Here is a 50,699-nt window from a genome sequence, read left to right as displayed (position 1 = left end):
ACTGACAAAGAGTAGTCAGAAAAGTTGGGAGAACCAAGAAAGAATAGTCACAAAAACTTAGGGAGGAGAGAATAGCCAGCAAAAGACAGTCAAAAGTATCAAATGATGTAGAGGTGAAGAAGTAGGGATTGAGAAAAGGCTTTAGACTGGCTAATTCAGAGGTCACCAAAAACTTTGTAGAGAGCAGTTTCAGTTGAATGATGAAGATTGCAGAGGGTTTAGAAAAGAGTGAGAAAAGAAGTGGAGCCAACAAATACAGAACTTTGATTTTTTTTTTTAAAGGAACTTGGTTGCAAAAGGGAGAAAAATTATAGGATCATAGCCTGTAGGGATGCTAGGGTCCGGTGAGGGTTTGGGGTGGGTTTTTTTTGGACTTGGAGACTTGAGAGTGTTTATTGGCAGCAGGGCAGAACCAGTACATATGGAGAGATTGAAGATTAAAGAAAAAGATGGGGAATGACTTGTGGGAGCAATCTATTGTCAAATTAGGGGGGAATGAGGTCAAGAATACATACAAGGGGTTGGTCTTGTTGAGAAGGGTCACTTCTGCATCAGAGACTAGCATAGGAGATTGGGGGGAGGGAAATGATGTCTAGGACTGTAAGATGAGAAAACAAGACAATATCGATGATCTTAATCTACTTAGCATGACGATAAATGCTTTGTGGTGGAGATGACCTGGAAACAAGTGGTTACCTGTCAATTTGGGGAATAGCTAAAAAGCAAACAAACAAACAAACAAAAAAACTATGGTTATGAAGGTAATGCAATATTATTGGCAACTAGATGGCATAGTGGATAAAGCTGACTTAGATTCAAGGAGACCTGAGTTTGAATCTTGTTCAGACAACTTAATAGCTGTATGACACTGGTCTAGTCAAATGCAGATCAAAATGGCACCTACGTCAAAGGGCTGCTGTGGATCAAATGACATATAACAAAGTGCTTTGCAAACCCTAAAAGTGCTAAATGAAAACTATTATAGTGTAGTAAGTGATGAGAGATAAGGACCACAGCTCTAGACCCGGAAGAAGGAACAAAAGATAGACACACACAGGGTTTCAAAAGTCTTAGTGAGGGGTGTGGGCCTTCTCTTGTGAGGGAGAAAAATTTAAGTGCCCTAATAGAAAGGGAATGGGATGCAGTCTCTGTATCCATTGGTTTTGCTTAGGTTTTTCTCCATTTCAAGGGAAGGCTCATCGGACTTGGGGATGGTGAGAGCACAAGGGTGTTGGCAGAAATGACAAAAGGCCATCACTTCAAGAGGGAAACTCAAAGGAATCCTAGATTTGCATTACTCATGCTTCTGCCTCTTGCCAGGTTTGTGACCTTGGGAAAATTACTTTCCCTCTGAACTTTAGTTTACTTCTCTGGTAAAATAAGGGTGCCAGATCTCTTTAGGTGATCTCTAAGGTCATATCTCCAGCTCCCCCTCCCCCAACTATGATCTTGTTTAATTTTCCTGCTTAACAAAGAAACCTGGGAAGAAAGATTCTATCCAGACAGATTGGAAGTAGAGGTTTATGGGAAAACCCTTAGTACATTGGAATATTTGGATTAAATGCACATTCACTTTAGTTGGAAAGCTAATAATGCCCCTAGGAATTTATGGTACCTAGGCTCAAAGCACAATATATTCCTTTTTGACTCAAGTTTATGAACTTAATTTGACTTATAGAGTAAGAAGTTCTTCTGCCTCTAATAATCAATCACTCAATCAATCTTTATTAAGTGCTTATTAGGTGCTGGGCACTAAGCTTAGTGAGCCAGAAAGCACCATAGCTTTTTTAAAAATAGTTTGACTTATTTGCTTTAAAATTATTTGTCTTAAATCTACAAGCATTTTTTTTTCTTTCCAGCCTTCCTCTCCCTCCCCTCCCTGGGGGTTGGGAGGGCTGGGGCAGGGTTTGGGTATAGATATAATTAAGCAAAACAAATTCCCACTTTGGCCAAGACAAAAAAATGTGCCTTCCTGCATACACAGTCCATCACTTTTCTGTCAGGAAATTACTAACATTTCATAATCAGTATTCTGGAACCATGGTATCCATAGCTTTTTGTATAGCCTTGGAAGTTGTCATCAGACTCATAATAAGCACCAAGTGATTGATTGGGCTTTTGATAAAGGGTGCAAACCTTAGAGGAGGGGAGTATGCTTTCTTCCTGCCCTGCTTCATAGTCAAGCCTCATGCTGCCTGGCATGACCTTCTCCATCTCCACTTTCATCTGGCCTTGGGCCACCATCCCTGAATGTCCTGTTGATGTCAAAGTCACTCTCTCTGGGCCCATTTTCTCACACTGTCATATCAGCATAACTGCCCTTAAGGAGAGTGAATTGAGTTATGTTGCCTAGTCTGGGAATCCAGGTCATAACATGATCAACAATAATGGTGCTGGGGCAGCTAGGTGGCACAGTGGATAGAGCACTGGCCCCAAAGTCAGGAGGACCTGAGTTCAAATCCAGCCTCAGATCAAACACTTGACACTTAATAGCTGTGTGACCCTGGGCAAGTCACTTAACCCTAATTGCCTAAAAACAAAACAAACAAAAATGGTGCTGAATTTGCCTCTAAGAGCTAGAAATTTCTAGTTAAGTGTGGAAATGTTTAATATGATTGTACATGTATAGCCTATATTGGATTGCTTGCCTTCTTGGGGAGTGGGGAGGTAAAAAAAATTTGAAACATGAAACATTATTATTCTTTTGGAAGATGGGCTTTCTTTCAAATTCCAGTAGCTTGAAATTTCTGGACACTAGGAGCCAACCCTCTCAGTAGGCCCTTGTTTCTCAATGGGTTCTCTCTACTCATTGGTACTCAAACCCAAATAAAAACATCCTGAAGGTGTACAGTATGAAAGCCTGCCTGCCAGTGCTAATAAAAGGAGGGAAATACTCAAAAACCAAATATTGCATGATTTTAATGTTAGTTACAAGAGTCAGAGTTTGCTGTCTCATTAGACAAAAAGCTATATGCCTAGGGAGTCATTTTTTTTTTTTAGCAGAACTGGCAACTCCTAAAGTTGTCTAAAGACTTAAAAGTAACTGTAATTGAAGAAGTCAATTCATTCTTCAGTGTATTACAATGGTGACTTTAAATATTTTATTTACTCATTTTTTATTTATTTACTCACAGGCCGTAAGTTCAGTGTCCTTTGAGATCTGATCCCATTGTTAATGGACAAGTTTGACCTGCTGTTTCTGACCTGGGCCACTCACTCCTAAATCAGCTTAGTGATTCCACCTTTCTCCCAGGAGCCCACCTTGCTAGTGAAGGACTTAATACGGACACCTGATCAGTTTGTGCCCTCCTGCAGCTCCAGGCTGCTGAACTCAAGCAATCCACCGGACACAGTCTCCCCTCTAACTGGGACTAGAGGCCTACACTACCAAGCCTGGCAATACTTTACAATTCAATCTCAGACTGTTTCAGCTGCAAGGGCCATTAGCACTGCAGACTATGGAAAGCATGCCTAGCTAGATGAACTTAGCATTTGTTTATTGAATAAATGAAAGTAACAAAATTTTAGATGGAAGGGAGCTTAGAATCTGAGAATGTATTACAAGGATTTAGAATTGCTTTGGACCTTAATGATCATCTTGACTAACTTCATCATCGTACAGAGAAAACAGCCCCACAGAAGGATTCCTGACTCCCAAGTTATACCAGGTTGTTATAGCTGAAAGGGACCTTTGGGTTCAAGTCCTCACTTAGGACACTTTCTGTATAATCTGGGGTTAATAATTCCTGCCCTCTTTCTTTAGGATCAAATGAGATAAGCTACAAAACATCATATAAACCTAAAAGATTAACCTACTCAACTTAACCTTAGTTAATGGAAACTAAGAGAAGAGGAGTGATTTGCCCAGGGCCACACACTATGGTGGCAGAGCTGGGTTTAGAATTTGGGTCTCCTCAATCCCAGGCTGGGCAGGTAGATGGCACAGTGGATAGAGTGGATAGACTCCACTGGGCATCGAGTCAGGAAGACTGATCTTCCTGAGTTCAAATCCAGCCTCAGACACTAGCCAGCTGTATGACCCTGGGCAAGTCATATAAGTCACCCTGTTTGCCTCAGTTTCTTCATCTGTAAAATCAGCTGAACAAGGAAATGGCAAACCAATCCAGTATCTTTGCCAAGAAAATCCCAAATGGGGTCACAAAGAGTTGGACGCAAATGAAACCAATGAACAGCAACGAATTTCAGGCTAGTGATTGTGCCCCTGCTCTATATCCCTCTGTATCCCTAGGGACGGACTACACCAAAGTGGTATGGCTATATATTCCTTCAATAAAAATAATCCAAATACGCACCATAATTATGTTTAAAAATAACTTTGTCCTTGCTAGGCAACACCACCAGAACTTGCACTCATCGCAGACCAATAGGGCTACTTATGCTGTGCTATATTTGCCTCCTCAGCACTCCTTTCTTACCTGATGCATCCATTAAAATAAGTTAACATATAGCTCAAGGAGCAGCAATTATTAATCAGAATATCAAATCATTCTGGTATTTTACCCTTAATTAAAAAAATATTTTTTCTCAACTCCTCCAAGAGAAATTGATTTTGCTGGAGCATCTATGAGACGGCAGAATTTCAGAGTTGAGGAAGGGAACCTTAGAGATTTCAACCATCAAATTCAATTCATATCTGATCAATAATTGCATCTATAACAGGCTTAAAAATGGTCATTTCTCACCAGGCTGCACTAACGTGAGGCATCTGTTTTTTTCAGCATGCCTCAGGAAGCTTACTATTGGAAAAACCTCATCATTCCCACAAGATGTCATTAGCCTGGTACACCTTATCACTATTCCCTGCCCCACTAATTGAAGGGTGGAGACATGCAACTCCAAAACACTCATTTCTCATTTGGTTGCTCTTTGCTGGGGACATCTCTGACTTCTCAATCATGTCTTCCTCTCCTCCTCTCTTTTCAGTTTTCTTTTTTGTGTGGTTTTCCATTAGACTGTGAGCTCCTTCAGGGAAGGAGTGCTCAAAGAAGTATTTGTATCCCCAGCACATGGGATAAAATAGGTGTTGCCCTGGTTACAGTGGAGGGACTAGAGTCAGGAAAAATTCATCTTCCCGAGTTCAAATCTGGTCTCAGACATTTACTAGCTGTGTGACCCCGGGCAAGTCACTTAACCCCATTTGCCTCACTTTCCTCATCTGTAAAATGAGCTGAAGGGAATGGCAAGCCACTCCAGTATCTTTGCCAAGAAAACTCCAAATGGGGTCATGAAGTTAGATATGACTGAAACTACTGAACAAATCCCCAGTATGCAGCTTACTAAGTGCTTAATGTTTACTGACTTGGTTATCCAGCATTTTCCTAAAGTCTTCCACTGCGGGGAAACAGCTATCCCTGGAAGCAACCTGTTCCACTTTGGATGGTTATTGGGAATTTTTTTCCTACTATCAAGCCCGAATTTGCCTCTGCAATTCATTACTACTTTTGCTACTCACTGCTTTTAGTTCTGCACTCGAGGGTCAAGCAGAAGTAGTCTGTGGATTCTTCAATGTGGACAGTGCTTTAAATACTTGAAGACTGATGTCATATCCTCTTTAACTCAACTCTTACCCAGACTAAACATCTTCAGGTTCAGATGGCCTGAACATCAGTATCTTTACCATCCTGGTTGCCCTCCTCTAAGGTATTCCCCAACTCAGCAATGCTGTTTCTAAAATACCCCAAACCAAGTGTTAAAACTCCAAGAGATGGTAGATGAACCAGAGCAGATTCTACAGAAGTACTACCAGTTCTTTCAATTCTGAACATGAAGTCTTATTGTTTTAGCTTTCTCAGCTGTCATATTACTATTGACTCATACTGAGCTTGCAGACCACCAAAAGCCTTCATTTTTATCTCGCGGTCAGGTACCAGATTACAGGGGCAGCTCTTGAGATACAAAATTTTCAGCTACATACAAGTGAGCCTAGCAGTAAAACTCATTTTAATTTCTGAAGATTAAATGATTTTTCTTTTAACTCAATACTCAGCATGAAAGATTTTGATAGACCACAAGGGAAAATTTTGTTGACCACTGATAAAGGAAACCAGGCTAGTTTCTTTGCCTATGGCAAATTAAGAAGACACCTTAAACTAAGGTTAGGGAACCGGTCTAGACAAGTTTGCAGGGTGACAGGTTTGGAAGAAACTAGCAGAATAGGCAATGGATTTGGGTTCAAATTGTGGCTTTCCTATTTACTAATTTACTTGTGACCTTAGATAAGTCAGAGTCTCTAGGTCAATTTCCTTATTTGTAAAATTTTTTTTTTTTTTTGTGAGACAATTGGGGTTAAGTGACTTGCCAGGGTCACATAGCTAGTGTCAAGTGTTTGATCTGAGACCAGATTTGAACTCATGTCCTTCTGACTTCAGGACCAGTGCTCTATCCACTGCACCACCTAGCTGCCCCAATAAAATATTATTTTATATAATAGTATTATAACTAGCCAGTTGTCCTAGTTTTATACGGCTTTAAAGTTTATAAATATCTCACTTTATCCTCAAGACACTGAGAGGTAGGCGCTATCATTACCCCCATTTTATAGATGATATATATAGTTGAAGGCTGGATTTGAATCAGACCTGACTCCAGGGAATGAGGAAGTAGATGAGATTAACTGAGGTCCTGTCTGCTCCTGAATTCCATTATTCTTTAATTTTTCCATATTAGGGGGAAACACTTTGGAGCTTTTTAAATGTTGAGTGAAATAATGGGAATGAACTGCCTATCCCTTGGAGGCCTTCAAAAAAGAAGTTAATGACCACCTTATAGATGGAACTCCTGCTCTTAGTTACCCAAGGCCCCTTCTAGCACTTGGATCCACATTGTATCAACAAACGAATTCAAATAAAGCAAATGAATAGACTCACTACATGATTAAAGAACAAATGAGAAATACAGGCCTTAAAAATCTTAACATTCTTTCTTTATTGTACTTTATAGGGCCAGGTTATACATGCTTGATGCTTAAAACTGAGTCATAGCTAAATGCTTCTCTTGATGCAATGTCATCTGAATGCTTGATGCAGATGTTTCAAATATAGTATTTCTGCAGCTACAATCTATGAGCTAATGACAAACCAAGGAAAATTCCAGAAATGGCTTAAAGGAAAAATGCACAGGAGATGCACCGCTCAAGTCCTTGAATTGTGGCCTGTAGTAGTCACCAGAAAGTGGATAAAAATGAAATTTCTCCATGACCTGGTTTAACTATTCAAACCATTACTATTTCCAGGTGATACAAGCCTCCAGATTTCGAAGAAAAATTCAGTTGAATGATTCAGTAGTTACCCTTCCCTCAGTAATGAAAAAAGTGCATTCCTTGATCCTGACACATCATGTGGCACTCACAAATGTCATCCAATAGAAATTAATGAAGATCCTACTCAACATTCAAATGCTGTCTTTTACAGATTTGACCTGTAATTTCTTCTATACAGAATGAAATGTAGTCAACACAGGAGAAACCTTTTAGGCTGCGGAAAAAAAAAATCAGTCATTTTTTTCTGGTTTTGAATTTCAATGACTTAAAGCTTCAAGGTAATTAGACATGCAACTACACTGTTATTTGCATATCATTAAGTTATAAAACAATGACAAAGAATTGCTACATTGGGTCCAGACAAAAGCTATGCTTTCTGAAATTGTCCCAAATTGGATATGTATGAAACCAGATTTGAGTTCTCAAGTTTTATTATTTTTCTATGATTAGTTCTCTTAACAGGATAAATTACATGTGATTTTAACAGTGAATAAAATAAACTGTGAGTAGGAAAGGAAAGGAAAGGAAAGGAAAAAAAATTCCCCCTCAAATCCCCAAAACAAAAATCTAACTCCATCAACAAAAAAAAACCAAACCCAAAAAAACCCAAACCTCAAATCCCCTATAGCATGTATATATTATTTAATATGATAATTTTATGCAATTAATTTTTTTAGTCTTTCACTAAGGTCCTCTTCTAATACCTTATCATGGCACAGGTTTCTTTTTTTTTTTTTAAATTTTTGTTCTCAGAATCTGTTTGTTGTCTGAGTAACAGCCCAGCTAAATGCATTCTCATCACCAGGTTTTGCCAACGGGTGATTAACGTTTTGGTCAAAGCAGCTCCTGACAACCTGCTGCTACATGATCGGCATGTGTGGAAGGAGTACCCACAGGGATAACAACTCTTTTACATTACACTTTAAGGTTTACAAAGCACTTTCCTCACAACAACCCTGTGAGGTAGGTTGGGCAAAACATCTCCATTTTACAAAGAAAAGAGTTTGTCTGAGGTCACACAGCTATTAAGTGGTGGATTCAACACACGTCTTCTCAGCCTAAACAAGTCCAAGCTCTTTTTGATACAATGATACTTGCCACTGCATGGCTGAAATCACAAGGCGTTCATTAGCAGATACTTACATATTTTCTTCCTTTCAAACAGGTATTATCTTAGGTGTTACGACTTACATTCGGTGGTAGTCTATTTAGAGAATTACACATGAAATCAACCAGATTCAAGAGAAACCTAAGAATTTAGTAATTTGCTACATCCAGATTTAAAACATAAGATCAGGGGAGCTAAGTCAGATTTTGAATCCAGGCCTTTCACTTCCAGATCCAGGGTTGCTTCCAATAAGCTTTACATGCCTGAGGTTTGCTGACTGAATCCCCTGACTACTAAGGAATTCTGGTGTATTTTGATTAACTGGCATTAAAGACCCTCCTTAAAGGCTAAGCTCAGGCCTGTTTAAAAAACAAAACACAAAACACAGGGTCACTCGTCTCCATTCTCTACAAAACTACACAAGGACGTAGCGCTTCCATGGTGACCTCCCCTTGTGCTCATCACCCTAACACAGGGGGAAGGATCACTACCTCAAATGTGGAACACTGAAATAGCCCAACAGGGATTTTGCATGCCCATCCTTTTCCCTCTCAACCGTATTTCTCTTGTTGCCACCTTCCTTAAGCATATACCTAGTCATGTTGCCCCTTAGTGGCTTCCTGTCACCTAAAAATTGTCTATGGAGATCTCAGTCAAGCGCTGAGAGCCCACCACTCTCTGGTATTCTTTACCTCTCCAGCTTCATTTCATAGCACTCCTTTCCACATGTGCTCCTCTTCTGCCAAAACGAACCACTTGATCTCTTCTGCATATTGTAGCACTTCCTTACCACTCCTACACCTTGGCTAATGCTATCCTTTCTACAGCTCCTTCTGTTGGAATGTTTCTTACAGTTTCAAAGCCAAGAAGCAAATACTACCTTCTCTAGGAATTCTTATATGCCCCCAACCCTAAATGATCCTCCCTAGAAAAGTACTTTGTATCTATAATGCCTTTTACCCTACACTATATATACTTTGTATAGAAATGCATATTTGTGTATGAGTTGTCTCCTGTTGGAAACACTACAATGTGGGGAATAGAAATTTGGAGTCAAGAGGATCTGGGTTCAAATCCCAGCTCTTTACTCAGGTAACCTAGGAAAAAGAAACATTTCACCTCTCTGTACCTTATTTCCATCTATATGATGGGTATTTGTCCCATTAATCCAAAGTGAGTGGTATAAAAAGCTGTCAATAATAATAAAAAAAAAATGGGGTTAGATGACATGTCCCTTTCATTTTCTCTTATAGCCTATCTCCCCTGCAGTACCTAGCATAGTACTTTGTACATACATGATAGGTGCTTTAACAATTATTGAATATGTAAGTTCCCTATGACACTGAAGGTGTTGGCAGGGGGAGACTCAAAATTTTTGGCCAGTCTAGGTTGCGCATCACTCTTGGTTTTGTAAAAGTCTGGACAGGAACATAGGCATGCAAGCCTTTCCTTGGTCTACTACCTGAGCCAGGAAGGAAAAGCCTAGAAAAAGGCTCTCAGGCCAAAGCAGCATCTTAGAAAAGTAGCTCAGGTCTTTGACACTTGTTAAATGTTTTACTTATGGCCTTTGAGTTTCATTCATTCACTTTCTCCATGGGGATCAGCTGAGAATTTCCAGTTATTGCACAAAAGATCATACAAACTGGGCTACACAGGGATAGGAATAAGCCTGTAGTGGAAGTAGTTAGATCAATAAAAGGCTGTAGGTTCAGAAATGTATTCAAAGTGACTGTCTCAAACTTGATAACAAATATTCAGCAAATCCTAACACAACTGGAATGTCACAGACTTGGGCATGTTAAGTTGAAGATTACACCTTATATATATTATTACCTTATACCTGATCTACAAACACCAAGCTAATGAGTAATAGGGGAAAAAACAGAACAGGATACTTTAAACCCTTCTAACAGTTTAACAGACCTTTCCCACATTTTATTTAGTAGCTCTTTATCTTCCTCCTAGGCACTTTCATATTTTAATTTGCATTCTCCTGTGTACCCATTTACTCTTCACAATAAACTAAGATTTTTGGACAGGGACACAGCCTAATTGTTCCATCTCTAGCAGGCTTGGCACGATATACTGCACATATTAGGATTTAATGAGTTTCTATAGAAGTACTCCAAAAAGTACATTAGCAGAACCATTTGCATACAAATCAATTTGTTAATCAAATTCTTATGTATATATTCAGGAAAAAATAATACAGGACCTCTACCTAGTCAGGCTTTGTAGACCAATACAGCCATTTCATTCAAAACTGCTTACAAGTTTATTTTTTGCAATAATTAAGATAGGCCCTTCTCATCATGCCAGTTAATAAACGTCTGCAATAGGGACAAATTACAGATCAATTGTTTTCAAAATTCCTCAAGTTTTGGGGTCTGATCATCTGAAGTTTTAATTTGTCACCTTGTAAGAGGCTAATTCTCTGGACTGACAGACTAATCAGAAATTCAAAAACATAAACATTTGATGAAATGTAACCTGCCTCTGGAATTTGTCACATAGCCTAGAAATGTGCATTTATATCTGCTTACAGATAAGAAAATGAATGGGAGTATCATAAATCAAGTCAAATCTTCAAACCTATTCTCAGAAGCCCTTTAACAATTTTAGTATTTTTAGCAAATTATAAATTAAAACGTTAAGTAGCACAATTCAAGATCAACAAAGTTAAAGAACTACTACTTTTTTCAAGGTTGTCAATCATTTAACTTTCGCTGTAATCCCTTAATAAAGAAGTTGTATATTATTTTTACTAATCCCCACGTGAAACTTTCTAAAAAAAAAAAAATCCATACTTTCCATATGGACAAGATAAATTTGAACTATACTCTTAGTGTGAAAGGAGGCTATGAGAATAGGAAGGGTTGGTTGGAAAAGATGGTTCAAGACATGCCCAGGGGTTAACAAGGCACAGAGGAAAAAAAGGTCTACCTTAGAGATTTGCTTTATATAAACATGGGCCTGTCTTGGACCCCCTTTCCAAGGAGGTCTAATGTGTATAATTAGCAGATGGATTTCTGGGCAACCTGATCTCAGTCATGGTGAGATTCCAGTGTATTATAAGACTGATAAATGGAAAATGTAACTATGACTTAAGAATAAAGCAAACTAGTGGCTCAGTTGGAATTCTGATAACCTCACACAGACACGAATAAGCCTTAGGACAGTCAGAGAAAGTATGAACCATTCTATATTACATTAATAAATTGGACTCTGTGCCTCAGGTCTAATCAAAGCATAGTATGTGTGCCAGCACACAGTTTAAAGTTAGAAATCCATCCAAGGGCTTACTTCTTACACATACTGCCAAATACAGTAAAGTCCTATGTATCTCTAAAGGCTGAGGAATGGGATTGTGGAACACAGAACTCCAAAGCTGGAAGGAACCTAGAATACCAAGTTCCAACTCCCTTATATTATAGATGGGGAAACTCCAGTTCAGAAAGCAAAAGTGATATCCTTAAGGTCACATAGCAAGTAAGACAAAACCAGGACTAGCACACATATCTCTGAACTCGCAGCCCAGGTTTTCCCCACTGGTATGATTAACTGAATATCAAACTTTTACCTGGTATAGAACATGCAACCTAGGAGTCAAAGGTGGTTGCCTGAGATTTTTATCCCTTCCCCTAAACTGGAAAGAACATTGGACTAAGAGATAAAGAGAAAATCTGCCATGATATTGGGGAAGTCATTTCTCTTTGGGCCTCAATTTCCTCATCTGTAAAGTAAGTGGATTGGAATAGGTGTCTAAAGTTCTTTGCAGTTTCTCACTAATCATCTAGCTAGCATGAACCCACATAGGGCCTAACCATTTGACAACCACTACTATTATTTAAATGACCACCAAATAAGTATTATGATAGCAGGCGTGGATCAATTAATGATTGTAAATGAAGCAAAATGTTAATTACATAATTAAATCCATTTAGTCCACACAGTTATTTCTTATATATCACCAAAATACTAAAATCAACCTAACCTTTCTTAACAGTTCAGAAGGCACTTATGATGACCCTGAGGCCCTGCGAAAGTCTAAGTGATGATTATTGTATGGGACAATACATATAGAAAGTTTAGGAGATGGGATAGATGGACTGAATCAATTAACCCTGATATAGCCTAGAAATTATTTTTCAATAAAGAAATCACTGATAACAGCTACTTTACTTGTTTCAGTCTCTCATAAAAGCACTGACATAGAAAAAAGCATCTGGCTGTTTGGATAAGGAATTTACTGTATTGTGGCAGTTTGTAAAAAATATTTTCAATGTGTCTGATACTTAATTTTATTCCTTGAATAAAAATTCCGAGATTATAATCATACCTACAATATGAGAGGTAAAATATTCCCTGAGTACAATTTTGTAACAGTCTAATGATAGTCACCTTGCAAAATTGCACTCACTGTCTATTTGGAAGCATGCAGGTTACCAGTTCTTCAGTGACTCTTTGACTGGTACCAATGGGGAAACTAGCATTGAAAGACTCTACTAGAGAGAGGAACAAAAGCTTAGAAACAGCCCATTCTTCTACTGGAAAAACAAACACATTAAGGGGAAGGCTCAAAGGCTCACTGATGACCTTAAAGGCAACTTCAAGGCTGTAAATAAAGGTTTGGATATACAATCTCACTGGAGTAATGAGTAACCCAAATTCTTCTGTGCACTGCCTCAACCCCCCTACTCAAACCCATCTGCAGCCCCCAAATGCCACCGGGAATATCTTACCTTGACAAAGCACATAAGGGTGGTCACTGTCAACACAGCTTTACTGAGTGGCTTTGCCATGGCAGAGGTGGGTGCTGAAAGAACAAACGCATCACCAACAACAATTCAACTTGAGGAGCTCTCAAGTATCTCTAACCCAAGATGTTCATTACCTATTTTGTCTTTAGGCAGATCTTAAATATACAATGGTCTGTAAATTTCAGGCACCGCTTTCATCACAAATCACTGTAATTGAATGCAAAAGTAAAGGAAACTTGAGTAGCTTTATTTAGCTTCTAATTTCTGGGAGGCTCAAAAATTATTATTCTGGACAAAAAAAAAAAAAAAGAAAAAAAAAAGACTGTGCTTACAGATCATTTTTCTGCCATTTTCTTCCTTTAGGACCACTATTTTATTGTTGCCCTCTCTATTACATGGGATGTACATACTGGGTGTTAATAAAAAGTCAATGCCTGTACAATATATTCTACAACTGAGCACCACTTTCTGTAACTGAACAGGCAAAGAGAAATTACACGGAACATCGGCATCTGGCAGTATTTTTCCAAAAAAAGTGACTAAAATGGGTTTAAATTGATTAACACTATTAAATCACATCTAATATTTGATACTACATGATTTCAATACAGCTATACGATACAATTATACAAAATGTGTTAACATCAAAGAATACAACCAAAATTAAGATAGCAAACAAAACCTATATAACTTTTTTTTTTTTTTACAGGAAAATACTTTTGAAGTATGCATGTAACTGCCCATTCTTTTAAAGAAAATCTACTGCAAGCAAAGTTATCAACCTCCGGAAAAAATCACACATAGCATTACTAAGCATATCCCCAAGAAGTGTACAATATGCACACTTGGAAAATACAAAATTAAAAAAATTGTAAGCAACAGGTGAGCTTCATATTTATAAGAATGTGAAAAGAAGTCCAATTTTTAGCACTGTCGTATAAAGAATTGTCTTTTTGATGCAAGTTCATGAATTAGCCTCCTATTGGGGCTGCACTTTACAAAACACCGTGTTCTTGAAACTGGGCTACAGAGCAAGATAGAGCATCTTAGCAATGTCATCTTAAAAGTTTTTTTTGTTTTGTTTTTTCTTTTTTGTTTTTTTTCGTTTTTATTTTTACTACTTTATCAAAACATGTCCTTTAGGTGTGTAGGATTCAATTTTTTTTTTAAAAATTCTTTCCTAGAAACAATATACAAAGGAGAGGCATATTTATTTCCAATCATACTCCTGTAAGATGCTTCTCGAGTTCGAGAACATTCTTCCCTCTTCTTTTCACTGGTTGTTTTTGGCCTTAGCATGTGTTAAGATGTGAGATTTCAGGTTAGTCGACTGAGCAAACTTCTTATTACAGCCGTCGAAGGGGCACACATAGGGCCTGTCTCCAGTATGAATTCGCACATGTGTGCGTAAATTGAAGTCCAGTGAAAAGCGCTTCCCACAGCCTTCGAACGTGCACTGTCAGAGGAAAGACCACACATCAAAACTGTTCAGCAACTTTGACAGTTACCTGGGAGATGAGCTAGCAAAACTTCTGCTTCTCTCTGGGGGTGGCTCACTCTCCTTTAAGGAAATCAGATACCTTTATAGCCCACTGTCTTCTACACAGCTAATCTCTAGTGAGATATTATGATCCCAGGACACACTCAACTGACCCATTTTGTATTGTGTAAAGGTAGCCCAATCTGAATGTTAATTCAAAACACTGTCTGAGTATCTGGCAAGCTGGCAGGAGTTTTACCAAATTACCTAGCTCTCTGAAACTAAATTATACCAAGCTCCTTAGCAGCTTTATAAAAATTTCTAATACTGAAATATCAGGGGACTGAAATCCTGTCTTTTATTACAAAATACACCAATTTATTATATTAAATTCTGTATAAAGGATAGTTTCAAGAAAACAAAAACTAAGCTTACTGCTATAGATTAATGTACAAAGGTATATATATATCTTACATGCCCACACAGTTAATTGAGTTAATTAACCATAAATGACTTATTATGATCCTAATAAGAAAGACAGCAGAAAAGAATTCTTAAATAACATCTTGAAAAGTATTAAATATTCCTAAACCATAGCACAAAGACAAAACTATAGATTTCCTCTCAGTCTGTCATTTTCTCCCATAGCAATCTTCTCCCCAAATACCTGGTCAAATGCAGTGAACTAACTACACATGAAGCCAAAAGAAAAACAGAAACCTAGTTACCCTTATGACTGATAAATGGTAAAAACAAAACAAAAAACCAACAAAAAAACCCCACCAAAGCCACAAAAACAAAACAAAAACCAACAGAAAAACCACCCCACTATGGTTCATTTGGTTTATATTAGAATATATACAATACACTAATGATGGTACCATCCAGCCTACTTACTGTTACTATTATACAAAGCAGACAGAAGAAAAGAATTGGCTATACCTGAAAGGGCTTCTCTCCAGTATGAACCAGTTGATGCCGTTTTAGTTTTGAACTCTCAACAAAAGCCTTTCCACATTCTGCACATACGTGGACTCTAGGACCATGGGTGTGCAGATGTTTTCTCATGGCAGAGTTATCCCTGAACATCTTTGAGCATCCCTTAAAGCAGAGAGAAAAACTTCATTATTTTTGCCTCAAATTTTTTAACCATTCAAACCACTAGAATAGTCACTACTGTCACCTTAAAAAAAAAAACAAAAAACCCAAACCATAATGACCATTATAACATAAAACTTTCCTCAAAAAGTTTGCTCACTTTTTCCAACCCACAATTCTTACATTACTTAAAAATTACAGTAAAACTCACTTTAACAAAGATTAATGGTTTCAAAAGCTTACGATATAGTTTCTAATGGTAAATGTGATAAACATTTCAAGATAAAATTACAGAATGTTAGAACCAAAAAGGCTATCATGCAATTTAACCCTTTTACTTTACAAATGAGGAAACTGGGGCCCAGAGAAGGGAAGTGACTTGCTCAAGGCAACATGGCTCATCTGTGGCAGAAGTGGGACTAGAACCCAGGTCTCCTGATTCTATCTAGTCTTTCTTTATCTCTCCCAAATCTGCTGTCCACAAAAATATTAATAGAAAGAAGCACTGATAAAGAAATGGAATTAAAATGATGGCACTCCACCACTACCTTTGGTGGGCCCCATAGTCTTTGGTGCAAGTATGGTCTGTCATTCTCCATCTCCTACTTCCCTCTTTCTTCTCTCTTTGCCTCTTTCCCCTTCATGACAGAGAAAGAAGCAAGAGGGTCTCCAAGGAATGGCAACTACAGAAGAAATTGATTCTGTGAGACACGAGGAACAGAGAGAAGCAGACAAACTGACTACCAATGCAATGCATGTTGAGGCTGATGGATATGTGGTGCTTAAGAAGAGTGTCAATAACAATTTCTTCTGCAGTTGTTGCCAAATAATGGAGTGGTTGAAAAAATGATAAAACAGCATGATAGAAGGACAGAATAAATAACCATTAAAACAGTTCCTAGACAGAAAGGGTGGTATATGGTGAGCAGAGTTGAGGTTGGGGGTTTGGAGGAAGCAAAGTCATTTTACCTTGGCCACTAAGTAGCTATTTGGGAGATTAGAGCTTTTAAAAATCTTTGGAAGAAATGAGATGACAGAAACTTAGCAACACTATTTAGAAATCTACATTAATTTCTGATCCCAATGGAAGTCCTTTCCCACTTACAAATCTCAACATCAATTCAGTGAGGTCAGACTGGGAAACATAAGCTGTGAATACTGACTTAAAATACATGATTTTGCTGAAGCTAAATTTATACATCTTCACTCCCTATCTTGTGACTTCCTTGCCTTTTTATTTCATTAGCTTCACCAACTTCTGCGCCTAACTCAAAATTCAGATTTCTTCCTAGCATCTTTAAAACTTTCTGTTTGTATCACTTTCCTTTCCTATAGTAGCCATGAAAAAAATTGTTGTTAATCAGATTATTCATATTTAAGTTTGAAAACAAATCTATTACATCAGAAACTCAGGTATGCATACCTGAGGTATGCATCTGACCCTAAGTTTTCAAAGGATATGTCAGCAGAGAAATTATTTTGGGGAGGATCTATTGCAAGTTACAAAGCCTTTGATTACAGGCCTACCGTCAGACTATTTTGTCTGACCTGTGAGGCTAACCTAGCAGAGAAGTTCATGCCCCCAAGTGAAGAAAGATTGTGATCAGTCACTAAAAATCATGGAGCCTGGAAAGAACAACCCCAGTGTCCCAATAATTCATCAGAACTTCGAGGTAAAGATAAATATTGGGTTAGTATCATTTGAAAAATTTCCAAGTATTGATAAAATGTTTAAAAAGGATTAATATAACAATAATAATAAAGAGACTGGGACCACAATGCACTACTCCTGTAACTAAAATGGACTTTTAGGAAAAAAAGAGCTACATCAAAAAGAGAATATCTAATTCAGAGATAAATCAAATCTCCTTATTTTAACAAAAGAACTCTAGGGGCAAAGTGTTGTCAATAGGAAGATGAAAAAAATGTAAATTTTGAAAAATCAACATTTTACAATGTAATGACAGTCATCACCAAACTCCCATAAATCCCCTAGCATTACTTACTTTATGAGGGCAAGCTATTGTTCTTGGAGCATCATCTTCTTTAATTTTTCTTGGCTTCATTCTTACAAAAGAGAGAGAGACAGGCATTTGCAGGAGTGGGTAGACTCAACTGAAATAAATCATATTCCCTGAAATGTTATCCTAATATAAAAATCACATAGCTACCATATCTCAAAGTAGGAGGGCCTCAGAAGACGCCTAGTCCAACCTGGACAGAAATTTCTAACAACATCCCTGATGAAACCTCCAGTGGTAAGTCAACTCACTACCTATCAAGGCAGCTCATTCTACTTTTTGTTAACTCTAATGGCTTGAAAGTTTGTTTTTAAAATATATCAAGTCAAAATCTGCCTCTCTGCAGCTTCAACTTTGTTCCTCATTCTGTCTCTGAATCAAAATAAGCAGAATTTCTCTTCCTACATGACTCTGTAGGAAAGATAATGATCATTTCCCACCCTACTCACCCCTCTCTCCCAGCCTTCTCTCTTTGAGTCCAAACATTATCAGTTCTTTCCAATGACCCCCACAATATGGTTTCAAGTCCCTTTAACATCCTGATTATATACCTTTGGACACCCATCAGATGGCTAATTGCAGGAGGCTTGCTAGTACCAGTAGTGCTAGTCAAGCATTTGATTTTCGCCTCTCTTATCTCTGATTTATACTAAGGATATTACTGGGTATGTATGAAACACAGATAAACTGGATAAAAATCTGCAACATTTTAAGTCGAACAATCAAATCCTAGAACCAGAACAGAAGTATCTAGGAATTGATGTTTTAGTAATCAAAAATTTCGACAAAAGGGGAACATGGCCTGTAGGAGTGAAGAAATTTTCTTTAATTTTGATTTTCCACTATAAATCTTAGGTCAGCAGGTAGACAATTAGAAAAGAATTGGAAAGAAGTTCGGACTTCAGAAGAAAAAAAAGGTTATAGGAACAAGTTATTTCCACAGTGCTAGCTACCATTTACTTACAAAGTACTTTCCCCTGTCAGTACAAGTGTTTTACAGAAAGGAACAGAGATCCTAAGGGAAGTAATTTGCTTGGTTATATGGCAGAATCAGGACTCAAACACAGATCTAACTAAATCCAGTGCTTTCTACTCCATACAGTACAACACACACTACTATGCTAATAAAAGTTATGGCAGAGGTGACAGAGCAGCTCAAGGTTGGCCACTTTGTAAATACAAAACTCAACATCCAAACCCCATCAACTGTTACCATGGGAATTCTTACTCCCAAATAAGGCAGACAGAAACAAAGAGATCAAAGCATCATCACAGCCTCCTACTACGGGGCAAAAGAAAGAACCCTAAGCTCTTTGATTTCTGGCTGGTTCCTAAATTATCCTCTGACTTACCTGGCATTTACACTGACCTAAAACTTGGTCTTTTGGCAAGGATGTCAAAAAACCTTCCCTTTAATTTCTCCCTTAGGATCTATGTAGAGTAGAAAGGAAAGAATTAGACAAGTTCTTGGACCAAGCAGTCTAAACAACCCTGGCAGGGACTGTATACCTAGATATTTCCACCTTTAAGGAAAGGCTATTAAGTTGTGATAACTGGATTATCACTATAATTAACAAATGTTTTCTTAATATTGTACTAGGCCAGGGGTGGGGAATTTGTGGCCTCAAGGCCACATGTGGTCCTCTAGGTCCTCAAGTGCAGCCCTTTGACCCTTTTGGCCCTTTGTTTGAATCCAAAGTTCACAGAACAAATCCCCTTAATAAAAGAATTTGTTCTGTAAAACTTAGACTCGGCTAAAAGGCTGCACCTGAGGACCTAGGCAGCCTTGAGGCGGAAGGTTCCCCACCCCTGTACTAGGCTTTGTTCCACAACAAAGACTCATAAATCTCTGGGTTTGGGCCTGTATCCACACCTAACAGATGAAATAAGTAGGCTGTACAATTTTTTTTTGTAATACTGCTCCACCTAGAGGTTGGATCCAGATCTGCTGATTCTTAGAAGTCAGTGCAAACAGCATCAATTATAAATCCTATGACTTTTTACTCAAATACAAACAGGCCAAATTTGAAATTTGATACAATCAAATTTTAAGAGTTCTAGTTTTAATGAGGATTCCCCCACCTTCTCTCTCTGGATTAGCAAAAAATATCAAATCTATACAATTTGGGGGGGGCGTCTTTCCAGTTGCAGGGGCATCAAAAATGAATGAATAAATAAATAAAAATAAAGTCATAAGAGTAAAATAGGCATAGTACAGATACCCAGAAGACTTTAATCAAGAGCCATCTCCTTTTTTGTTAGGTTACGGGAAAATGAATTTCAGTATGAAATATATTTTAAAATGCACCCTTGGATACACACAGAAATCTAGTTATTAAAGCATCATAGTAAATTAAACAGTTTGAGGATAGAATAAAAATTAAGAGTTTATTTATGATCTTTTAAAGTCTAGTAGAAAAAAAAACTATTTTCTGAAAAGGGGCAATTTTTAAATTTCTTAAATGCTACCAGACAAAGATTCAAATCATGTAATCCTCTTCAGAATATTTACTTGCTTTCAAGGGTGTTTTAATGAAGGATCTTTTTCTAACTACCCAGGAAGCAATTAAAATTGAATACCAGAAATAAAATTCAAACTTGATAGATTCTTGGGCTCATGAGGAATAATCATCCAGAATTATCTGAAAGTGTAAACCATTAGGTCGAGACAGAAGAAACAAGCAAGCACAAAAGATATTTTATTTAGTAGATCCCTAATCTGCTATATAAAACTGGGGAAGGGAAATCCAACCAGAATTTTTAAAATGGGCTTAAAATGGAACATTTCTCCTCCATTAAATTGCATATATTGCTCTTTTGGAAAGTTGGCTTCTTGAAACAAACACAGTTAGCTGCAAAAGGGTCATCTTAATGCCAGGGAAATGCAACTAAGTTTAATTTATATAGTATAAGTTTCTAGAATCACAGTATCATGAGAAAGCATTTTAGAAAGAAATTCAAGCCTGGGAAAGGAATGAAGAGTTAGTGGGAATATCACTATTCCATGTCTTTTGATTATGTTGTCACATACTGTCACTGATCTCAGTCTCAATATGCTTACTTTATGAGACAAGTAGGATGGATAAGCAAATTAGGGTTTTGGTTTTTTTTAATAGCACTACAGAACTTCCCTAAGAATCTGAAATGTCTAGAAGTACAATGGGCTGCCTACAGTAAGTTTCAAATCATTGGAGATCTTCAAGCAAAGGTAGTGGGGTAGTCTGGTGGTGATGTCAAGTGATTCTTGCTTCAGGTTTTGTACTGGGCTAAACTCAATCCAACAAAGCAATGATTAAGTGTCCATTAGAAGCAAGAAACCAGTGATAAAAAGATAAAAAATTACAGTCTCTGCTCTTGATAAACTATATTCTATTAGGTTGGATGACTTCTAAGATCCCTCCTAACCCTGAGTGAGATTCCATGAACATTTTGGAAGTCCTTGGACCATTTTAGTAGGCCAAAAGCTCCTGTAGAACTTACCACTGATTTATGGAAAGAATAGCATTGCTTTTGATGAAATATTTGATAAAGGGACTCATGATCAAATCATTCCAGAAACCAAAATATGTAATGAAACAAATCCTTAATTAAGGGGTTGCTCTTAATTAATGACTTAAACTCTTAAAACACTTAATCTGATCTAAAGTACAACTATGTGAAGCAGGTAGGGTCTGTATTTGACATAATAAAAAATATTACTATCAATCTGTAAACTGCCTGGGTGGACACTCAGAGAACAAACTTTTGTAGTGTGTTGTGCCACAAATTAATACAAATTACTTAAACTAAATTAAGGGCAAACCAAGGGCCAGAATTTACTAAAGATTTTTAACCTCTCCTCCCTTCCCAATTTTAAAAATATTTTTTACTGGGAATAAGTCTGTTCCTGCTCAAGATATACCAATTAAGTTCCCATTGGTCATAAACTTCTCAATATGAATCACTTTTAATTAGATCATTTGACTACTTTCTTTTGGGCTTAAATGAGTCTTAAGTACACAATCCCTCCCCGCCCCCATTTCCCCTCAACTCCACTGGAAAACAAAAGGCAATTTTGGAGCATGGGTAGTTTATGGAAAGCAACATGGTGTGCCAAAGCACAAAGGCACTACACAGCAGGTGGTGGAGATGGAGGATGGGGTGGAAAAGGGAGGCAGAATAGGGCCTAAATAAGTTTGCTATCTGGCAATTTTGCCCAAAGGGAGCAATTCAGTCATCAATCAAGTCTCTACCACTGATCAGACACCTTCATCTGTTTCTATGATAAAGTTATAGTGATTAAGAGCACTAGACTTAGAATCAGAAGACATTTCTTTGAGTACTAGTACCGCTACCTATCAACAGTTGAGTCGATTCACCATTTTGTGCCTTAGTTTCCCCATCTGTAAAATGGATAACATTTACTGCCTTCCCACATATGATTTTAAGGAAAACCAATTTATAAGCTATAAAACGTTATAGAAATGTGAGGATTATTATATCATACTAGGTCTCTTAAAATGTCATAATTATTTTCATCACAGTCATCAATAGCACAATTCCAAATGCTGACTATCTCCCATCCCCATACTAGCTATAAGGGTAACCCCTGAATTAGAACCTAAAGCTCTAAGCAAGAAGTGTTTATTCATCACTTTGCCTGGATCAATTTGTAATTGTTTTCTATAATCAATGGTATTACCAACTGTTTTAGAATGCATCTAGATAATTCTAATATATAAGTACAATTTATATATATATCTATATCTATAGATATATTTATATACTTATATGATTCACTCATCACTCCAGAATTTATTTAACTATTATCATAAGCAAATCCTAGGTGCTAAGGGTGATATGTAGATTATTAAGATCAGCCTCAATTTACAACATAATAAATAGGTAAGACCAGAAGGCAGAAAAACAAACAGGACAGATACATAATCAAAGGGCTATTCTGAGTTCCCCAGAGGGGAAGATCACTTTTAACCAGGAGTTTTAAGGAAGATTCTATAAACCAATCTAGAAATATACAAGCCTCTTTCTTTTAACTCCCTCCCACCAGGTTTAAGAAAAAGTTTTCAGATAATGTCTTTACAATGTGATGAGCTTTAAACTTCTTTTATATCTACCTACTGTCATAATGTGGAAGAGTAATGCTTGTAAAATGGCCAAAGAAACCACGTGCACTTTAATACAGACTACACTAGTGCTCTTCAATAGTGTCTTGTGGCAAGGTGCAAGGTACTATATTTGATTACCATTGGTTAAGGCAAGTCAGTTCAACTTACCTGATGATGCTTGTAGAGGAATCAAGAAGTCATATCACCACCACCAAATGTTAACAACAGTACTTTCTAGTTCCCCTAAGCATCAATTAGCCAAAGCTTCATTACCAATTCACTGGGCTGAGACAAAGTGCTGAAGTATATCGCTAAACCACAGTAAAGACTAACAGGCTCCAACATCAACTTTGAAGCCCAAATAACCTCTGACTACATACTATGCTTCTTGCTCCATGGAGCTTCTCCATAGTTTAGTGGTAATAATCAACATATTTGTACCCCTTAAGAGTTTACAAAGCATATAACTTAGATTGTCTTATGACGAACCTTTAAGATAGATATGTGAAGTTATCTTTATTTGAAGCTGAAGAAACTGAATTTCAGCAAGTATTAATTAGAGACTAGTCACGGGTGGGGAACCAATAGTCTCAAGAACACATGTGGCCTTCTAGGTCCTTGAGTGCCGTCTTTTGACTGAGTCCAAGTTTTACAGAACAAATCCTTTAATTAAGGGGATGTGTTCTGCGGAAATTTGGAGTCAAAGGACCACACTTGAGGACCTAGAGGGCCACATGTGGCTTTTAAGGCCACAGGTTCCCATATCCTGACTAGGTCCTGACTCCAAATACCCTATATTACTATACCCTATATTACTTCTTCAATACCCTTTATGTAATATTTAAGGTTTGCAAAGTGCTTTGTGTCATTTGATTCTCACAACAACCCTGAGAAGCAGGTGCTACCATCCTCATTTTATAGATAAGGAAACTGAAGGCAGGGGGTCATGTGACAAACCCAGGGTCTCAAAGGTAGCTAGCATCTGAGGCAAGAGCCTTTGTATATGGATGTTGGTCTAGATCTTTCCTAACCTTTTACCAGTTACTGACCGAGAGATTTCCAGTCAACTGCTTGTATTGTTAGGGATGAGGCTATACCTGCTTACTGATCTGACATTCTAAAATTTGATGTTTTACCAAGGCACAGAATGGTAGAATCAATTAACAGATAACGGACTATGAGCCAAGTCTCCTAAACCCTAGTCTAATATGCTTTCAAAATTCAGAATTAAAATAGCAGAGTTAACGTGGTAAAAGATGATTTTCGGTTTCTATAAGGGAGAAATTTTCCTCCATTCTATGGCCTCAAAGGATCCAAAATGCTGCCACACCCATCAGCACACTTGCTTAAATAACTGACCACTTTTGTTTTCAAAGTTTCCCTAGTAAAATAATAGAAACCACAATGGCGACTAAGGCACAGTAAATATTATAGCTGACCATAACCCCAAGAGTATTGTCTAAATTTTAAAAAGGGGGGGGAAGGGAAGAGGTGTTGCAATTCTTGTGACTTACCTAGCAAATTCAGCCAGTTGTTTAGGATCTGAGAGGTCAATGCCAGGTATTCCTCCAGGAGGAAGTTTCTTGCCTGTCATGTACTCAGAATAATCAGGAGGTGAATTCTCTCCAATGATCTGTTCTTCCACCACTGTCTCATGGTCAATATCTTTTTTATCATCTGAAACACATTATGAGATTACCCTAGGATTTACAAAGATACGTAGATTCAGTTAAAATTGCTTTAACTTCTCAAAGTTAAAGCAACCAGCAATCTAGACTTTATATTAAACTCTTGTAGTCATCTCTTTCCTCTACTGAAACTACACTACCTCCCCCCACCCAACCCGGTTTTTAATACCCCCCCAGATTCTTAAAATATCTGCCTCTCAATTATGATGACCATCTCTTCCCCCCCTTTAAAAATTCCCTTTCTTTAATTTTCCTAATAGGAAATCTTCTTCTTGACCTTTTAATAATGTACTAACACTATATATACAAGGCACTGTAATATCAACTGTGTGGGATGTAAAGATTGGTAAAATAAAACCATCCTTACCCTGAAGAAGCTTACAGATACCCAGAGATGACTGAGAGTGGGGGAACAGGGAATAGGAATGATGATATACATACGACGACTACAATTTAAGCCTATGACTTTAAGACTACATATTTGAGCCTATGAGAGATACATTTCAGGCTTGGGAGTGGAGAAAGAACACTCTCTTCTTCCTTTTAAGTAGCATAACTCAACCCATAATAATCAACTGCATAAATAAATCCAAATCCAACACATTCAAAACCCAAATCACCTTTCCTCCCCATTATTTCCTATGCCCAGTCACCAAGTATTGGAAAATCTCCTTGAAATCTCTCACATCTTTCTTCTCCTTCCTGGAAAATAACTGCAAGGTTCTTTAAGTTCTACAATACTTTCCTTAATAATCTTTAAAGGAAAAACTGTAGTATATCCACTTCCCTGTGTAAAAAAAAAACAAAAAAACCAAAGGATGGAGACTAGACCCATGATTTCATTGATGACAGAGAACTACTAGTGAGGAAACTCCCTCTATCAATTTAGGTCAACAGCTTCTGAGTTTAAGAAAATTGCCTAAAGCACTGAAACATTCTGTGACTTGCCCACATAGCCAGCACATGTCAGAGACAAGTCTTCCAGGCTCCAAGGCATTCTCTGTATCCACCATGATCCATGATGCCTTTGTTTTAGAAGATAACAAAACAAAAACCTACCTCCAAGGCTCCCCTACCTTGAAAGTGGGCCCCATCCTATCTATCCAATCCCAAATGTCTTCTGCATCTTCCAAAGAGCTCTTGTATTTGGAATTAGTGGAAGGTTATGTCCACTAAGGAAGCATATAACCACAGGGACTCTACTCCAGCCACACTGGCCTTTTTTTCTTGATTTTCTGTACCCAAACTTCCTTGCAGTTGTGCCATTGTCATCCTTATAATCACACAGGCTTAAAACCTCAGTTATTTCTAACTTTTCTCTCTCCTCCCATTTATGTCCAATTAATTGTGAAATCTCCCTCAAATCTTCCCTTTCATCTGTCTCTAGTGATTGCGGCAGTATGCAAAAAACCTTCCCTCCCCTTCAAGTCTCACATTTATCAATACATTCTTCACATAGATACCAAAATAATCTTATAATTTACATTATTAGTAGAAATTTCAGTGATTTCTATTCCTTACTAGGGGGAAAACCCCTCCAACTCAGCCTGCCAATCAAAACAATCCACAATCTAGTTTTAACCTACTCTTTTAGCCTTCTCTTCATATACTCTATAGGCAATCCAATAGTGGACCATTTATGAACAGTTCCTTGATCCCATGTCCTATCTACTTTTGTGCTCCCCTTTCTTAGAATATTCTTCCCTACAAACCTCTTGATACCTTTTCTTTCAAAGTCCTTAGCTTAAGGACAGTCTCCTTTCCTCAGCAAAGCAACTTTCTCCCATAGAAATGACACCCCCGAACTCATTGTTTTAATTGGCCCACACACACCTAAAAGTACATATACAACCCCAAGTTTATTCTTTTGCTGCTAAGCACAACCAATTAAGAATATTAGGCTGAGTATAGTTCCCCGTATAAAAAATTATTCAAAGAGTTATAAATAAATGAAACTAATAAAAGTTTCCACTTATAATGTACTTTAAGGTTTAGAAATTTTACCTCATAGGAGGAATGAAGTTAAAGAAAACTGAGAAAATTAAAAAAAAAAGAAAACTGAGGCCAAGAAAGGTTAAGTATGTTGACCACAATTAAGTAAGAGATTCATGAATATGAACATACATTTCCAAGTTCCCTTTCTACTATGCTACATTGTTCCCCATGCATAAAGTGGTTTTTATAGGAAAATTCCCTAATAATAGTAGATAATAGTTCAGAATGCTACTTTGGTGTCCCCTTCTTCCTTATCCAACTTATCTTTATTCCCCTTCTAAGCACTGAAGCAAAATACCTGTTACACACCAAAGAGCTTAAATTGTATTGGTTTTAGTTCCTAGTAAGTGTGCCTGCAGTTAGTAAACAAAACAACCAAAAAACCCCCCCACAAACAAACAACTATGTTCATTCTAAACTCTAATTTTGGGGAGGAGCCTGACTGTGGTGTAGAAAAAGCCATGGCTAACACCTACCTCTTCTCATTCCTCTTTCTCACATCACAAAGAGACACATTGTAACTGTGGAAATTTAAGGGAAAGGGAAGCAAATTTCTTCACAACAACTTATCTCTCTTCCCCCACAATTGGCTCATGGTAACATCTGACTCTCATTCATATAGAAAAGCCTATACATTACTGGAATAAAGAGAACAGTGAGACAAATGTCAAATTATTCCCAGCACCTGTCAGGTAATCACTGTCATCATATGCACATAAAATAGAAATGGCCATGGAGACATGGGAGAGAGGGTCTGTCAAAAGTAGGTCACTAAGATGAGTAGAGTATGAAAACAAACACAATGAGAATTGGACTAAATGGTACAACCAGCCACAACCATCTCAGTTTTCTTCTCATATATAAGAGAGGGGCGGTAATGTATGATTCTAGCTGTACCACAGAATTGTGAGGTCCAAATGAGATAAGTGCTTTTATAAGCCACAAAATATATATAATATTTGTCACCTCTGAGAAAATGACGAAAAGAACCTAGATAATTTGAACCAGAAAAGGTTAAAGGACTTAATTGGACATGTAATGTGGGCACTGTATAAGAAAATGGATTAAATGATAGCATTAATGCTTTTTATTTGATATTTCCTGCTGGATGTTAAACAAAGGGACTGGTTGCCAAGGAAAAGAAATTAATTTCCCAACAGGTATATTAACAACAGGATAGAAACATCTGTCTAAAACTGTTTAAACTTCAGCTAGCTTTAAGATGAAGGAACCATTAGGTTCATATTTCATATGGTCAGTCATAAAAATTCCAAATCCTTTTCCTTTGCATAATTTATGTTTTTCTTCCCTTCTAAAGGAAAAGCAAACATGAGATATACTAATGTGCTGTTAATGAACATAATATTTTACATATTCTAGTTCTAAGGAATTCATAGAATTCAAGCTTTAGAAAAAATAGGATGTACACTTTAGGTTTAATAAATGAGAATTATAATGAAATGTCAATGTCTATAATCAGAAAAATCAGGCAAATGGGATTGAATTGTATATTTGGTGTTATATTCTTTCACGCAACATGGATGGGATTTGATTTGAATCATTAGAAGGAACAAATCCACAGTAGTAAGACCACAGACTCACTTGAGTACCATAATATCTTTCTTTATACAAAGTTATGCCAAGGCCATAGATGAAAAATTCCTCTACCAAAGAAGTGTGTACATATGCCAATATTAAAAACACACACACAAATGGGATCCACAAAACAATCTTCTCAGGAGGTATTGCAAGACTGTTTTACAGATAAGGAAATTGAAGCTCAGAGAACTAAAGTGATTTGCCTAATAAAGTTCTTCAAACTGTTAAGCAAGGGTCAAGGTAGAAGATGTGGTCTGGAATGCTGGATAACATCCACCCCCTTAAAGAGTTGACTGGTTCCATTACAAATTTATGCTAACTTCACTGGGCTCTCACTGTATCAGGGCAACCTTGTTATCAACTACATCAAGTATAGATATTGATTACACATCTGAAACATCTTCGGCACAGTGACAGAAGTTGGTATACAAAGATAAAGTCTCTGGCCTTAAGGTACTTTACATTCCAGAAAATGAAACATATATCTATCTAGTAAAAAATGTAAAGTAACTTTTTTATTTTTGGGAGGGGGAAAGGGAAGAAAATCAAGAAAGGCCTCACCTCACATATGAGGTGGTTTCTGAAACAAGCTAGGTGTCTAAAAGTTGAAGCCAAGGAAGGAGTACATTATAAGCATGAAGGACAACCTGCACAAAGACAGAGGTTTGTGTGGGAGGGATAACAAGTAGGTCATTTTGGCTCGACAGTAGGCTGGACTCCCTTTGGCTGAAAGGGAGTAAAGTAACAGCCTGGAAAGGGAGGCTGTGTATTTGATCCCAGAGGCAAAAGAGAGCCATTGGAACTTCTTTGGCAGGAGTGACAGATATGGTCACCCAAGAACTTTAGGAATCACTTTGCTGCCAGGGGCAACTATGTGGAGGAACCTAGTGGAAAATGGGATAAATTAGAGGAAGAGAGAACAATGAGAAAGCCATTGAAACAGTTCAGTCAGGAGGTAATATGCCCCACCCCACACCCCAGTCTTAGCAAGAGATTCTTGCTGAAGTTAACCTTGATTTTTGCTATTTCAATTATCTTCCCACCTGCAATATATCTTCAATAAGCCAACTCCTTCCATCCTGATCTTGGCTTTTGAAGCCCTCCACAGTATGATTCAAACCCACCTTTCTTGATTTCTGGTATTCAATCCAGTTAAACTAGACCAGTTCCAGTATCTTGTTCCTGCACTGTTCACCTGTCTCCATCCTTTTGTTCACACATCTCTCCTGCTTAAAATGTAATTTCCTCCTGACTACTCAGGAAGATCTGACTTCAAACCCCGCTTCAAACACTAAAAGTGACAATGGGCAAATCACAACCTTTTCCAGCCTCAATGAGCATTTCTGTAAAATAAGGGTAACACCTGCAGCGAGAAGCAGCTATGGGACACAGGAAAGAGAGTCAGACATAAAAAAGCCAGAAAGACTTGATTTCAAGTCCCACCTCTGGTACCAACCTATTAGTTTTTTGTTGAGGCAACTGGGGTTAAATGACTTGCCCAGGATCACATATCTAGTAAATGTCAAGTGTCTTGAGGCCGCATTTGATCTCAGGTCCTCCTGACTCCAAGGCCAGAGCTCTATTCACTGCGCCACCTAGCTGTCCCAGTTTTTTTTTTTTTTTTTTTTTTTTTTAAAGCAGCTATCTAATACACTAAGTTGCAGATTAGCTGCACTGGTTTGAGATTTCCTGTTATCAATGAAATGACACTTTGAAGCTATCCTCCTAATACCTACAGTAACTCTGATGGTGTGTAAATTTCTTGGGACCACAAATAATTTTGATATGGCTTCATTTTTTGACAGCAATAGTCACATCTAATGACAATGAGGCTGAGTAAGATCATCTGACTTTTCCAGGACTTGGATTAACATTATTTCTCTACCTTTAATTAGTTTTTGGTCACATGAATGCTAGATTTTGTGCCACATATACTTCACTGCTCTCTTTTGTTGTGGTGTTGTTGTGTGATTTTTCAGAGAGTGTTTCAAGTATCAAGTCAAGTGTTTCAAAGTATCATTCAAGCACACAATCAAATAGGATTGATCAGTTGCTCTGAAGCACAAAGGCTTATGGTCAAGCACCAAGTACTGACAAACTCTTTACTGTTGCAAAGGAGTGTAATTAATCCTCAGAAAACAAGCAAAGACCTTCAGAGGGACTGGGCAGATGGAGCAGTTGTTACTGATTCTTCTGTTTGGTGTAGACTTCTTGAAGTTGGAAGCGCATAAAGAAGAGCAGTAATCAAACAATTGCTAATTACTGCTATGAAAAAAAATACTCATAAAACAACACAAAGACTGGAATACTACAAAATGGAAAAAAAAAAACCATGTCATCTTCAGACTAGAAAATATTCACATCAAAAAAATATTTTGGGGATTTGTTTATCCCAGTGAACCTGAAAGTGTCTGAAAGTGTTATCCCTAGCGAATGATAATCTGATAAATATATTGCTATACTGAGAAGCAGAATTCCCAAATAGAGATGGAATACTACAACATAATTTTATAGTATAAAGCCATTGGTTCCCAAAGTGGGTGATACGGCCTCCTTGGGATGCTGGACTAATCTAGAGGGGTGGTAGTAGCCTTGGGTGCAACTGAGGGGTGTTGAAGTAAAATTCTGAAAAACTGTTTGAACATGTTTCATTTATTGTTAACAGTGTTAAAAGTTGTAGGGATTACGTTATTTTCCAAACACACAAAATTCAAGTTATAACCATCAGTGTCAAATTAACAAGCTAGTATGGGCAGGTGAGAGTGTTGCAAATTGTTGTGAATTCCAGCACGCACTGGCAGGAATATGTGTGTCTAATGACTTGTTTACAATACGATAGTAATTTCAATGCGGGAATGATACAAATTAAAAAAAAAAACCATTAAAGGGTTAAAAAAAGGAGATTTCTGCGGGGGGCACTGAGTAATTTTTTAAAAAAGCAGGCAGTAGGTCAAATAAGTTTCGGAAGCTCTCCTTTATATCATGTCACACATTACAAAAGATTAAGAAATTTACCTGAGATGGATAAATATGCTTTGACAGCACAGCGTCCAAAATAAAGTTTGATGATGAAGAATTAAAACAATTAAATGAAAATCTTGTGAACTCAATATCAAATCATGTAAAGGAATTGAATGCAGCAAAAATATTATTGCATATTACAATTTAAAAAAAGATGTAATAAGTTGTAAGGTTTGCATGTCAACAAAATTATTTTGCTTTGTCCCAGTACAACATTGTACCTTACAAGAACGTATTGCAGGATGTACAAAACACCTTATAAAAGGTAAGGCATTCTATGACAATAAATTAATCTTAATAAATATTTCAAGAATCACTTCAGATATCACCATCCTTAAAATCTTTTCCCAGTTATTATCTTTCTCTTTATAAAAGGGAAAGTGCAGTTATAGCTATCTACCTGCACTTTTTTTTTTCCCATTAGAGATTGTGAGCAGCTTATAAATTGTAGATAGATATGGTTGTTTCTGGTTTCCTTTGTTGTAAGGGAGGGCCTCAATGTGTATAGCCCAGAAATGACTGTGGAAAATAGGCATCAATAAAACTTTAAAAAAGAAAAAAAAATCACTAACTTCTTGAGGGAAGGGCCTTTATCATCTTTTTGTGCCAACTGTGCACTGTTTATGGAATAGCAGGAGCTTATTTATTTGCCTAAAATGTTATTTGATATTAACCTTTGAACCAACTATTCACACACTTAAGGTCAATGATAACTGGTACCTGTTGACAAAGACTATTTGCTTTATTTAGTTAATGTTTGGTGTGCTGCTCTGATGGAAAATGACTTAAAATGTTATGTGAACTTTTAAAATTATGGATAGAATACAATATTCCCCAATATCCATATTAACTCTAATTTGACATCTTTATCTCTCTATAACATACATCCAGTTTGTAAGACATTCTTAATACTAAATATGTGAAATACGATAAGAAAGAGTCTATCAGAAGCACATGATTTAGGATAATAGCTCTGGGTATGGAAGGGAAGGTCATCTAAAGAGAGTCTTCATTTTATAGCTAAAGAAACTGAGACCCAGGGAAGCTAAATAAACAAGTTAAACATATAGCACATTCAAATTTGAACCCAGTTCTTGTTTCTGGAACCACTGCTTATCCCCCTAACCATGCTAACAACCCATTTCTAAGCCACAATCCTGGAACCACATTTATAAATCCTCTCCTACCCATCCCCATTCTGTTTCATTTGCAGCTGTCCACTTAACTTCGTTTTGAATGAGGTCATATTATCTTATACTTTAAGAAATTTTGTTTCTTCTCTTTCAACTTGCTTCTTATGTATTACTACCTTCTCTACTGGTTGATGATTGCAAGCTCACTTCACTCCCCAATGAAACACTTTGCTGAGGAACATGGAGCTCCTGGACAACTACCCAAATTTAAAGTCTTCTTTAAAGAAATTATATACTAACAGTAATAAATAACCTGAATGAATTATTTTTAGGCAGACACTAAGCAATATCTATTGTTGTTAAAAGACCAACTGGACACACTTTTGAAAAACAAAATTACTGCAAAAAATGTGCACAGTCAAACAAAATAGTCTCCCACATTGGCTATGTCCAAAAATGCAAATTTTACTCTGCTTGCCTATCACCTCTCAGTCAGGAGGTAAACAGCATTCTAATCCTTGGGTCCTTTGCAATCATGGTTAATCATTCTTTTTTTCTTTTTGGTGAGGCAACAGGGGTTAAGTAACCTGCCCAGGGTCATACAGCTAGTAAGTGTCAAGTGCCTGAGGCTGAATTTGAACTCAGGTCCTCCTGACTCGGAGGCCAGTGCTCTCTCCACTGCACCACCTAGCTGCCCCTATGGTTAATCATTTCAATGGATTTTTTAAAGCTTTCAAAATTATTTTTCAGTTTTAAAAAACAGTATGAATTATTCTTCTGGTTCTTACTTTACTGAGTTAAAAGTGAAGTTTAAGTAACATCTGTTTATGTAGACTTCTACTTGCACTCACTAAGATGAAAATACCACACAAATTATTCCCAATCCATCCATCTTATCCAATTTCCTCTGTGACTTCTGCTGACATTTGTTTTCAGAGGATGCTTATATTTTCATCAGAATGCAAACACTTCTTACAAAGTCTTTTCTGATTGCTTGCATTCATCTTTTTATATTCCTCTTTAATTTGAGTGTTTGTATATTTTCTGGGTAATTTATTCTTGGTTGTAAATTATATGGTGCAGTGAAAAGAATGCTGGTCCTGAAGTCAGGAAGACCTAAGAACAAATCTACCCTCAAATACTCACTAGCCAGTTGACCCTGGTCAAGTCACTCAACCTGTTTACCTCAGTTTCCTCACTTGTAAAATGGGCATAATAGTACCTATCTCCCAACATTGCTGTAAGGACCAAATTAGATAATAACTGTAAAGCATTCAGTACAGTGCCTAGCACATTGTGCTACATAAATGTCAGCTATCATCATCATGCTTTTAAGTATAGCTTATTCCACACACTCTGTTCTTTTACTGTAGTAGCTGCTAAATCTTGGGTGATCTTGACTGTGGTTTCTTAGTACTTGAACTCTTTTTTTCCTAGCTGCTTATAGTATTTTTTAATTTGACCTGGATGATGGGACTTCTCACAGAAGGTTACAGGTAGAGGCTATCTTCATAGTTTCTAGAAATACATTTGACCTCTTTTTTTCTTTTGGTCACAGCTTTTAGGTAAAACGATTCTTAAAACTGCCTCTCCTTGAAGATCTATTTTCCAGGTCACTTGTTTCTGCTATGAGATACTGTTAATTTTCTTCTATTTTTTTTCTCCAGTCTTTTGACTTTACCATTTCTTAATGACTTATGGAATAATCAACTTTTGTTTGGTTCACTTCAGTTTTCAGGAATCTGTCATCTGGGGCAAGGTTTTGAACTTCTTGTGTTAAACTGTTGATTTTTTTTGCCGCAAGTATCCTTCAAAGCTCTCACTTCATTTATATTAAAAAACAAACAACAACAACAACAAAAAACACAACTTATATCATGTCTTCTAGGAATCAAAACTGGTCTTGTGGCCAAGCATATTTTTCTTTGAGGTTTTGCTCTTAGGTGTTTTGGAATTATTCTCCTCTTTTAAAATTTTATTTCTTGGGGATCTATGCCCTGATAATATCTCTATCACTTTTCTACACATCTTCCTCCTTCCTACCATCTCGGTTAGTCTCCTCCTACAGTAATACCTAATGAGTATTATTACTTGTGATCACTTGGGGCAAAGTCACTTAACCTCTCCTACCACAGGTTTCTTAGTCTATAAATCAGGCTCAACAAACTTGAGACAGAGTAAATTAAATTTTCTTTTTGAGTTACTTTTTCAGTCAATCAACAAGGGTATTAAGAAGGCAGCATGAACCAGGCACATTTGACTTCTCCCAGTTGGCTGGCAACAAAGCCTTCAAATTTTCTGATGGCAAACAGGGAAAGGTAATCAAAATGCAGATAAGAGCAGCTCACATTTTATAGGGCATTTTATGATCTACAAAATGCTTGCCTAAATAACTATGAGGCTGGTAGGTACAAGAATTGTTACCTTCATTTTACATGAGTAAACTATAGCTTGCTAAGGGTGAAATATGCCTAAGATCCCACCATTGGTGTGTTTGGAGTTAGTACTTGCACTCAAACGCTGATTCCATGACTAATGTTTCTACCATAACCCACTAGGGTAAAAATAGACATTTTGGGGACTCTTGTCCTACTGGAACCAGACAGATGCACTTAATGGATAGATATGCCCTCACATTTATTGTATGCCTAGTGGAAAATCATTCATTTAACTTCTGAACCAAGACAATGAGGAATATAGCATAGAGCAAACTCTGCCCTCCAACACAGGACACGTACTTTGAGTCCCCTTAACAAAGTTGCTAGGTTTCATGAACTCATGCATTCTGTTACATTTTTGAGATAGATGGATGCATTGCGGTTAACTCCCTTTATGACCTGTAGCCATGAACAATTTGTTCTCTGTGGCTGGCCTCATCAGTAATGCTCTAATCTGTGGCCAAACTACCAACGAACAATGAAATTATTGAAAAGGAGGCAGGATAGAGTAGGCATAAATGGATAACTCATTTCTAATTTTTAGCATTTCCATACTGAACCTAGAACATATTATAATTCTCCACATTGAAAAAGTTACTTACCAGACTCTATCCCTTTCCTTTCTACTTCCCCAGCTAACACGTATCTTAAAATAACATCATTACTTCAGAATCATACCCTCTCTAGTACAACCTCCACATGTTGCCAAAGTAACTATCCTAAAGCAGAAGTCGAATATAACTCACCTGCTCAGACATCTTTAATGATGGCTCCCAACTTCCCACCTCCACCCCAATAAGGTACTAACTTCTCAAACCTGGCATCCAAAGCCCTACTAGCTTTCTGGTCTTTCTAACCAAACTGGAGGTGTTTATTTCTCTCTATTCTTATCCTGTCTTTCCAATTACTCATCGTGAGTATAGTGGAAAAGCACCTAAGTATTTGAGGTAAGGGCTCTGCTATTTATTGTGAGGTCTCAAATGATTCAATTAATCTCTCTGGGGGTCTCCCCTTGAGGGGGAGAGGGGGAATGTTTCGATGAAAAATTTTTTTGCACCACTGTCATGTCGACATTTCTCTCCCCTTCCTTTATAATAAATAAGCATAACAATAATAATAAAAACAACTTATCAACAATTATCTGCCTCATTTTGTATGCTAGGCTATTGCACCTAGGTTGTGTAGTGGATAGAATGCAAATCTGGCTTCAGTCATTTACTAGCTGTGTGACCCTGGGCAAGTCACTTCACCTTGCTGGCCACAGTTCCTCATCTGTAAAATGAGTTGGAGAAGGAAACGGCAAACCACTCCAGCAACTTTGACAAGAAAATTATAAATGGGAGTCATGAAAAGTCAGACATGACTGAACAACAAAAGACTACCGAAGAGGAAGGAGACTTCTCACCGGTTCTCAATCTATGATCTTTGGACATGACAATTGATCACTGAGTTCTAAAGTGTTTTAATACTTCTTATGCTGTCATAGTCATCCTATAAATTGGTTTGCTTCTGTTAATTTCATTATCAGATTATACAGATCTTCCCATGTGTATCTGAATTTTTCGTATTCACTGTTCTTTACAATGCAATAAAATCTTATATTCAGATACAATTTGTTCAGCCATTCCCTAATTGATGGCTCATACTTTGTTTCCAGTTCTAGAGCCTTTTTCCTCATATGCAAAATAGTCTCTTCCAAATCTAAAGCTTCTGTGTCTTTGTTTACAAGTCATCTATCTGAAATGAACTCTCTCTCAATCTCCACCTGTTAAAATCCCTTCACTCACACAAAGAATGTTCTTGGCAGGGGGCAACTAGGTGGGGCTCAGTCAATAGAGCTCTGGCCTTGCAGTCAGGAGGACCTGAGTTCAAATGTGGCCTCAGAGCCTTGACACTTACTAGCCGTGTGACCCTGGGCAAGTCCCTTAACCCCAAATGCATCACCAAAAAGGGGCAGAAAAACTAAGAAGGAATTGCAAATGTCCATTTCCTTTTGACAAGTAGTATTAATCTAAGAAGGTCAAAGATAAAAACTGTAATTACCCCAATATTAAGAGCATTTTTTTGTTGTAGCAGAGAAATGAAAAGAAAACAGATGTCCATCAACTAGGAAATGGTTAAATAAACTGTTGTACATGAATGGACAATTACTGAGCTGACAAACAATGAACATGAAGAACACAGAAGTAGGGGAAGACTATATAAACTGATGCAAAGTGAAGTAAAAGTAGAAAACAATTAAATGAAAACACATACCTCAAAAATGTAAAAGGAAAAGTTAATAGCAAAAACCTCCCCAAAATTAAATGCTTAGCTCTCAAAGAAATGAGAATGTGCTTCTCTCCCTTCTTTGAAAAAATAGAGGGTTGTGGGTGTGGAATACCTCATATATGCTGAACTTGGTTTATGTGTCCTTTAACTTCTTTGTTCTAAGGTGAGCATTTAGGGAAAGGTATGTGATGAAAAAAAGATTATGAATTATTAAAATCCTTCCATTCAAGGCTCAGTTCTGGTGTACCTCCCCACAAAACCTTCCCTGTTCCACTTCTGCTAGAAGTGATCTTTCTTTCCCTTCAATTAATCTCTCATAGCACTGTCATTCCATTTCTGTCATCTGCAGAGGATTTTAAGAGCTATACATTTCTTTTGATAAAACTTTAATTGAATTTTGTTGACACCTTCCTCTTAACCCTAAGTGTTCTTCACATAGCTTATGCCCTCAACCCAAAATTCTCGTCCATTATATTTATTCAAAATCTAATCTTCCTGGGGAAATCCTTGCTGACAATCACACTTCACAGCAATCTCCCTTGAAGTCCTATGGCACTTTCAGGGGAAACTGAAAATCTCCACTCTTTCCCCTACAAGTTGTTATTTTCATGAGGTCTGTTTATCAGTGTAGGGAACTCCTGGTATGGAGACTCCGAACATCTAAAGAAGATCTGTCTGTAACAAAGCTATAGGGAATTGCCTAGGACACTTCATTCAACAAGCATTTCATAAGTGCCTATTTTATGTGCAAAGCTGAGCAAACAGACAAAAGAACACAGTCCTTGCCCTGAAGGAACTCACATTATACTGGGTAAAAGTGTGCAGTGCAGATAAATCAATACCAAAAAATATGCAAAAAAAATTAGAGGGCATTCCCAAAAGGTCTTTTGTAGAAATGACACTTGAAGCTGAGCCTTGAAGCAAACTAGTGATTCCATGAGGTAGAGGTGAGGGGCAGGTACATGACAAGACTAGGAGACAGTTCATGTAAAAGCACAAACCAAGAGATGGAATATGTACGTAGGGCGAAGTAGGCCAGTTTGGCTGAACCATACAGCGTGAGGTATGATGTAAAATTAGACTAGAAAGACAGATTATAGCAAGATTATGAAGGGCTTTAAGTGCCTGACAAATCTATATTTTATCCTAGGGAAAAAAAAAAGGGAAGCTACTAAATCTTCTTGATCAGGGAGTATGCAGATGTTTGCTTTTGGTTTTTTGCCAAATTTAGCACTTGTGTCAAGGATGGACTAGAGAAGGGAGAGACTAGATAGATAAAAATTACTGCTTCAGGTAAGGGTTTGAATCTGGGTGGTAGATGTATGAATAAAAAGGATAGATGCAAGAGATGCTATGTGAGTAGAACTGGCAAAATTGACGTGGGGGGGAATTGAGAGAGAATGAAGAGTGAAAGATGACTAAGAGGTTGTAAAATTAGGTGACTGGAAAGATGGTGATATCCGTGACAGAAAGATGGTTAGGATGAGGCATGGGTTTGGAGGAAGATAATAAAGTTGAATGACTTGCTCATGGGCAGATGGGCAATACATGTCTGAAATGGAACTTGAACCCAGGTCTTCCTGACTACAAGGCCAGTCCTCTCTCTACTATCCGAAATAACACCTCTCATTTGAAGAAAAGTCTCAGAAAATCTGAATATTCTGTTAAGTTTCAGAATATTCAAATACAAATAGTATTTCTCATATGGGTCTAAAATCCAAGATACGTAGGAAGCTAATATGAACAGAAGACAAAGATATGAAAAGTAGTTCTCAAATAAGAATTGCAAACTATTAACCATATAAAGATTGCTCCCAATCAATAGTAAGAGAAATGCAACTTTGAAGTTTCATCTCACACACTGAAAACTGTCAAAGATGACAACGAATAGAGACAGTCGATGCTGGATGGGCCATAGAAATACAGGGAAATTGACAGAGCTGACAGAGTTGTAAATTTGTCCAAACCATTCTGGAAAGCAATTTGAAATTAACCTTAAAAAAGATAACTAATATGTTTATCAATTGAGGAATGGTTAAATAAACTGCAATGTGATCATGATGGAATATGCTTGTGGCATAAGAAACAATGAATATGAAAAATTTAGAAAAGCATGGCAAGAACTTAAGAGTGAAACTAGATGGCTTTTAAGATCCCTTCTAGCTCCAGATGTATGATCCTCTTTAATATAATAAGAACCAGGAAAACAATATACACAATGACAACAATATAAATGGAAAGAACAAAAAGTTGAATCTGCTGAGTAATAAGCTTGGCCCTAAAAAAACATGAGAATTACCTCCCTTTTCTTCTTGGTAAAGGTTGGGGAGATTGGGGGTTACATGTTGCACATTTCAACTCGGTTGTTGGTTAATTTTGCTGAACTGCATCCCCAATCACCCTCTTTATTCTTTGTTTCAAGGACTAGCTGGTAGGGAATAAGGATATATTTGGAAACAAATGTGATATAAAAACAAAAGACACCAAAAAAATCTTTAAACGTGCAAATAAATACAAAACCCAATTTCAAAATCAAGCAATTTTTGGATTACCTTAACTTCTCTCTATTAGTAACTGGCAACACGCTTATAAGGGCACCATCCATTAGTTTTGTACTACCTGTGTGACTTCTTGTATGTACAATTTAATTCTTGTATTGTTAGTTACTTTTTGGAGTATAGCTTGTCTCTCCAAATAGATTAAATTCTAAGAGAAGTTATGAGTTTTTTGTCTTTGCATCTCCCACAGTGGCTAACAGTGCCATGCAAAAACTAGATGTTCAATATATACAACCATCAATTGATGTTTATAAACATTTAGGACAATGTCTAAAGTCTTATCTTACACTAGTGACTCAAACACAAATCACTTTGTGGCTTAAATTCATGTTGCAAAATTTTTAAAAAGCTATGCTAACACTTGAAACAAGATTTTCAATCTTATTGAATAAACTGAGAGAGAACAAAATATGGTATTTCTGTCCTTACTAGCTAATACAAGTCAAAATGTGTTAAGTGTGCAGGAGAGATCACTTCTAGCTATAGACAGGAACAGGGGAGGGGAAGGGTGGGTAGAGAAAACAAGAAAGACTTCACGGAAGGAGTTGACAACCAGACCTGAGTCTTGAAGGAAGAGAAGGATTTCAGCAGACGGAGATGTGGAGGGAGTCTGTTCCAGGCATGGGGTATGGCCTGTGCAAATGAAGAGGTGGAAAAGGGCAAGATGAGACCATGAAATGGCTATTAGTCCAGTTTGGCTGGAACATAGAGTACATGAAGGATAATAGTGTGAAATAAGGCTAGAAAATAAGCTTGGGGCCATTTTATGGAGCACTGTGAAACTAGCATAAAAAGTTTACGTTTTATCCTAAAGGCCACAAGGAGCCACTGAACAGATTTGAGTAAGGGAGTATAATGATCAGGCAGACCACATCACAAACATTACTTTGGCAAGGATCTAAGGTAAGCATTGAAAAGGGTGGGGAGACCAGTAAGGCTTTTACAACAGACCAGGCAAGAGGACTGACTGCTCAGCTTTGAGGGTCAAATTTTAACAACAATGATTAAGTTATAAAACATCCAAAAAAAAGTAGCCTGGATGGCAAAGGGCCTCAAGAATATGTTACATAAGGACTACTAGTTGAAGGAACTGGGGATGTTTTAGCCAGGAGATGAGAAGTTTCAGGGGGAAATATGATAGCCATCTTCAAGTATGTGAAGAGCTATAATGTTGAACAGGGATTAGACTTATTTCTGCTTGGACCTATAGAACAGAAACTCCAAGCAATTTAGGTTTCATGTGAAGAAAAGCATCCCAACAATTAGTAATATTCCAAAGTGTAACTGGATGGCCTTGGAATAACAGGTTCTCTTTATGTCTTTAATTCCTCAGTTGGTAGCGTTTCCCTCTACTAAAATCATTTTGAATTGGTTTAACTGTTCACAGTTGTTTCTCCAAATTAAAAAGAAAGCTCCTTGTGGGCAGGAGAACAGATCTGTTGGTCTCCAGTACTTTACATTAAGTGCTCTGAGGTACTTAATAATTAAGTGCTTGTTGAATGAAATAAAAAGGGTGGGATGAGCATACTGGTCAGATATATTGTGGACGAGGATCCTTGTTAAGATAAGGACAGGACCAGAAAGGCCTCTGAGGTCTTTTCCAACTCAGGGTCTGTGAAAAGAGAGCAACTGGTCCCCAGCTGAAAATTCTTTCCTCCTCTTTTCCTTTGCCTGAACCTTTCTTTTGCACTTCTCATTCTCCGTTATATTATGGTGACCTGTGTACATCCTCTCTCCTACCCCCATCAGATTACAAGCTACTTGAGAGCAAGATCTGGATTATATCTCTGTATTCCTAGCAGCAACCAGCCCTTGCACATAATATATCTTTAGTAAATGTTTAATGAAATTGATAGATACAAAAATAGGCTCTTGCATTAAATAATCATTTAGCTGTCCCCTCTTTTTTTAATGATCAAGACCACCACATATCATTCAAGTCAAAGAGTTAACCAATTGGGAAAAAACAAAAAACAAAAAACAAAACAAAACAAAAAAAAAACACACCCAAACAAACCAAGCTATGGCAACACAGTACCAACAAAGGATCAGGAGGCATATAATTTTGCTTATCCAGAGAACAAAGGTTTCTAGTTTTCTCAGTACCTGCAATTCATATGTACATGTGTTCTCCCAGATTATATAGACTTGAAGGGGTTCTGGAATTATGTAGTGGATGAACAGAGAATCCTCTCCCTCTAAACCAATTAGAAGCTCCCAGGAAGAGTTGAAAACTTGGTTAATAGTCCTCCAAATAATATTCTGGACAAATCATGCTGTTAAGATGGGGGGGGGGGGGGGTGTCTGCAATTTTAACAAATTAAAGAGGTTATCAATCTGCCATCTTCACTTTGGGGTTGGTAAGCACCTCAAAGTCCCGATAACCTTAATTCAGAGAGAAGAACTAAGATCTCAAAAGGTTAGGTGACCTCTTCAAGGTCAGACAGGTTATAAGAGCTGGCCACAGGACCCACTTCTTCTGACTCCTAGGTGAAGAGGTAATGATTATATCAATACATTTCAAATATACCCTCTGATAGTATCCATCAGATATTTAAAAAAGAACAAAAAGAAACTATGCACTTAATTATTCAATTATACAGTTAAGAACCTGTGGGTTCTAATGCCACTGTGACTCCTTATAAAATATATTAGCATAATAGATTTAGAGCCAAAAGGGTCCACAGAGTACATCTACTCCCAACAGCCTCATTTTCCAGGAGGAAACTGAAGCTGAGAGGTCATATGACTTGCCTAAGATGATATGAAAGTGCTATTTGACATGGGGGATTTTGAATTCAGGTCTCAGAGCCAAGTTCCAATCTATTTTGATTGAGTTGATTCTAGCCTTATCTAAATCCATTTTCCCTTCAGAAATGCCTCCCCCTTGCTGCCAGAGAGGTTTCTTCAGTTTAACGTTTGGTTCAATTTAAGATATGCATTTAACTGGCATTTCAGACTTATATATAAATAAAATGAATCATAAAATTAGAGTTTAAGGAATCAAATTTAGAGGTCATCTAATTGAAGAAAAGGGAGCCCCAGAGAGGCGAAGTGACTTGCCCAAGGCCAGACAGGTAGCAGAGCTAATATTCTAATCCAGGTTTGACTCCAAATATAAAGCTCTTCCCAGTGTACCATTGGCTTCCAAATTAAAAAAAAAAAAAAGGAATTTAAAAAACTTGATTTATGGCACTGGATATATATCCTAAATATTAGGAGATAGTCAGCTTTTCTTGTTAACATTTTAACCAATAATGCAATTCAATCTGATGAAGTGACTCATAATTTATTTTAAACATTCAATTAAAGACCCATTTAGTTTTACATTTATCTAAATTTTGAACCTTTGAAGTTACAAAACTTTATTTTTCAGTTTTCATTTTCTTAGGAAGCGAAATTGATCCTCTTTCAATACTATCCATCTAACGAGTGGCTCAGATGGATAAGAATTCAAGGGGCCTCAGTCCTTAAATTTACTTCGCTATTGACTTGCTGAACCAATTTCTACCAAGGTCTAAAATGCCAGTTCTAGGCTAAAGCCTTGGAGAAGGCAAGCATGAATTCTAGCAATTGGCTTAGATATCAAATTAACCTTACTCTCCACTGTCTAAGGAATACTCTTTAGATGGTAAGAAATCTGTATCTTGTAGCTGATTGCTTTTCCTCCAGAAGAGATTTTTGGATAAATGTTACAGGAACTAAAACTCCTGGCATATTTGAACACCAGTGTTCACATAGCTCAGCCAAGTGAAAAGGAAAGCATAATAAGGAGTACAACAAAATAGAATGTTGAAGTGATTAGATGACAATATTTTTAACAGATCTATAATTTGTAGCCTCCCCTCCATGTGTCACATTTATTTTTCCCTACTGCTTTTCATTCAGAACTCAAATTCTTTGCTGTTGATGTAAAAGAGGTCAGATTTAATCAACTTTCAATAAATATGAAGTCAATGGTAGTAGTTTTTTCCTTTAAGAAAAGATTTGACCTCAGGTACTTTCTTTGGAAAATGAAGTCAGGGGCAGCTAGGTTGTGCAGTGGATACAGCACCAGCCCTGGAGTCAGGAGCACCTGAGTTCAAATCCAACCTCAGACACATGATACTCACTAGCTGTGTGACCCTGGACAAGTCACTTAACCCTGATTTCCTCCCCCCACCTCCCCAAATGAAAAGTAATTTGTTTAAACATACTCTATACTCTCCGTGTGTTATGTAGTTGTGTGTGTGTGTGTGTGTGTGTGTGTGTGTCTATCACACACATACACCCCCAGAGGCAAAGGATGTGGGTTGGAGCTATGTAATGTCAGACCAAGTCACTGAGCTCGAAGTATTTGCTTTCATCAGTATAATTAAGGACTGGATTATATCAGGGATGCTTAACTTGGGTTAGTAAATTTGCTTTAAAAAATATTTCAATAATTCTGTTTCTTTTGTAATCCTATACATTTTACGCTTATAAAAAACATTTTTCTGAAGAGTGCTAAGACTTCACCTGACTGCCAAAAGGATCCACAACACAAAAAAGGTTAAGAATCCCTGAACTAGATGATCTCTAATACCCCTTTAGAGCTCAAACACAAAGCATTTCAACATCCAGTTTGACAGATGGTAAATACACAGCTTTCTCTCAAATAAAGGTATAACGATTAGATCACAATTATGGGATTTCCAGTTCTCACTAAGCCAATGGTTCAATATTTAAAACAGAAGAATTGAGTACTGAAGAATCCCAATATAAAACTGAGCTCTAAATTTGATAACATAGAAATATGTTTTAATTATCCATAAGAAAAAAGCATCTTAAGAGTGTCAAAAGCAATTTGTTTACAATATCCTAAATTGAACTGTGATTAAGAACTATAGCTTAAAAAAAAAGCCAAGTAAGCAGACAAAAAAATATCCAATCATGCTGTGAGACTAAAATACATAATTTTCTAGGTTCTTAAAAAGAGGAACCAAGAACTAGGCCCTAACAGTTTCTACTCATTCCTGTCTTCCATTCAAAAGATGATCATTGAGGCTACAGTTCTACATTAGCTGAACTAATAAAAAGTATTGTAGACAAACAATGGTTCACATTTAAATAGTTGTGTGACCCTGGGCAAATTAAACTCAGTTTTGGCCACTGTAAAATGATGGTTTTTCAGGGTCTTCTAAGCTCACAGGATTCCATGTTTCTTTTTCTCCTTTTGGTAAAGGAAGGTAGATGGCAGCAGCAGGCAGGTAAGATTTCAGTTATTGTACAACTTGGATAATTGATTCCTAAATACCGGACAGATTTCTACTCCAAATATCATTCTGCTGTATTTGACAGCATTAAACCTGAGACTCCTTTACTTCTTTGCTAATTAAATTTATGATTATAATCTTGATTTATAAGAGATGCCAAGAGTCATTTAGTTCAATCCTCTCATTTTACAGATGAAGATAACTGTGGTGCAGAAGGGTAAGTGACTTGTTCAAGGTCACATGGGCACTAAGTGCCAGAATGCGATTCAAGTCTAAATTCGTTTCACCACTATCATTCATGGAATTATGGACAAGGATTTTGTACACGAATAATTTTTTATCTACAGCAGGGGGTCTTTTTTTGTGCCATGGGCCCCAATGGCAATCTGGTGAAGCCTATGAATCTATTCTTAGTTCAGTGTTTTTAAACAAATGGAAAGGATTGCTAAATTTCACATAGAAGTTAGTCAAAATAAAGATGAAAAGATTTTCCCCCTTCTAAGTTAACAGGCCCCCTGAAATCTATCCACAGACCCCAGGTTAAGAACTCCTGATCTATACGATGGGAATAACATGACCTATCTTACTGGACTGTTACAAGTCAAGTATTTTGTAAACCTTAAAAGCATTTGAGAAATGTTAACTATTGTTCCTGGACCAAAAATGACTTTTAGTCAATCTCAATGCAGAACATTATGCTAAAAGTTTAGAGTATTTAAAAAAATCCTAAATCCAAGCATACATTGTCTACACTTCAAGTTATCCCACTTCTAAGAAGAAAACCATATTGTGAATTGGAACTTAGGACATGCCCTGCTGACCACAAACCATTTAGCTTTTCTTCTGTAATATGCCCTCAACCACAAAAGGGAGAGGGGAAGGGGGATAGTCTACCACAAAACATGTCAGTGGAAGCAAAATGCCATATATTATCATCATGTAATATTAACTAAATGTCAGTATGCTTATGGCTGTTACATGCCCATCCTATGGTAATTTACATTAAATTAAATCCTAAGTTGTGCAACTGTGTGAACAGTCACAGGCAGAGGTAAAATAATATTTTTAAAATGCTGATAATTAACTTTCAATTACTCAAGACACTTAAAATTCTCAACTCTTTTGCTAGTTGATTTTCAGTCAGGCTAACCGTGCACCATTCAGCCAGCCTCAGTTACTTCTTACTCTACATTACCATCTATAAAATTCAAAGTTGGAGGTATTTCTATTAACCCTTCTGAAGCTGAAAAATAGAATGCTGGATTTAGGAGTCAAAATACAAGGGTATTAGAATACAAGTTTTGACACTTTGTATCAAGCAACTCACCTCTTCCGAAATCTTTCTCATTGGTAAAACAGGCACGACACTCAAGTCACGGGGATGCCCTGAGGTTAAGTATTTAACACAGAACATTATACCTGTTTCACAAATGAGGAAGCTAAGACTGAGGTTGCTATGTGATAGGAGGTTTTGAGGGCTGGGATTGGAATAAGGAAGATGTGGGCTTAAATTCAGCCTCGGGCCCTTACTAGCATTGCATTGTGACCTTGGGCAAGTCACTTAGCCTTGGTCTGCCTCAGTTTCCTTAACTGCAAGATGGGGTAACAGGGGGGTAGCTAGGTGGTGCTGGGGATACAGCACTGCCTTGGCGTCAGGAGGACCTGAGTTCAACTACTGGCCTCAGACACTTACTAGCTAGCTGTGTGACCCTAGGCAAGTCACTTAACCCCTATTGCCTCCAAAAGAAAAAAAAAGGATGGGATAACAGCACTCACCTTTTCAAGGGTTGTTGTGAGGACCAAATGCGGTAATATTTGTAAAGTACCTGGACCATATTAAGTGCAAAAAAAATTCTAGCTAGTTTTACTTTGAGGTTTATGTAGTCATTGTACTTCACAATGACCTATAAGGTGTTATTCCCATTTTACAGGAGAAAGCATAGATTAGAGTTTTAGTGACTTGTTTATAGTCACAAAATCTAATATCAGATCAGGGTTGAACTTGGTCTTCATGACTCCAAGTCCACTTTGTAACAGACGTCTCTCTTTAAACCTTAATTTTCATATTGGTTTTAGGTGCTTATGAACAATCACATGTCTTTTAAATAACTAAGCATAACTTCAGAATTACACTATATTAAAACTCATTTCAATTACACACATTTTTAACTACCCCCAAACAATTTTGGCAAAATTCAATGGAGAAAAGAAATTAAAATCAGCAAACCTATTTATATCCAAATTTCTAACAGCCCAGAAGTCTAATTAAATCGAAAAACACCTGTTAATAACAAGAGTATCCTGATTAAACAAGGAGGCATTTTTTGGTAAGCACAATACTCAACTTCTGTAACGCCCAGCTTCTGCACAAGTAGGTCTACTAAAATCTCCCCAGAGCATCCTGAATTCAAGGTCTCTAGGTGCATGTTAACACATGTTAAGAGATTTTAGCATAGTCGATTTGTTCAACTGTCCCTTGAATCACATACCTACACCTGGTTTCAGTTATATTAACCATTTCTCACTGGACAGATCTAAACCACTTTCATATTCTAGTCTCATTCATACCCTGTTCTTTGGTTTTAACAACAACAAAAAGTGTTTTGATTCAAAAGTTAAAATTAGGGCAATTTAAAAGAAACTACTGCTAGGAAGGGTTTTTTTTTGGGGGGGCTCGGATTAGATAGGAAAAGGGAATTGGGGAGGACAACAAATTCGGTGTCAACCTTGAAACCTCAGATGATGAATTACTATTTGCAATTGCAGTCATCTTAGCCCCCTATTTATTATCCTCCAATTTTGCTAGGTAATATAGTTATACAACATTGCTATATGAAAAACAATATTAAAAGGGAATGTCACCTTTTGAAAGTAAGATTTCTTTAGGTAGAGAGCAAAACCACTTCATATATTACTTAACTTTTCTCCCAGAAAACTTATGTTTAAAATCAAAGCTGAATTAAACCTTTTAAAAAAAATTTGAAATATTTTCTTACACAATATTTTAATGAGAAAAATTTGTGATATTTTGTTAGTTTTCATTTCCAAACCTAGTTTCAATTTAGGTCAATATCAGTGTTTACTACTATTACTACTACGGAAAAAAGATGAGACACATCAATATTGAAAAAAGGCTGGAAATATAAAATGCTGCAAAAAGAGATGCTTCAATAGCACAATTTCCAGAGAATAGTCCAATTTTGAACTAGTTGAAGGAAACTTAAAGACTAAGTGAAAAGGGGCAAAACTTCCCCCGCCCCTTTTGAAAAGGGTCTTCTTGGGAAAAGAGGAGACAAAAATGGGAAGGAAACAAATAGCAAATCTCACCGCAAAGGAGGAGGTGGGGCTGGGGGCAGCCGCGGGGTGTGTGCGCTGTAATCTAATCACTATGAGAACTAAGCTCGATCCGGCCCTCCTCCTCAAGTACTAAGTCTTTACCAGTCTAAGAATCCTCCTGCCCTCCAGCACTTCCTACTCCAAGCCCCACTTTTCAAGCGGATTGGGGAAAACAGGCAGGTCAGACAGCCAGCCGCCCCCCCCCCCCACGCCGGGGTCGCCCCAGGGGCTGGCGAGGGTCCGCCGAGGTAAAAGGCCGGGGAGGCGGACTCGGCTCCTTCCCCCGCCCCCGCCGAAAGAGGGCGGGGGGAGAGGAGGGGAGGAGAAAGCGGAGCCTCGAGCCCCGGCTAGAACAATGCAGCGGTTCCACCCCCCCTCCCGGGGTAACGGTGACCCGGGGAGGCCACCCCCCCACCCCCCGCCGCCCGCCCGAGGCAGCAGGGACCCAGGGGGAGGAGAGGGGTTGGAGCAGCCGGACGGGGAGGGCGCGTGGCGGGAGGAGCAGAGAGAGGACGAGCTGGAGAGGGGGAGGAGATGGGGCGAGGGTTGGGGCGCGGGGAGAAAGGAGAGGGCAGCAGCGTGGAGTTAGAGGCTTCGAGACACCCCCGCCCCACCCCCCTCACCAGAGCCTGGCCCCACCCCCCGCCCCTACTCCTCCCCTCCCCCCTCCTCTTCGCGGCCAATTCCCCCTCTCGGAGAAACTACGCCATTGCGGCCTAGTTGTGGAGCCGGCGCGCCGCCCGCCCCCCCCCTCGCACCACCCCTCCCCCACGTCCCCTCCACACCGCCAGCGCCGCCATCTTCCTTTCCCCCCGGACGGGTCCCAGCAGCCCCGCCGCCCCCGCCGCCGCACAGGCCCCGCCATCTTTTGGGGCCGCCATACTTGCCCTGGCGAAGAAGATGGCGGCGCCCATCACACACATAAAACATGGCTTCCCTTCAAAACAAAAACATCCCCGGGGCCGGGGGAGCCGGGGACGTGTCGCCTGGGCCGCGTCCCGTCTCCCCTCGCCTTCCTCGGCCTGGCGCCGCTCACCTGAGGCCCACATGGTGACGGAGAACTCCCCCTCCAAGGTCTTGATCTGCACCTGCTTCTGCTCCCACTTCCTGCCGCTCGGCTCGGCCCCACCGCCTCCGCCACCGCCGCCTGCCCCTCCGCCGCCGCCGCTCAGGTAACTCTTCTTGCCGCTCTTCTTGCCCCCGCCACCGCCCTTCTTCATCCGGCCGCCGCCAGACGACGACGAGCCGCCGCCGCTCTTGCCGGCCGCCGCGGCCGTGACCAGCGTCTGCTCGATGTAGTCCTCCTCGCCGCCGGCCGGCGCGGGCACGGGGATGAGGATCTGGTCCTCGAAGCCGTCCTCGGCCCGCAGGCCGTCTGAGTCGTCGCCGCCTACCACCTCCTCGCGGGTCTGCACCAGGATCACCTCCTGGTGGTGGTGGACCTGGCTGGGGTCGTCGGTGACGAGCGGCTGCAGGGCGATCATGGGCGGGTGGTGGTGGTGGTGGTGGTGATGGTGATGGTGGTGGTGGCCGCTGTGGCCGCCGCCCCCCCCCGCCGCCGCCTCCCGCACCGTCCTCGTCATCCTCTTCATCGTCCTCCTCCTCGCCCACCACGGTGGTCTCGATGGTCTCCACGGGGATGGTCTCCACCTCGATCTCGTGCAGCTCCACGATCTCGGCCGGCATCTCCGAGCCGTCCGTGGCGATGTAGAGGGTGTCGCCCGAGGCCATGGCTGAAGCCTTTCCTGCCTCCGCCTGCCCCGGCCGCTACAGCCGCTCTCCACCCCTTCGTCCGCGTCCTCCTCCGCTGCGGGCGGGCGAGGCGGGCAAGGCGGCCGGTCGTGGGGAAGGGAAGGGAGCGAGCGAGAGGGGAGGGGGGGAATCTGGGGAAGGGGAAGGGAGGGTAAGGGGGAGGGGACGGGCAAGCAGGCGGGCGGGCTGTCGGTGCTCTCTGTCCCCCTTCTCGCTCCGCGCTCGCTCAGGCTTCTCGTCCAGGCTGGAGAGGCTGCTGCCCCCCCTCCCCTCCCACCCCACCCTTCGGGCCGGGTCTCCGGGCTTTCCCCCCCTCTTCCTCCTCTCCTTCTCCGCCTCCTCCTTCAACACAAATACCAACTCCTCAGCCCGACTGCAAATCTCGCCGCCGCCACACTCGCTCCGATATCGCCTCGCGAGACTTCCGCTCTTTCCTCTCCCTCCCTCCCTCCGCGCGTCTCTCTCTCCCTCTCTCTCCCTCTCTCTCTCTCTCTCCCTGGCTCCTCCCTTCCTCCCCCCAACCGACCTCGCCGTTTGCTGTGACAGGCTGCCGTGATTTAGACCCCGCCCACACCCCCCAGTTCTGCCCGGATTGGGGAAGGGGGAGGGAGATCGCCCCGCCTCCTCTGCGCGTGACGTCAGCACGTCGACGTCGGTACCTCCTTTTGGTAGCGCTGTCCCCTCCCTCTTCTCCCAGCCCCCCAACAGTAGGAACTGGTGGTGTGTGTGCAGCCTCGGGTTTCCCAGGCTGCGCTCGGTTACCGAGGTGTTGTTGCGCTGCCTGCTGAGCGGTTCGCCTTCCCGCTCTCCCGTTCGTTCCCCA

General features: G+C 38.8%; 1 protein-coding gene across 1 annotated transcript; it reads right to left on the bottom strand.

Annotated features, from left to right (window-relative positions):
• Positions 1–7,982: 7,982 nt before the first annotated feature.
• On the bottom strand, positions 7,983–49,939 carry YY1 (YY1 transcription factor). The gene is given in 6 exon segments (XM_027849038.1): positions 7,983–14,603; positions 15,570–15,728; positions 17,732–17,792; positions 24,366–24,528; positions 49,161–49,680; positions 49,682–49,939. Coding segments are annotated over 6 exon segments (1,260 nt in total). The 5' UTR covers positions 49,856–49,939; the 3' UTR covers positions 7,983–14,420.
• Positions 49,940–50,699: the final 760 nt, after the last annotated feature.

Source organism: Vombatus ursinus, unplaced genomic scaffold (genome assembly GCF_900497805.2).
Source record: "Vombatus ursinus unplaced genomic scaffold, bare-nosed wombat genome assembly UNPS02007284.1, whole genome shotgun sequence".
In the NCBI taxonomy this organism is placed as follows: domain Eukaryota; kingdom Metazoa; phylum Chordata; class Mammalia; order Diprotodontia; family Vombatidae; genus Vombatus; species Vombatus ursinus.
The sequence above is the reverse complement of the archived record's forward strand: the minus strand, read 5'-3'. Positions and strand labels throughout refer to the sequence as shown.